At 33.4% G+C, this 72089-nt stretch overlaps 1 protein-coding gene and 1 non-coding gene across 2 annotated transcripts; one reads left to right on the plus strand and one right to left on the minus strand.

The window, feature by feature from the left end:
* The first annotated feature begins 38293 nt into the window (after nucleotides 1-38293).
* Nucleotides 38294-39976, plus strand: LOC110642639 (anthocyanidin 3-O-glucosyltransferase 6). The gene has a single exon (XM_021794749.2). The coding sequence runs from the start codon at nucleotides 38479-38481 to the stop codon at nucleotides 39880-39882; it is 1404 nt and encodes a 467-aa protein (XP_021650441.1). The 5' UTR covers nucleotides 38294-38478; the 3' UTR covers nucleotides 39883-39976.
* Nucleotides 39977-53825: 13849 nt separating this feature from the next.
* Nucleotides 53826-53932, minus strand: LOC131176637 (small nucleolar RNA R71). Its single transcript, XR_009146617.1, has one exon. It is a non-coding gene; the product is annotated as a small nucleolar RNA R71 (small nucleolar RNA).
* Nucleotides 53933-72089: the final 18157 nt, after the last annotated feature.

Here is a 72089-nt window from a genome sequence, read left to right on the forward strand (position 1 = left end):
TTATGAGCTGCCCATAGCATTGGATGAGTGCTTAAACATGATTGTGTAAGTGAAATGCAAGTATAGTGCATAAATGAACTTGAGAACTTAGACATTTGAATAACATTAGGGTTTGCTCATGTAATGGTATGTTAAACTTTTAATGGTCAATTAATAACCATTTGAATGTGTGTGAGAAGGAATTGAAGTGAGTAATGATGTTGGAGTGGAACTTAGGCATGCTGCCCTTGGTGACTTGCAGGACTGGGTGTGAGTCCAGCAGGTTTGGGCATCTATAAATGGAGTTGTAGAGGTTCAATTGGTGCAAGGCCAATTGAACATGAAACTAGACACATAATGGCACAACTTTGGTGAAGAAACCCTACCTAGAAAACCAAACCAAGTTAACCTAAAAATTGCCCTAATCCGAGTGACTTGCATTCTACCTGGGCAAAATGACTAAATGAACAGTATTTATTCATTTGGTCATAACTCAGTGTAGAAAGGTCCAATTGACTTGAAATTTTACCAGCAGCAATCTAAGACATATACCTACAACTTTCATGGGGAAACCAAACCCAAATTTTGATCATAACATGTTCAAAAACTGACCTGAAGTCAGTGTACAAAACCTGCAAAATTGGTTCTGCCCAGAAAATCTGGAAAATTTGCAATCCAGCCAGTTATGGTGTTTAGGCCATAACTTAAGCTAAAAAAACTCCAAATGGAATGATTCAAAAAAAGAAATGTAACTAGACATAATAAGGAATAACTTTCATGAAGACAACTTTGCTAAATTCTTACTATACAAATGACCAATGGAACAGTAAACATAATGCTTGAAAACTAAAATTGTGAATAACTAACATTAAGCTTAGAAATGGTATTGGCAACCAATACTAACAACTTTAGAATGCAAAATGTGGTATATTGACAGTATTAGAAACAATGTACCTATTGTCTATGCAAAAGTCAACATTTTAATTGACTAATGAAATGAATAGTAACACATAAACTTAAATTTTAAGAATTGTAAAAGTTAAAAGTGTAACATGCCCTAGTACACCTAGTAAGATTGGTTTGGATAGGTTGGCGTGCCAATAGGGTTCAGTTAGCAGTACTGCACATGGCATTATGTCATTCTATGATTTTATGGCTTTTAGCCATTCTGACATTGTGTTAATACTTGGCCTTGTGCCTAATGTTATTACAGCTTATTAGCTGTTCTGTTGCACACCGAGAGATACATATGTGACTGATGGTGTAATGGCCCGAGGTACTTGATACCCAGTGCCAGTTTACTCGTTTATCCAGTCCAGTCATCCAGTATAGGTTACTTGGACAACAAAAAATGAAAGTGGATAAATTTAATGAAATAATGAATATAACAAGTACAAAACAAATAAGACTACAAATAATTATTAAAAAATTGTCTGCCTAAGACATCAGAATATTCATTGCATATTTATTTTCTGTTATTTCTTTTTATTCTATTATTGGCACCACTAAGCATTATTGCTTAGAGCGTTGCTTTTGCCATGCGTAGGTTCTGGAGAGACCGACAGAGAGCCCAGTAGATCACAAACTGGGTGAGACCATCTGCAGCTCTGCATAGTATCCGTGTCACCTCATCAACTTTAGTGAATTGGTAGGACACTAGGTTTCAGTTTGGTATTTTGTAAATAACTTTTATTTTCTCATATGTAATTGAGACTTATGTAATGCATTTTAGTATTAATGTAAATAATGAAAATTGTGTTTATGAATGGAAAATTGAGTATTTATTTATGACTTGGATATGAATATCATGAGAAATGAATGAATGAGAAATGGAAATATTGTTGAAAAATATTGAGACTGTGTTGATGAAATGGAGTTTGGAAGTGATTGAAAATATATTGGAAGTGTTTTTCACAGGTTCCAAAGAACTGTTTTCTCCATTTTTAGCCAGTACTCTGCCGAATTTTTTATAAAATATGCGGAACTTCAAATAAATTGTTGTTTTCCATAAATGACTTAAATGAATTATATTTCACAAATTGTACTTCATAACTATAAAAAAATAAATTAGGAAGAATAAAAATGATTGAATTAAAATAGGGTGTTCCGATACACTGTGTGGCATATCTTGCTCGGCTACACTGTAGATGGGTAAAGGGTGTCACATTTAGTTGTATCAGAGTACGGTTTAGGCGTTTCTGGGCCTAGATCGAGTCAATACCATGCATTGCATTTGTAAAAATTGAGGTGATACTAATACAGATCTGTTTGTCTTTGTTATTCTGAATAGGATATGGACTCCATATCTCAGAGGGCAGTTGAGGAGGAAGTGGAGAGTCATGCTCCACCTGCAACAACTGAGACTGGGGGTAGGGAAGAACCTACTCCACCAGCTCCAATAGAGCCTGCTTAGCCTCCACAGGCCATGTTCCAGCAAATGGCTGAGTTTTTTAGATAAATGGCTGGGGTAATGCCACCACCACCACCTCCATAGCAGAAATCACATCTGGAAAGATTAAGAAAATTTGGAGCAGTGGATTTCTTTGGCAAGAGAGAAGATGATTCTGTTGCAGCCAAAAATTAGTTGAACAGAAAAGGAAGGGTTTTAAAACAACTCCACTGCACTCCAGAGCAAAACTTAGAAGCTGCTGTATCTCTGCTGCAAGATGATGCCTACCAATGGTGGGATACAGTGTCTAGTGAAGTGCAGCCAAAACTAATAACCTGGGACTTCTTCCTCTCAGAGTTCAAAAAGAAGTATGTGGGCAGTGTATACCTGGAAGAGAGAAGAAGAGAATTCATTAACCTGAGGTAGAGACAGCTGACAGTGGCAGAGTATGAAAAAGAATTTATCAGACTAAGTCGCTATGAAAGGGAGATAGTCCCTAATGAGGTCGAGAGGTGTAAAAGATTTGAAGAGAGATTAAATGACAACAGGAAGATTATGATTACTGCCTTGGGAATCACAGACTTCACTAAGTTAGTGGAAGCTGCATTAAAAGTTGAGAAAGTTAGAATAAGTGAGCAGACCAGAAGAGAGAGACAGCAGAAGAGGGGCCCGGGTCAGTCTAGCTCATCTCCTACACCAGGAAAGAAGTTCAAAGGTCCACCTGCATAAAGTTCAAGACAATCTCAAGGTCAAGGTCAGTCCCAGGGGACCAGGCCACAGTTCACCCTTAAGAGAGGTCAGTCCACACCATCAGTGGGCAGCTCTCTAGGGACGGGGTTCAGGGGACCAGCCTCAGCATCTTCTGCATGTCCGATTTGCCTGAAGTGGCATAAGGGGGAGTGTTGGAGAGTGATGGGTGCTTGCCTAAGGTGTGGGTCAACAGAGCATCAGTTAAGGAACTGTCCATGCAGAACTACTATAGCTGCTCCAACACAAGCAGATAGACCTGCTCCTACACCATAAAGGGGTAGGAAATCTGGCAAATCTGAGGCAGTGGGACCATCACAGGGACCTGCATCTAAACCAGCAAAGAGGCCAGAGGCTAGAGCACCTGCCAGAGCCTAAGCCATAAGAGCTCAGGAGGAGCAAGATGCCCCAGACATCATGAGGGGTACGTTCTCCCTCTACAATACATCTGTGCATGCATTGGTGGATCTAGGATCCAATCATTGATACATCTGCATCAACCTATCTGTAGAAAGGGGGATATTAGTAGGGGAGAGTGATCAAGACATTCTAGCCACTAATCCATTAGGCCACAGTGTAGTGGTGAACAAAGTGTACAAGGGTTGCTCGTTAAGGATTCAGGGGTATGAATTCTTGGCTATGAGTTTGACGTGATTTTGGGAATGGACTGGTTGTCATGTCATCAGGCAATGGTTGATTATAAACTGAAGAGGATTTCCTTAAAAACTCCTGAGGGTAATGAGATCACAGTTGTGGGGGAAAGGACAGATTTCTTGTCCAATGTCATCTCAGCCACAGTTGCAAGAAAATTGATGAGAAAAGGATGTGAAGCCTACCTAGCACATGTGGTGGATACTAGGCATGCTAAGCCAGATCTATGTGACATACCCACAGTAAGAGACTTCCCAAATGTGTTCCCTGAAGAATTGCCTGGCTTGCCACCAGAAAGGGAAGTTGAATTTGCTATTGAGATACTGCCGGGTATAGCACCAATCTCTATTGGTCCTTATAGGATGGCACCCACAGAATTGAAGAAACTGAAAATCCAGTTACAGGAGTTACTGGATAAGGGGTTCATATGCCCCAGTGTGTCACCATAGGGAGCTCCCGTGCTATTTGTGAAAAAGAAGGATGGGACTTTGAGGTTATGCATTGATTACCGGCAGTTGAATAAAGTGACAGTGAAGAACAACTATCTGTTGCCTAGAATTGACGATCTGTTTGATCAATTGAAGGGAGCAGGAGTATTTTCTAAAATTGATCTCAGATCAGGGTATCATCAATTGAGGGTGAAGGATGCAGATGTGCCAAAGACTCCATTGAGGACCTGGTATGGGCATTATGAGTTTCTCGTGATGCTATTTGGCCTAACAAATGCACCAGCAGCATTCATGGACCTTATGAACCGTATCTTCCATCCATACCTAGATTGGTTCATAGTGGTCTTCATTGATGATATTTTAGTGTATTCCAAGACCAGGGAAGAACATGATGAGCATTTGAGGATTGTTCTGCAAACCCTGAGAGAAAAGAAGCTATATGCTAAGTTGTCCAAGTGTGACTTCTAGTTGGATGAAATTGCATTCCTTGGACACATAGTGTCAGCTGATGGGATTAGAGTGGATCCCAAGAAAATAGAAGCAGTGATGGAATGGAAGCCTCCTAGAAATACAACTGAGGTCAGAAGTTTCTTGGGGCTAGCTGGGTATTATAGAAAATTTGTGAAGGGATTTTCTTTAATAGTTGCTCCAATGACCAAGTTGTTATACAAGAATGTCATATTTGACTGGAATGACAAGTGTCAGGCCATTTTTGAGAAATTGAAGGCTATGTTGACAGAGGCACCAGTGTAACACAGCTAGTGTCGGGAAAGGACTTTGTGGTCTTCAGTGATGCCTCTCATAATGGGTTAGGGTGTGTATTGATGTAAGAAGGGAAGGTGGTCACTTATGCTTCCAGGCAGTTAAGGCCACATGAACCGAACTACCCTACCCATGATATAGAACTTGCAGCAATTATCTTCGCACTGAAGATATGGAGGCACTACTTGTATGGTGAAAAGTGTTACATTTACACAGACCACAAATGTCTGAAATACATACCAACCTAGAAGGAGCTCAACCTTAGACAGAGGCGATGGTTCCTGAAGGACTATGATTGTGTAATTTACTACCATCCTGGGAAGGCAAATGTAGTTATTGATGCTTTGAGCAGAAAATCCATGATAGCTTTGAGATCATTAAATGCCCATCTATTCTTGGCTTGAGATGGAGCTATTTTGGCTGAGTTGCAAGTGAGGCTAAACCTGCTATCGTAGATTTTAGATGGGCAGAAGGCAGATGAGAAGCTAAAGGCTATTTTGAATAAAATCTCAGAAGGGAAGACAACTGACTATGAGGTGAAAGCAGATGAGTGTCTGTACTACAAAAGAAGAGTGTGTGTACCAGATAATGGAGAATTGAAAGCCAATATTCTGAAAGAGGCACATACCAGTGTTTATGCTATGTACCCAGGAAGTACAAAAATATATCATGATTTGAAGCTTCATTATTGGTGGCCTGGTATGAAGAAGGATATAGCTGATTATGTGACTAAATGCTTGACATGTTAGTAAGTCAAGGCAGAACATCAAGTTCCATCGGGTTTGCTACAGCCTATACGCATACCTGAATGGAAATGGGATTGAGTCACCATGGATTTTGTAAGTGATCTACCTTTCACCCAGAAGAAGCATAATGCAGTATGAGTGATAGTGGATAAATTGACGAAGTCAATGCACTTTCTGCCAGTTAGGACTGACTACTCACTGGAGAAGTTAGCAGAATTGTATATCAGTGAGATATTTAGATTGAAGGAGCAGAAGCATGGAAAACATAAGTTTATACCATTGAATTCAAAAATTTTCACCTAGGGTCACCTGCATCATGCAAAATTTATTTTTATGTATTTGATTTCAATGATAAACAATATATTAAAAATCTTTTAATATGTTTTTGGATTTGTATTTGCCATTTAAGATTTTAGAATTAATCAGATTAATTTTATAACCCTAGATTAAATCAAAAACAAATACACTAACCTCTTGATGCACTGCAGCATATTTGTACCTTTGGGATGCGTCTTTAGGACACCAGATGTTGTCTCTCTAGCTTTTCCACACCAAGTTCACTAATGGCAGCCCTTGAACAGCTTCTAAAGCTTTTTCTATGAATTAGAAAATCAAGTTTTGCCTTTTGAGAGATTAAAGATGTAAACAGAACACTAGAAACGATTTCTAGTATTTTTAATTCAAGAGATTGTTTGCTAATCTCTTGGAATAGATGAGAGATGAAGAAGAAGAGAAGGGAGAAGCCTTTCAAGGTGGCAGCACAAAAAAGAGGCAGCAGCTTGTCTCATTTGTTCTTTCATAACAACACTTATATAGTTAGGTCATCACTTAAAACCCTTGCCACATGTCACCTTCTGATTGGTTCTAGGTTTAATTGACCCAATCACATTGTGCCAAGTGTCAAACCTATATTTAATCTTAATTTTAATCATCTGACATGATTAAAAGACATTTGGCAAGCTTATGTGTAGTGCCATGTGTCACCATCTCATGGTGCCACATGTCACATGTCACCCTGTGAAATGACCAAAATGCCCCTGTGTCTTAATTTTGAGTTCTCAACCCAAAATAATTATTTCTCTTCTTCTTATCAATTTATATCAAATATAAATTAATTAATTAATCTCTATTAATTAATTTCTCATAATTAAATTCATATTTAAACACTTTAAATATAAATTTAACTTATATACATCCAATAACCTAGTTTTGATTTCAAGCCATGCTAGGGACTTTGCAATCTAATTGCAAACTAAACCTAATTAATCAATTAAACTCTTTAATTAATTAATTAAATCATATTTAACTTGGTGATTACTTGTGTATGTGTGTGACTTATTAGGCTCATCACTAATTGGCAATGAGACATGATATCAACTCTTAATATCATCAGAACTCTTTCTTACCATAAATGATTTCTCTAAACCATTTTATGCAACTCATAAACCATGGTTAACACCTAGCATAGCATGCCATGGCCACCCAATCAGTAATAAGGTTTACCTTAAATGAACCTATAATCATATGTTACCATGCACTAGAATCTCTCTGTTACAAAATCCCAACTCAAGCTGGAGTCATGGTTTATGTCAAACCCCATTTGCTATGAATATTATGTTCTCTTTTAATTACAGTTCTTGATTAAAAGATTTTCTCATCAGAAACTCTTTTTTTATTAAATCTATCTATCCTGGCCAGGAACTTGAAACATCAAGAACAATTAAATGAACATAGGATTTTATCCCTATTTACTTAAAGGAACAAATTCCATTTTGATCAACACCTACCTCCATATATAACTAGTAGGAGCCAACACATGCCTATATACCCATACACAGTACAAGTATGAAAGCAGTATCAAACTCAAACCACCTATATACAAGATAACTGTGCTATCTCATGTCTAAAGATTATATGCACTGATATGATTTATAATAATACATTGACAAGAGTAAACTCCATGTGCTTGTCATAAGTGTCACCGGTTCGGCCTACTTATCATGTATAAGTGCCTATCATGTTTGTTATATGGCATGAGACTCACCATTCCATCTTATTTATATCTCATATAAATAACTTGGGAACAAACATGAATACAATCTTTCTGGATAAGTCATGTCCTTATTATGAAGTATCCTCGATTGTGAACCTATTTATGATACTTTGTGCAGAGATACTGTCACTCATATTCTTAACAACTTAAGAATAGAATTTCTAACATAATATCAATGGACCTTTTCTATTACACGTAAATATATTATCTAAACGAAAAAGTGAAAATGTCTTTTTTTAATAAAAGATGTACAAGATACATACTAAGTGATATGCTCTAGGGCATACTACTAATAATCTGCCACTAGCATTAGAGCCATTCATTACAATATCTTAGACCCATGTTCTCAAAATGTCGATCTAGCTGAGTCTGTGACATGGGCTTAGTGAATGGATCAGTTGGATTTTCAGCTGATACTATTTTCTGCATGGCTATATCGCCTCGTCCAACTATTTCTCTGATAATGTGATAGTGCCTTTCTATGTGTTTGGATTTCTAGTGAGACCGGGGTTTCTTAGCCTGTATGACTGCTCCATTGTTGTCACAGTGAAGTGGAACTGCTGACTCAATGAAAGGAACTACTGCAAGTTCTGTCACGAACTTCTTTATCAAAATAGCTTCCTTTGCAGCATCTGATGCAGCAATATACTCAGCCTCGGTAGTGGAATTTGTAGTCGTACTCTATTTGGAACTCTTCCAACTGACTGCTCGTCCATTACAAATGAACACATATCCAGAGGTAGACTTTCTATCATCGATATCTGATTGGAAATCAGAATCAGTATAACCATCCAATTGCAAGTCACCACCTCCATAAATCAAGAATAAATCCTTAGTTTTTCTTAAGTACTTAAGGATATTCTTGACAGCTATCCAGTGTTCCAAACCTAGATTGGATTGATACCTGCTAGTCAAACTAATAGCATTTGGGATATCCGGCCTAGTACACAACATTACATATATTAAACTTCCAATAGCCGAAGCATTTGGAATCCTGGCTATTTTATCTCTTTCTTCAGGTGTCTTTGGAGACATCTCTTTAGAAAGGTGGATACCATGTCTCACTAGTAACAATCCTCTCTTGGAATCAAGCATGTTAAACCTCTTTAACACCTTTTCCAAGTATAGACTTTGGGATAAACCAATTATTCTTTTTGCTCTATCTCTATAGATGTGAATCCCAAGAATATAAGTTGCCTCCCCTAAGTCTTTCATAGAGAATGTATTTGACAACCATACCTTTACAGTTGTCAACATACCTGTGTCATTACCCATCAACAGTATGTCATCCACATATAAGACAAGGAAAATGATAGCACTGTCACTAACCTTCTTATATACACATGGCTCATCCTCATTTTTTATAAAACTAAATGATTTAATGGCTTCATCAAAACGGATGTTCCAACTCCTCGAAGCTTACTTCAACCCATAAATGGATCACTTTAGCTTGTATACCTTGGAACCATCTTGGGATTCAAAATCCCTAAGTTATTCCACGAAAATGTTTTCTTCAATGTATCCATTGAGAAAAGCTGTTTTGACATCCATCTGCCAAATCTCATAATCATAGTATGCAGCTATTGCTAATAGAATCCCAATTGATTAAAGCATGGCAACAGGCAAGAAAGTCTCCTTATAGTCATTCCTTGCCATTGGCAAAACCCTTTCGCTACTAGCCTTGCCTTATAGGTTTCTACCTTTCCATCAGAACCAATTTTCTTCTTGAAAAGCCATTTGTTCCCTATAGGTACAATACCTTCAAGTGGGTCAACAAGATCCCAAACTTGATTCTTATACATGGAATCAATCTCGGATTTCATAGCATCAATCCATTATAAATAGTCTATATCTGATATAGCTTCTTCATAGGTAAGTGGATCATCTCCATGGTCTACTTCTTCATGAGTAGACAACTCTTGCTCTTCTTCATGAAGGAAACCATATCTCACTGGTGGGTGAGTTATCATGGTTGTTCTACGAGAAACAACTGTAGATGTTTCATCAACGAGCGTAGGTTGACCAGATGGATCCATCTGATCTGGTGGTTGGTCAGAATTCTCCAATTCTAACTCTATTTGCCTTCCTTGGCCTCCTTCTTGAATAAACAGTTGTTCAAGAAATGTGGCATCTCTACTGACTACAAACTTTTATCAAGTAGGCAAATAAAAATAATATCCAAAACTATCTTTTGGATATCTAACAAATCAACCCTTTTTCTGATCTGGTTTTCAATTTATCAATGTTCAGCTTTTTGATATAAGCTGGACAACCCCAAATCTTAACATGCTTAAGACTTGGTTTTCTTCCATCCTATATCTCATAAGGTGTGGAAGAAACTGATTTTGATGGAATCCTATTCAGAATATACAAAGCTGATTCTAATGCAAATCCCTAAAAGGAGATTAGCATATCAGTATAGCTCATCATACTACGTACCATATCCAACAGGGTATGATTTCTCCTTTCAGATACACCATTCAGCTGTGGCGTTCTTGGAGGAGTCAGCTGGAAAACAATGCTGTGCACTCTTAAGTATTCATCAAATTCAGTACTCAAATATTCACCTCCACAATCTGATCGAAGAGCTTTAATACTCTTTCCTGTTTGATTTTCTACTTCAGATTTAAATTCTTTGAACTTTTCAAAGGATTCATACTTGTATTTCATCAAATACAAATACCCAAACCTTGATCTATCATCAGTAAAGGTAATAAAGTAATGAAAACCGCCTCTAGCCATTTCTTTAAATGGACCACATACATCACTATGTATTAGCTCTAAAATATTTTCAGCCCTTAGCCCTTGTCCAACAAAAGGTGATCAAGTTATTTTGCCCTGAAGGTAAGATTCACAAGTTGGAGTAGGCTCAATGCCCAATGAGGAAAGAATCTCCATTTTCTCCAGTTTTGCAATCCTAACTTCTACAACATGACATAACCTTAAGTGCCAAATATATTTTGAACTTGAGTTGGTTTTCACCATGGCATTGCATTCATTTAGATCACTTGTGTTCATTTTGTGTTTGTCATTATTATCCAAATAATAAAGACCATCATTCATATAACCCGAACCAACATATTTATTTCCAAAATAAATATTGCAAACATCATCTGTGAACTGAAATTCATAGCCATTTCTAGTCAAACTAGATATAGAAATGATGTTCTTAAAAGTATCAGGTACATATAAAATATTATCCAAACACAAAACATATCCAGACATGTAAAAAGATTTAGATCCTATGGCTAAAGCTTCAACAGTTGAGCCGTTGCCAATCCGGACTCTAACATCTCGAGAACGCAAGCTGTTACTATTTGCTAGTTCCTGCATATCATAAGAAATGTGAGAACTGGCACCAGTATCTACAACCCAAGCTGTAGATGAACTATGAGTATCATCAGAATCTAAATAACAAGATATAGATATACCTTCTGAAGGTGTATCCTTCTTGTCCTTCAGAGAATCAAGATAATCTGGGCAGTTCCTTTTCTAGTGCCCATCCTTCTAGCAGTGGAAACACTTTCCTTCGCCTCCATCAGCTTTAGTCTTCCCTTTCTTTTTAGCTAGTTTCTTGGAAGGACCAGGAATCTGAGGTCTCTTTTTCATATTGCCCTTCTTCTTGTTGGACTTTCCAGCAGAAGAAGATGCAATCAAAGCTACCTCTTTTCCTTTATTGCCCTGCATATTCTTCTGGGCAATAACTAGCATGTTGAGTAAACAAGCTAAGGTGCATTCTTGTTTAGTCATATGGAAATTTGTCACAAAATTCCCAAAAGACTCAGGAAGGGACTGAAGGATCAAATCCGTCTGCAGTTGGAAATCTATGTTAAAGTCAAGATGTTCCAGCTGCTCAATTAGCCAAATCATCTTGTGGACATGATCCCCAACATTCTGTCCCTCATACATCCTCATGCGGAATAGCTGCCTAGATATCTCATACCAAGCATTCCTGTTGTGCTCACCATACAACTCTTGTAGGTGAAGGAGGATCTCACTTGAACTCTGTATGTTTTCATACTACTTCTGTAACTCATTACTCATGGAAGCAAGCATGTAACACTTAGCTCTCATACCATGCTCCTTCCACTTATCCAAAGTTTCATGTTCCTCTTGGGTGGCCTCTGGAGATAAGGGACCAGGAACATTTGAGTCTAGAACATATCCTATATGTTCAAGGTTCAGGACAAGTTTTAAATTTCTTAGCCAATCAGACAGATTAGGTCCTGTCAACCTATTGCGATCAAGTATGCTTGTAAGAATATTGGATGGTGGTGGTTGTTCTGTGCTCATTATTATCAGAAAATTAACTGCAGAAAATAACCAGATTAATTAGTAAATGTATCATGTAATTAACCAAAATGATTATGGTCTTTTAATCAAATTGATCCTCCTACTAACTTAGTGAATCCTACACTTTCAAAGTAGAAAATAGAAATCCAAGTTGGATAGATTTCTAGTGGGTGATTGAATTCTTATAATTCTATTGATCATCCTCAGGTACATCAATTATTGGAATTACAATAAACTATAACTGAGCAACTCCTTGCCCATCACATCTCATGTGAGATTCAATCCTTTACCTAGCCCCTAATGCTCAAAATCTCGGGTACACCTATTATTGACTTATCTTGCATTAGTTAAATTGATCCCATTGAGTCAGTAATTATGCAAATAATTTTAATGTCCTCAGGTACATCCAATATTGGCCACCAAACCATTTACATATTTTCAACATCTCATGCTTAATAATTATTCTTAAGAAAATCTCTTAAATTAATTGCATCTTATGCAAGTATTTAAAATTTCTTAAAATAATTGCCTCAATGGAGGGCCCATGTTATAATTACTTTAATTATAGCATTTCCAACTTAATCATTTGTTTGGAAGATTTTATGGTCATCCTAATTACTATTAAGGTCTCACTTTGCATATTATCCATTTAGCATGCATATATCATATACTTGCATACATTCACATACATCTCATGCATTCATGGATAAACAGTAAATATGGTATGATCATGAACTTTCTAAGGGATTCAATTCTGAGCCACCAAGAATTGAATCAGGGCATTCCTAGGTGCATTCCATTCATTCATTTTACAAGAGTTACTGGAGGAGTACATAATCAACGCTTGATCTTGAATTCCTCCCACTGGTCCCACCAATGCTCTTGACCTCCTTGATCTTCTTGCAATCCAATATTACATAGTAATCCTTGGCATACCAAGGCAAATTTACAAGAACTAAATAAATGAAATTATAACCCAAAAAATTATTACAACCTTAATAATACATGCCCAAAATAAATTAAAATAAATTAATTAATTTACAATCCTAAAAAAATATAAAAGAAATAAATCCAATCACATTGGTCTTTTATAGTCCATAATCATCCATCATGCATATCACTATTTAACAAATAAATAAAACATACATACTTAAATTAAATTGAATATATCATATTCAACTTAAAAATCTATATTTGAATATGATTCAAACAAATTTAAAAATTCATATTTGAATCACATTCAAACAAATTTAAAAATTCAAATTTGAATCACATTCAAACAATTTTTAAAAATCAGATTTGAATCACATTCAAACAATTTTTAAAAATTTAGATTTGAATATCATTAAAACAACTTTAAAAATTCAGATTTGAATATGATTCAAACAACTTTAAAAATTCAGATTTGAATCACATTCAAACAACTTTTAAAATTCAGATTTGAATCACATTCAAACAATTTTTAAAATTCTGATTTGAATCAAAATTTAATTGTGTGATTAAAACTACTAATTAAACACTTTAATTAGTCATAGGATAGGCCTTAGATTATACAACAATTGCATAATTTAAAACCAAACCTTGCGCCACCCATGAAGACCAAAGATGGCGCACCAATAATGGTGTTCTACACCCAAGCCGCCACCTTTCTTGCAACCAGCAATGGATCTATCATCTTATGATTATTCCACACAATTAAATCATATAATCAACAATCTAAATGGCAAATATAGTGGCTCTGATACCAATTGAAGGAGCGGAAGCATGAAAAACACAAGTTTATACCATTGAATTCAAAATTTTTCACCTAGGGTCACATGCATCATGCAAGATTTATTTTTATCTATTTGATTTTAATGATAAACAATATATTAAAACTCTTTTAATATGTTTTTGGATCTATATTTGCCATTTAAGATTGTAGAATTAATCAGATTAATTTTAGAACCCTACATTAAATTAAGAACAAATACACTAACCTCTTGATGCACTGCAGCATATTTGTACCTTTGGGATGTGTCTTTAGGACACTAGATGTTGTCTCTCTAGCTTGTCCACACCAAGTTCACCTATGGCAGCCCTTGAACAGCTTCTAAAGCTTTTTCTATGAATTATAAAAATCAAGTTTTGCCTTTTGAGAGATTAAAGATGTAAACAGAATACTAGAAACGATTTCTAGTATTTTTAATTCAAGAGATTGTTTGCTAATCTCTTGGAATATATGAGAGATGAAGAAGAAGAGAAGGGAGAAGCCTTTCAAGGTAGCGGCACAAAGAAGAGGCAGCAGCTTGTCTCATTTATTCTTTCATAACAACACTTATATTATTAGGTCATCATGTAAAATCCTTGCCATATGTCACCTTCTGATTGGTTCTAGGTTTAATTGACCCAATCACATTGTGCCAAGTGTCAAACCTATATGTAATCCTAATTTTAATCATCTTACATGATTAAAAGACATTTGGCAAGCTTATGTGTAGTGCTATGTGTCACCATTTCATGGTGCCACATGTCACCCTGTGAAATGACCAAAATGCGCCTATGTCTTAATTTTGAGTTCTCAACCCAAAATAATTATTTCTCTTCTTCTAATCAATTTATATCAAATATAAATTAATTAATTAATCTCTATTAATTAATTTCTCATAATTAAATTCATATTTAAACACTTTAAATATAAATTTAACTTATATTATGCATCCAATAACCTAGATTTGGTTTCAAGCCATGCTAGGGACTTTGCAATCTAATTGCAAACCAAACCTATTTAATTAATCAATTAAACTCTTCAATTAATTAATTAAATCATATTTAATTTGGTGATTACTTATGTATGTATGTGACTTACTAGGCTCATCACTAATTGGCAATGAGACATGATATCAACTCTTAATATCATCATAACCCTTTCTTACCATAAATGATTTCTCTAAACCATTTTATGCACCTCATAAACCATGGTTAACACCTAGCATAGAATGCCATGGCCACCCAATCAGTAATAAAGTTTATCTTAAATGAACCTATAATCATATGTTACCATGCACTAGAATCTCTCTGTTATAAAATCCCAACTCAAGCTGGAGTCATGGTTTATGTCAAACCCCATTTGCTATGAATATTATGTTCTCTTTTAATTCCAGTTCTTGATTAAAAGATTTTCTCATCAGAAACTCTTTTCTGATTAAATCTATCTATCCTGGCCAGGAACTTGAAACATCAAGAACAATTAAATGAACATAGGATTTTATCCCTATTTACTTAGAGGAACAAATTCCATCTTGATCAACACCTACCTCCATATATAACTAGTAGGAGCCAACACATGCCCATATACCCATACACAGTACAAGTATGAAAGCAGTATCAAACTCAAACCACCTATATACAAGATAACTGTGCTATCTCAGGTCTAAAGATTATATGCACTAATATGATTTATGATAATACATTGACAATAGTAAACTCCATGTACTTGTCATAAGTGTCACTGGTTCGGCCTACTTATCATGTATAAGTGCCTATCATGTTTGTTATATGGCATGAGACTCACCATTCCATCTTATTTATATCTCATATAAATAACTTGGAAACAAACATGAATACAATCTTTCTGGATAAATCATGTCCTTAGTATAAAGTATCCTCATTGTGAACCTATTTATGATACTTTGTGCTAGAGATACTGTCACTCATATTCTTAACAACTTAAGAATAGAATTTCTAACAAAATATCAATGGACCTTTTCTATTACACATAAATATATTATATAAACGGAAAAGTGAAAATGTCTTTTATTAATAAAAGATGTACAAGATACGTACTAAATGATATGCTCTAGGGCATATTACTAATAGTTAGACTACATGGAATTCCACTTTCCATCATATCTGATAGAGACCCAAGGTTTACATTGAGATTTTGGAAGAAGTTGCATGAATCCTTAGGTGCACAACTACCCTTCAGCACAGCTTTCCATCCACAGACGGATGAGCAATCAGAAAGAGTAATCCAGGTAAATAATTGAAACCAATTGAATTAATACAAATATTGAACTGAAATGATAATAATGAGATGAAATATATGTCAGGTCCTTGAGGATATGATGAGGAGTTATGTCATTGAATTTGAGGGAAGTTGGGATAGATACCTCCCACTGGTAGAATTTGCATACAACAATAGCTATCAAGCTAGCATTCAAATGGCCCCGTATGAAGCACTGTATGAGAGGAAATGTAGAACTCCAGTGTGCTGGACTGAATTGGGCGAAGACAAACTAGTAGGGCCAGACCTGGTGAAACAGACTGAAGAGAAGGTAAAACTAGTCAAAGCTAATCTGAAGGTTGCCTCAGACAGACAAAAATCCTATGCCAACCTGAAGAGAAAAGAAATAGAATATGCAGTTGGTGACAAGGTGTTCCTCAAGGTGTCACCATGAAAGAAGGTACTGAGGTTTGGAAGGAAAGGAGTTAAGCCCTAGGTTCATTGGCCCATATGAAGTCATTGAACGTGTGGGTCCAGTAGCCTACAGGCTAGCTTTACCACCCGAGCTGAACAAGATCCAAAATGTGTTCCACGTATCTATGCTAAGAAGATACCGCTCAGATCCTTAACATGTCATCTCCATGGAAGAAATTGAAGTACAATTGGATTTGACATGTGAAGAAGAACCCATACGGATCCTCGCTCGGGAAGTGAAAGAGTTGAGGAATAAGCAGATTCTACTGGTGAAAGTGCTTTGAAGGCACCACAACACCGAAGAGGCAACTTGGGAAAGTGAAGAGACGATGAGGCAATAGTTCCCTCAACTATTTGCATCAGGTAAATTTCGGCGATAAAATTTAAATTAGAGGGGAAGAGTTGTAACACCCTCACTGTAGCAACTCCGTACATTCTACTGTTCTGGTAATCGGTGTCGGTCTGGACAGCTAGAACATCTAGAAATATATTTAAACTAAAGTGAGGAATCATAATTAACTCAAATGTTAATAAGAAAAATTTAGAAAATATTTTAGAAATAAAATACAACCAAGTTAAATGAGCCGGTGCCCTAACGATGGGTAACCCAGTGGGAAGTTGCAGTACCCGCAACTAAGAGCCCTAGATCAGGGGAAAAATTCATAAAATAATTTTTAGGACTCCAGAGAAGAGTTATTAAGAGTTATATGGCATTAGAATGCCAAGAAAAGACTTAGAAAAATGTTTCAATCGGTACAGACAATTTTGGTCTGTTAAGCCAAACAGAGGGCATTTTGGTCATTTTGTCTTCAGAGATGATTTTTGGCCGACTTGTCTAGTTAAATAAATAATTTTTATGACATAAAATTTGAATAAATATTGCTAAAAATTAAATTAAAAATGAGTAGGGAAGAAAAGAAAAGAAAATGAGAAAAATGTCAATTATGACATCACCATGAGGTCATTAAAAGTGCTCCCACCAATCACATTTGAACAAGCTATTAAAAACCAATTAAAAAGAGATAAAATGAGGAAAAAATTAACAAAACGCAATCTACTCTTCCTCACCCCAAACTAGACGTTTCCCTTTTCCAAACCCATTCCTCCATGGAAGCTTAATGAAAGCTTCAAACCTCACCTCATCTCACCTTGAAACCACTATCTTGCTTCACAAAAAAGTAATCTTGCATCTTGAACAACTTCTAGCCAGAAAAAAGAAGAAGAAACAAGGAAGTTTTGGAGACTTGGAGGAGTAAGCAAAAGAGGTTAGTGTCCAATCTCTTAGCACTGTTACTTGATTCATGCTTAATGCCATGAGATAAGTAGAAAATGTAAGAAAAACAAAATAAAAATTAATTGTATCCATCCCTATAAATTTCAGAAACCTAGGGGTGGTTAGGGTTTGATGAATTTACTTGAAGTAAAGTGTTTATGAGCTACCCATAGCATGAGATGAGTGCTTGAACATGATTATGTAAGTGAAATACAAGTATAGTGCATGAATGAACTTGAGAACTTGGACATTTGAATAACATTAGGGTTTGCTCATATAATGGTATGTTAACCTTGTAATGGTCAATTAGTGATCATTTGAATGCGTGTGAGGAGGAATTGAAGTGAGTAATGATGTTGGAGTGGAACTTAGGCATGCTGCCCTTGGTGACCTGTAGGACTGGGTGTGAGTCCAGCAGGTTTGGGTAGCTATAAATGGAGTTGTAGAGATTCAATTGGTGCAAGGATAATTGGACATGAAACTAGACACATAATGGCACAACTTTGGTGAAGAAACCCTGCCCAGAAAACCAAACCAAGTTGACCTAAAAATCGCCCTAATCTGGGTGACTTGCATTCTGCCTGGGCAAAATGACCAAAAAAATAGTGTTTATTCATTTAGTCATAACTCAGTGTAGAAAGGTCCAATTGACCTGAAATTTTATCAGCAGAAATCTAAGACATAGACCTATAACTTTTATGAAGAAATCAAACCCAAATTTTGATCATAACATATTCAAAAACTGACCTGAAGTCAGTGTACAAAACTTACAGAATTGGTTCTGCCCAGAAAATCTGGAAAATTTGCAATCCAGCCAGTTATGGTGTTTAGGCCATAACTTAAGCTAAAAAACTCCAAATGGAATGATTCAAAAAAAGAAATGTAACTAGACATAATAAGGAATAACTTTCATGAAGACAACTTTGCTAAATTCTTACTATACAAATGACCAATGGAACAGTAAACATAATGTTTGAAATCTAAAAATTGTGAATAACTAACACTAAGCTTAGAAACAGTATTGGCAACCAATACCAACAATTTTAGAATGCAAAATGTGGTATGTTGGGAGTATTAGAACTAATGTACCTATTGTCTATGTAAAAGTCAACATTTTAGTTGACTAATGAAATGAATAGTAACACCTAAACTTAAATTTCAAGAATTGTAAAAGTTAAAAGTGTAACATGCCCTAGTACACCTAGCAAGATTGGTTTGGATAGGTTGGTATGCCAATAGGGTTCAGTTAGTAGTACTGCACATGGCATTATGCCATTATGTGATTTTATGGCTTTTAGCCATTCTGACATTGTGTTGATACTTGGCCTTGTGCCTAATGTTATTACAGCTTATTAGTTGTTCTGTTGCACACCGGGAGATACATATGTGACTAATGGTGTGACGGCCCGAGGTACTTGATACCCAGTGCCAGTTTACCCATTTATCTAGTCCAGTCATCCAGTATAGGTTACTTGGGCAACCAAAAATAAAAGTGGATAAATTTAATGAAATAATGAATATAACAAGTACAAAACAAATAAGACTACAAATAATTATCGAAAAATTGTTTGCCTAAGACATCAGAACATTCACTGTATATTTATTTTCTGTTATTTCTTTTTATTCTATTATTGGCACCACTAAGCATTATTGCTTAGCGCGTTGCTTTTGCCACGCGTAGGTTCTGGAGAGACCGATAGAGAGCCCAGTAGACCACAAACTGTGTGAGACCATCTACAGCTCTGTATAGTGTCCGTGTCACCTCATCGACTTCAGTGCATTGGTAGGACACTAGGTTTCATTTTGGTATTTTGTAATTAACTTTTATTTTCTCATATGTAATTAAGACTTATGTAATGCATTTTGGTATTAATGTAAATAATGGAAATTGTGTTTATGAATAGAAAATTGAGTATTTATTTATGACTTGGATATGAATATCATGAGAAATGAATGAATGATAAATGGAAATATTGTTGAAAAATATTAAGACTATGTTGATGAAATAGAGTTTGGAAATTATTGAAAATATATTGGAAGTGTTTTTCACAGGTTCCGAAGAATTGTTTTCTCCATTTTTAACCGGTACTCTGCCAGATTTTCTATAAAATATGCGGAACCTCAAATAAATTGATGTTTTCCATAAATGACTTAAATGAATTATATTTCACAAATTGTACTTCATAACTATAAAAAAAATAAATTAGGAAGAATAAAAATGATTGAATTAAAATAGAGTATTCCGGTACACTGTGTGGCATATCTTGCTCAGCTACACTGTTGACGGGTAAGGGGTGTCACAAATTGAATTAATTTTGTCAGTAAATACAACTACTCAAATATTTGATACACATAGTACATTTGCATCATAAATATGAACTAATGGAGAGAAATCTCCTTGTGTTGGTTGTACAGGAAATAGAAAATCCAGTGAAAAGATATGGAAGAGAAGAATGAGACAATAGAACAGTCTGTGACGGTGAAAGTACAAGGTGAGGCCCTAGCCCCTCAGAGAGTCGGAAGCTCGACTTTACCAGCCCCACCTGTGCAAATTACTGCACAAATGGCCTAGCAAATGGCCACTTTCTTTCAACAAATGGCTGATAATTTGTCAGCATAAGCCCAAGTACCAACCCAACCCCCACAAGGGCAGCATGAAATAGAGAAGAGGGAGAGACTTATGAGTCAGAGCTCAAATAGTAAATTGTGAAAAAGGAAGAACACTGGAGAGCCTAGTGGTTTTGGATCTGATAGAGGTGGATCTTTAGGGCAGAGGCCACCAAGGTCCAGTCGTCGAACAACTAGAAGTTCATATCCTCCTCGCATCTGCAACTCTTGTGGCAAACTACATGGGGGTATTTGTCATAAAGCCACTGGAGCCTGCTACAATTGTGGTGAACATGGACATTTCGCTAGAGATTGTACTAGAGCACCTCGATCTACTCTCCGAAGTTCACAGACAGTCAGTCAGAGTCGAGATAGAAATAGAACTGGTACTCCTCACAACCATAACATAGTGAATCAACTCGAATATAGTAGCGCACTAGTCAGAGCATCCACTATGCACCAAGGAGAAAAAGCAAAAGCTTCGGACGTAGTTGCAGGTAAGTTCTTAATTTTTGAAAAAAAAAAAAACAATTAGTTATTATTTGATCCCAGCACTACTTAGTTATATGTTAATGTTAGAACTATATGTTCTGTTGCTATTCCTTTACATGGGAATAAATTTTGATGTATTAGTGACTAGTCCTTTAGGATAAAAACTACAATAACAAGTATGATTGAGATTAATTTTGGAAGAGTTTGTCAGCGAAAATATTTGCTAGCATACAATAAATTGTGAAGCTAATTGGTGAGCCTATTTAATGTAAGGCAAGAGGACCTAAAAGTAAGTTACAGTAATGGAATTACTCTAGATGAGGGCAAAGATGTTACAGTTAGTAATTGTCAATGGATATTATAATCAGAATAAGTTTCGAATATTAGTGAATTAGAAAAGGATAAAATATAGGAAAGTTTAATCTATTAGAATGTATCATAGTAACTATGCAATGTACTATAAGCTGCAGATTACAGTATTGACTTGAGATTATTGTGTAGAGCTACGTACTACTCAATAGTACACCGAGATGAGAATAGTTGCCAATGGCATCTGTTTGGGTATAGTTATGCCAGGACAGAATTTATTGCTAGAAATGAGTTTAGAATTTAAAACTCAAAAGTTAGAATATCGAAAGGTTATAGTTTAGCACAAAAGGAAGTAAGTTATAGAATATAGATAGATAAAAGAGTTGTGGAAGTGAAAATTTGAATAGCTAGTTCAAATGTAACAAAGAAATGTTACAAATATTAGTAAAAGGGTTGACTAGAATGGTTAGAGGACCAAATCAGAGTAATACCGAAGTATAGTGGATTTCTTAAGGGTCATAAGCGGTGCTAAATTTTAACTCGACAGTCCAGTCAAGGAATTGAGTCAAGGAGGAAGATAAGACTGAGGAATGAAATAATTAAAATTAAGTTGTGGAATGGAAAGAGAAGTAAATAGGAAAGTAAGTATGAGAATTAGTCAGAACAAAACCTAGAGGGTGTTGTGTCTCTACTCCAAGATGATGTGTATCAATGGTGGGACACAGTATCCAATGAGGTGCAGTCAGAGCAGCGACGATTAAGATTTCACAGAAGGCTATTTCTGAGATGGTTGAAAGGCCCAAAGTCAGGGTGACACCACAGGTGTATGCCATGAAGGCTAGCGAGTAGTCGAACCTAGATATTGATGAAACAACACAAAGAAATGGAGAAGCAAGGAAGTAAAAGATACATCAGGTAAATTCGAGGACGAAATTTTTATTTAGAGGGAAAGAATTGTAACGCCCTCACTTTACATAGTCCGTACATTCGACTAATCCGATGGCCTAATGTCAGTCCAGACAAATCAAGATATCTGGAACTACACTTCACTGATAATAAATAGGCATAAAATGATGAAATAAATAATAAAAAAACAAGAAAAATTAAAGAAAAATAAAAGAGAAAAAGTGAAACTAAGTTAAATGAGCCGACACCGAAGCGATGGGTGACCGCACCAAGAAGTTACAATACAGAAATAGTGACTTTGCATGAAGACCCTCGGAATTAAGTTTTGAGACATAATTAAAGACTTATTGAAGTATAATTGACATTAGAAATGTCAAAGAAAATTAAAGAATTAGTACAAAGAAAAACGAAAAATTCAAGAAACTAAAAAAAATCGGTGTTATTGAAAAATTGGAAATACAACCCGAAGTAGGACATTTTGGTCATTTGACACCTAGAGTTGACTTTTGACCTCAATGTCCATTAATAAAAAGTGGTATTACATTTTAAAAATGCCATGAAAATAAGAAATTGGGTATATAATATAAATAGTGAAAGATTAGTGGCAAAATTGCAATTTAAGGGAGTTGGATTAATTTTATCATTTAATTATCAATTAGTGCTCCACTAACCATGAATTATGGGATCTATATAAAGTAAAGTGGACAGAATTTCAATCCATCTTCAACCTCCCACACCCCTAGCTGAATACATCCACCATTAAACCCCCATGGCCGAAGCTTGATCAAACTTCATGCACTCCATTTCTAGCCACCTTTCATACTAATTTCCTTCATTAATCTTTGCCTACTCAACTTGGGAAGCTATTGGGAGCAAGAAAGGAGAGTTTTGGTGAAGATTTAGGGAAGCCCAAAAGAGGTAAGTGTCCATTTCTTCTTCTATTCTTTAGTAAACTTGATTATTAGGTTGAGGTGAGTTAAATGGTGAAGATAATTGAAGGATTTGTTGAGTTATTGAATTATTCAATTTTGGCAGCCATGAGAGTCAAAGATGTTGAGTTTTTCTTATATTTATTTGATGGGAATTGTTATTGATGTTGATTGAAGTAAATAAAAGTTCTAGTAGGTTAATTATTGGTGTATGTTGAAGTTGAGTTCTTGAATTGGAAATTGATTTCGAGTTTGAAATTTTCTGTGTAATTGCTTAAATGGACAGCCATGGAATTGTATATTAAATGAACTATTCTTACATGTATTGTGGAGAATTAATGTTGATTAATGTGATTTAAGGTGTTAGTAAGTTAACTTTATGTATATGTGATGATTGACCAAGTGAAAATTAGAGCTTGAAAGCAATTATGGGAGGCTTTACAATTCGGCAGCTTGTTAACTTCTTAAAGAATGCTGGAATTCATGAAGTTGTTTGATGAATTATGGTCTTAAAGATTGCTAAATGTGTATGTAAATTAGTAGTAAAGTTATATGTTATGGTAGTGGTGAAGTTATATGTTATGGTTAGGAGTGATTATATGTATATATTGTTAGAATTGGAATTGTAATTGGTGTATTGTCAATTGGTTATATACTGCCCAAAATAACTATAATGTGAAGTGAGGAATGGATTTGGTACCATACCAAATCAGAATTGGTATGAGATTTAGCAAGTAAAAAATGCATGCGGTTGGTGTTGAGGGAAGTATACAAGGGCAGTAGCTAAATTGAGCTATAAGTGTAAAATTGTGACCCCAATTAGTATGAGACTAATTGGAGGCAAAACTTGACATAAAATAAGCCAACTTTCATGTAAAAGTGTTGCCCAAATTATGCCTAGAAGTGACCTAAAAGATTGCCTAAATCCAGAATTGCATGACATGAAAACTCAGAATTTTGACCATATAAACAGTAGTCAGTTTTTTTGCCATAACTCACTCAAAACTGGTCCAAATGATCTAAAATTTATACCGTTGGAAAGCTTAGACATAGGGCTACAACTTTGGTGGAGACCACCAAGCCCAAAAATGCCAATTACCAAGTCAAAATGATCACTAAAATTGGGTTATAAAAACTAGCCGAATTGACTTTGACCTAAAAATGACCTAAACTTTGCAATATAAGTGCAACTTGACCAGCAATAGTAAAATGACCATAACTTGGTCCATAGAACTCCAAATGACATGAAATCAGTCCCGAAATTTCAATAAGATATAGATCTATAATATTGGTAATTTGACCAAAACCCAAAAATCAAGGAAACTAGGTCAATTAACTTGATTAATTTGGCACACTAAATGTGGAATTGGTGCAATTGACCATTAAGTCCAAAAAAAGTCCAAAAAATTCAAATAGGCATATCTCCCACAAGAAATCTCCCATTATAATGAGCCATACCAGTTTGGAAAGCTAAGAAAGAGACCTAAAACTTTGTTTTAGACAACTTCCTCAAATTATAAATGTATAAGGTCAGAATTTAAGGTCAAAGCCATTGACCTAATTAAGGACCATGCCAATATAAGACCTTTGAGTCCAAGTTAACAATTTGGCTATAAATAATTCTATAAGACTTGACAAATTACAAGTAAAATTTCTGATTGACCCTAATACATAGGGCAACAATACTTGTGAAGAATGCTAGACCTCAATGTGATTACAAACAATCCAAATAAATTAGTAAATTCAAAACCGAAAATGCCTAATAAGGAAGTCAAAATTTAACTTTGACCTAGTTATGTTTAAATGACCATAACTTAAGTTATACAACTCCAAATGGAGTAATTCAAAAAGAAAATTAAAGAAGACACAATGAGAAACAATTTAATGAAGAGAAATCTGTTAAATCTACACTGTAGCTTGGTCCAATAGACAGTAAACATTGGCCATGAAATCTGAATAATTGCAATAAAATGCAATAAGCTTTGAAATGAAATTGGCAACATATATCAACATGTGAGGAATGAAAAATGGAATATATTAATGACATTAAAACTAATTCACCTAGTGTGCATTAAAGGTCAACATTATGGTTGACTAATGAAACGAATAGTATTAATAAAATTTAATTATTGAACCTTATTATTAGAAATAATTTAAATGAGTACTGAAACACTTTAAATTGTTTGTTTTAATTAGAAAAGACACTGGGAAAGGAAAAGACCTACTGAGTCAAGGCCAAGAGATGACTCATCAGAGGTTTGTGCACAACTAGTTTTTAATTGATTTTATTCTAAATATTACATATGACTAAATGACATATTTTCCTTATGTATTATGTTTATCAAGTATTGGATTTAATTCAATTATTATTGAAATTGTTATAGTATGTATGAATTTAGCTTTGTAAAATAGTATTTGAACAAGTATTAAGTATTGTTGTGGATTGAATAAATTATGTTTTGGAAAATTTTGATAGAATATATTTTGAATTGTGATGGACAAATTGCATGAAAAAATACAAATTTATGTTTTGAATTGTGATAAGCATAAAAATTATTGGATATTGAAATTGACTTTGAATCGAATTGTGTTGTGATTTATACTCACAAAAAGGGCAAAGAGATTTATGATATTGTTTTATATCTCACTATAGATGCTTGACTAGGTTATTACCCGTCTCTCTCATTTGTTGAGGAGACAATGGAGTTAGTTTTGTTTTGATTACCATGGTACGTGCACAGGCTTAAATTCTCCTCTTATTAGAGGTTAGATCTAAGTTTTTTTTTTTTTTTTTGTTATGGTCCTTTCGGAAGTTTCATTATTGTGATGTGTACTGTGCACGATGATTCGACCTCCCGACCATAGGGAGTTAGAATCCGATTCGACCTCCCCGACCATAGGGAGTTAGAATCACCTTGGAGATGGCCCTTGCGGATTAGCCTTGCATAGTTAGTGAGGTAAAAAATGGTTTTGAAAGATAAAGAATGGTTTTTGAATAGTAAAGAAATTCGATTTCAAATGGAAGTTATGCATAATTGATTTTATTGGAATTAATCTTTATTTCCATAAATTGCTGGAATTACTTTAATTGTTCAGTTGTGATTTGACAAATTGAAATTTTTTATCAAGGTTATTTTAACAAATGATTATATTATTGGCAACGATTATTTTGACCTTTAGAATTTTTATGAAGTATAAGATTTCCAAATTATTTGTTATAATTTTGTCAACATATATATGGTATTATATTTTAAATTATAGTTGTGCACCACTGAGTTCACCACTCAACGATAGCTTTGCATGTTGTCGCAGGTGAAAAGAGCATAGAGCAGTTGAGTAAGCTTCCTTAAAGACACATTCAGATCAGCTCTAGGTATATCATAGGTATACCTATGTACATAGGATTTGATGTATGCATGTAAATATATATATGTAAATTATTTGAGCAGTTGTATAAAAACTCTTGTAAAATATTTTGGTATGTAATTAAATGCAAATTATTGTAATGTAAATTTGAGATTTCATTTACCTGTATAGTTTTATAATATTAATTTTTGAGTCTTGTAATCAAAGAAATGTTTCTTTTATGATGAGGTTGGCTTGAAAATGAAATGATTTGATTATTGAGATTGAATTGTGAGATGAAATGAAGTTTATTGGAGTTGTATTTGAGAAAACATATTGGGAGTGTTTTCCTTTTCAGGTTTGAAGAACTGTTTTCTCAAAATACAACCGGCAAACTGTTGAAATTTTGAAAAATTTTTATAACACCAGATTTTAATCGATGATTTAAATTTTACGAAAATTGATTTAAAATCCCTTGTAGTATATTTATTGGGTTACCGGTAGGCGAAGTACGATAATTCATTAGGTGTACTACGGGATCATGTTACATCTTAAGGAGGAGTAGGGTGTGACACACCTGATGTAAATTATGAATTTATGCAATTAGTTTGCAAATTATGTAAACTAATGAAATTGAGAATTTTGATATATGTAATAAGCATGAATGAATTTGTACAAATGAGTATGGATTTGAATTACATAATGATTTTTGAAATGATGATATGAGTATGGATGAATTATTGTATGGAAAATATTGTTGAGATTTTTAAATAGGTGAATAGTGAAATACGCCAAATAGTAATAGAAACATGGAAAACTCCGCTGGGTTCTCCTTAGAAAAATAATTGATATTAAAATATAACGAGAACAAATTATTAAAAGAATAAAGTAAGATAAGATAGGGTGCTCCAATACCGAATGTGAAATGTCTTGCTCGGCTACACTATAGACAGGTAAGAGGTGTTACTTTTATTAGTATCAGAGCACGATTTAGGTGTTCTTAGGCATAGATAGATAGAATACGATTGTGTGTATAACATGCATTGCATTCATATGAGCCGAGGTGACACTAATGTAGATCTGTTTTCTCTGGTAAGGTGAAGAAATAAGGTAGCAGCTCCTCGACTATTTACACCGGGTAAATTTCGAGGATGAAATTTTTGTTAGAGGGGAAGAATTGTAACACCCTCACTTTAGCTAGTCCGTGCATTCGACTATTCCGGTGACCAATGTCTATCCAGACAGCTAGAATAACTGGAACTATATTTAGACCAGAGTGAGGAGTCATCAATAAACTAAATAATGGTAAGGAAAAATTTAAAAAAATTTTAGAAATGAAATACAATAAAGTTAAATGAGCCAGTGCCCCGGTGATGGGTAACCCTAACGGAAAGTTATTGTAAAAACAGCTAGTAGCCCAAAACCCGAGGGAAATTCCATGAAATAATTTTTAGGACTCTAGAAAAGAGTCATTGAGGTTTCGATGGCATTAAAATGTCAAGAAAATGCTTAGAAAAATTTTTAGATCGGTACAGACAATTTTAGTCTGTTAAGCAAAACGAATGGCATTTTGGTCATTTCGCCTTTAGAGACGATTTTTGACCGACTTGTTCATTTAAGTGGGTGAATTATATGACATAAAATATGAATTAATATTGGTGAGAAAATAATTAAAACAGAGTAGAGAAGAAAAGAAAAGAAAATGAGATAAAATGCAAATTATGATCTCATTATGATGTCATTAAAAAGCTCCCACCAATCACATTTAAGCAAGCCCTCCTAAAACAAGTAAAAAGAGATAATTGAGACAAAAATAAAAAGAATTGCAGCTTCATCTTCTTAACCAGCCTGCACACCTTTCTCTCAACCTCCATGAGTGTTGTTTCATCTCTCTCTTCCATTCCCATTAATTCTCACCACTAAACCCTACACTCCCTTCATTAAAACTTGTTTACACGTCTTGGGGAAGTGTTTGGCTGCCAAGAATTGAAGAGAAAGTGAAGTTTAAGCTTGGGAAAATTCTGCTCAAAAAGGTTAGTGCTACTACTCTTTAATTTCTCTTTAGATTTCATGTTGGAAGCACGAATTGACTTAGAATTTGAAAGAATTGAAAGAAAATATCCATGTATGAGCCACTTCCATTTTCGGTAGCCATGAATTAGGAAAGTGTTTGATGACTTTTGATGCAATTAAAGATGTTTATGGGTGGCTTTGATGGTGATTATCAGACTTTGAACATAAATCGATGTGTGTGAAGTAGGATTTGAATATTTGAGAATTAGGGTTTGAGGCATGAAGTTAGGGTTTTGCTCATGTTTTGGTGAATGGAAGTCCTAGTGGTCAATTAGTGACCATTTGGCTATGTTTGATGAGGAATTGAAGTGAATTATGGCTTTGGATTTGAGGTTGGGTATGCTGCCTCATAGGACATGCAGGGCTGGATATGAGTCCAGCAAGTTTGGGCAGCCGTAACTTGAGTGGTGTAGGTTCAATTGGTGCAAGGTTAATTGGACATGAAACTAGACACATAATGGCACAACTTTGATGAAGAAACCTTGCCCATAAAACAAACTTAAAATACCCTAAAAATTGACCAAATCTGGGTAACCAATTCTGGACCTGGTAAAAGTGACTAAATGAACAGTGTTTATTCATTTGACCTTAACTCAGTGTAGAAATGTCCAATTGTCCTGAATTTTATATCAATAGAAAGCTTAGACAATTTAGGATAACTTTTATGAGGAACACAACTCCAAATTTTGACTAGAACTTAATGAAATTGTCCATCAAAATCAGGACACCAAAACTGCCAGATTTGGTTTCTGCTCAGAAATTCTGGGTAGATAGTAATCCGGCCAGCCTTATTGAAATTTGTATAACTTGAGCTAGAAAACTCCAAATGGAGTGATTCAAAAAGGGAATTAAATAAGACATATAAAGAAACAAATTTGATGAAGAAAAGTTTGCCAAATTCTCACTGTATAATTGCCTAATGGAACAGTAAACTCTAGCACCCAAAACTGAAATTTTTTATTTATTTCATATTGGTTTGAAGTACTGATTGGCAACCAATGCCAATACTTTTGTGAACCAAAATATGGTAATTTCATGTGGTTAGAACCCATGTAACTATTATGAATTAAAAAGTCAACCTTTGAAGGGAAATGGTCAAGTGAATAGTAGCCTCAATAATTAATGCAAAGGACTAAAACTTAAATTGCAAATGATAAGTTATATAAATAGTGTAATGAATAAATGGATCATGTTAATGTATGAATGAGACATTAGTTCTCATTATTGTAGAAAGGAAAAGTACTTTGAGTACAATGGTATAGAAGGATAATTGATGTGAATTGTGATCATATAAATGATCAAATGAATATATAAATTACAATGAATGCATAAATTATGTAGAATTGTATTTTAGAAATTTATACTTCTGCTAGGAATAGAATTGAAATATTATAAATTATTGTTGGAGCTTATAATGAAATAATAAAATAATAAAACATAATAACACTTAATGGTATCTATATGGCCATGTATTGCCTAGACACGTGTGTCAGATTAGATAGATTGGCATGCCAATAAAGTATTATTTTAGCAATACTACGCAAGATTTTATGCCTATATTCATGCTTTATGTCCGCACTCATGGCTTTTATGTCCGATTATATGTTATCATAGCGTTTAGCCACACTGATATGTTATCATGGCTTTTTAGCCATTTTGACTACATACATGGTTGACGTTCCGCATTTCACGTCCCATGGTATAACGGCCTGAGGCATCGCGGTGTCCAATGCTAACGACCCATTATCCAGTTTAGTCAGCCTATCATATGTTACTTGGGTAGTGAAATTTATTAAACTGAGTTGAGAATAATAGTAACTGAAAATATTAGCAATTAAATAAAAGAGTAAGAATATTTAAAATAAATTAGATTACTTATTTAGTAGAAAGAATTAAAATAAATTGGAATGATATTAAAATTTAATTGTTATGAAATAATCTGCAATAACCTAAAAAGTAATGAATGAAATGATAAAAAGATTTGCAAAAGAGATATAAGTATATTACTACTGTGAATTTAGGAATAAAATGCTTCTTAAGATGAATAAATTAGAACGAAAGATAGTTGATACTAGAAGTATTATATTAAATTAGATTAAATTTCAGAGTATCCAAAGTATAATCCATTTCTTTCTTTATTTGTATATTATTTTCTTGTTATATTATTGCACCACTAAGCAGCAATGCTTAGCGCGATGGATTGTTTCCTTCGTACAGGTACTGAAGTTAAAATTTGGTGGGCAATTGACTGGGATTTTTGGAGTCCAGATCTGCGGAAGTGTCTGAAGTATTCAAGGTTGTCACCTTCTCAGCAATGCATGTAGATAGGGCTCACATAAGTCATATTATGTAATTTGTGCATTATAATTATTTACTATGTTGTAATGAAAATTAGAAAATTGTATGTAATATGCACCTGATGTAAATTATGAATTTATGCAGTTAGTTTACAAATTATGTAAATTAATGAAATTGAGAATTTTGATATATGTAATAAGCATGAATGGATTAGTACAAATGAGTATGGATTTGAATTACATAATGATTTTTGAAATAATGATATGAGTATGGATGAATTATTGTATGGAAAATATTATTGAGATTTTTAAACAGGTGAATAGTAAAATACGCCAAATAGTAATAGAAACAGGGGAAACTCTGCTGGGTTCTCCTTAGAAAAATAATTGATATTAAAATATAATGAGAACAAATTATTAAAAGAATAAAGTAAGATAAGATAGGGTGCTCCGGCACTAAGTGTGACATGTCTTACTCGGTTACACTGTAGATGGGTAAGGAGTGTTACATTTATTGGTATCAGAGCACGGTTTAGGCGTTCTTAGGCATCGATAGATAGAATATGATTGTGTGCATAACATGCATTGCATTCATATGAGTCGAGGTGACACTAATGCCGATCTGTTTTCTCTAGTAAGGTGAAGAAATAAGGAGGTAACAGCTCCTCGACTATTTACACCAGGTAAATTTCGAGGACGAAATTTTTTTTAGATGGGAAGAATTATAACACTCTCACTTTAGCTAGTCCATGCATTTGACTGTTCCGGTGATTAATGTCTATCCGAACAATTAGAATGACTGGAACTATATTTAGACCAGAGTGAGTGTAACACCCTCACTGTAGCAATTCCGCACAGTCTACTGTTCCGGTGACCAGTGTCGGTCCGGACAGCTAGAACACCAGAAAAATATTTAAACTAAGGTAAAAAACCATAATTAACTCAAATATTAATAAGAAAAATTTAGGAAAAATTTTAGAAATAAAATACAACCAAGTCGAATGAGCCGGTGCCCAAGCGATGGGTAACCAGAGGGAAGTTGCGGTTCTCGCAACGAGGTGCCCTAGTCCCAGGGGAAAAATTATAAAATAATTTTTGGGACTCCAGAGAAGGGTTATTGAGGTTCCTATGGCATTAGAATGCCAAGAAAATACCTAGAAAAATTTTTCAATCGGTACAGACAATTTTGACCCGTTAAGCCAAACGGAGGGCATTTTGGTCATTTCGCCTTCAAAGGTGATTTTTGGCCGACTTGTCCAGTTGAGTAAATAATTAATATGACATAAAATATGAAGAAACATTACTAGAAATTAAATTGAAATTGAGTAGTGAAGAAAAGAAAAGAAAAATCAAAGAAAAGCTCATTTATGACATCTTGATGATGTCATTTATAAATTATGACCAATCACAATTAAGCCATCATTTGACTAACTAATAAAGAGACTAAATGAAGACCAAATAACCAAAAATTACAGCAGCCATTCTTCTTCTTCTTCACCAAAACGTGACTTCTCCCCATCTCCCTCCATTGATGCACTCACCCAAGCTCCAAAACCTAGCCAATTACACCATAAAACCCCTATATGCCTTCATAAAACTTGGTCCTCACACCTAGAGCAAGCTTTGGACAGAAAAAAGAAAGGAAGAAAGTGAAGTTTTGAAGTCTTAGAAGTGGCTCCATTCAAGGTTAGTGCACATATGTATTTAAAACACATTAATTCCATGTTAGAGATGTGTAATAGGTAAGAAATTGTGGAATAAATGAACCAAACCCATGTGTATGAATGCCATGAATTTCGGCAGCCATATTGAAGGAATAGAAATGAGGGTTTTGTTGGACTTAGAGTGGATTAGAAATGATGTTTAAGATACATATACACAAGGATAATAAATTGGTATGCTAACTAAGGCATCTTGTAGAAAACATAAGGTGAAGCTAGGGTTTTGGGGGAGTGAAAATTGATTTGGCTTATGAAATTGTTAGAGCACATTTTAATGGTCAATTAGTGACCATTTTAGGTAAGTTGACCATATTATGGACTGAAAAATAGGATTGTAAAGTGAAGTTGTAGGCTGCCCTAGGACAGCAGCAGAGGGACTGAAAATTCAGTCCACTTGCACTACCATAACTTGGGATGTGTTGGTCCAATTTGTGTTTGGCCAATTGGACATGAAACTAGGCTTATAATGGCACATTTTTTCTGAAGAAACCATACCCAAAAGACCAAAGCAAGAGGATCAAAACTTGGCCCCAATCCGGACACCCTGCAACTGATTCTGCAGAATTGACCAAATGAACAGTAACTGTTCATTTGGCCATAACTCACTGTAGATATGGTCAATTGACCTGAAATTTTTACAGCAACAAGTTAAGACCTAGACAAACAACTTTCATGAAGAAACCTACCCCAAATTATGACCAGAACCTAACCCAAATGGCAGTCACAGTCACTGTTCAAACCTGCAACTTTGCAGATTTTGATTTGAGCAGTAATGTTTGGATGGCTATAACTCTCTCTAGAAAACTCGGATTTAGGCGATTCTTAAACCGATGGAAACCTAAGGCACAGTAGAACATTTCATATGAAGAAAGTTAGACCAAATTATGAACTTAACTTGGTCAAATTACTGACCAAAGTTGGACCAAAATCTGCCAAAACCCAAAAGTGCAGCATGAGCGATTGCGTGAACAAGAAACTTATTTTGGCCATAACTTGAGCTACAAAACTCCAAATGGAGTGATTCAAAAAAAGAAATTCAACTAGAAAAAATAAGGAACATATTCTATGAAGGAAGTTTTATCAAATTCCAACAGTAGATCGACCGATAGAACAGTGCAACTTCGGAGCACCAAAACCGAAAATTGGCAATTTTGCCAAAATGACCTAAGCTTTGAGAAAGTGACCAAAACCAACAAGTTTTAAACGCAAAATGTGGTACATTGGGAGTGTTAAAACCAATGCACCTATGATCTATGCAAAAGTCAACTTTTTGTTGACTATTGAAGTGAATAGTGACATAAAAACTTGAAATTCAAAAATTGAAGAATTCAAAAGTATCAAATGCCCTAGTAGGCCTAATGTGATTAGTTTGGATAGGTTGGCATGCCAATAGGGTTACGATAGCGATGCTGCGCGTATGATGTATGGCTTCATTGCCATTTTGTGATGTGATAGCCTATGGCTATACTGATTATGATGTTTTACTTGGCTTTATGCCTTATTGCTTATATGGCTTATTAGCCATTCTGTTTGCACACCGGGAGACACATTGTGACCGATGGTGTGACGGCCCGAGGTATCTGGTACCCAGTGCTAGTTTACCCGTTTATCCAGTCCGGTCAATTTGTATAGGTTACTTGGGCATGGAAAAGTATAACTGTAATTGAACTGATTGTTAAAGAAAATACGAAAATTAAATATAATAAATGATTACGATAGAATACAAAGAAACTCAAGATCATGAAGAAAATAAATAAACAAAATGCATGAAGAAGTTAATATCATAAAACGTAATTAGCCCTCGACTAAATATTAAGTTGGTAATTATTCAATTCTTATGAACACAATGGCTAAGAAATTATGATTTTTATTTGCATATTATTTCTTTCTATTTTATTATTTGCACCACTAAGCTTTATGCTTAGCGCGTCGCTTTGCAACGCGTGAGGTACCAAGATCTTGATCGAGAGCCGAGACCACAGTTGGGTAAGTCCATCCCGCAGTGCATAGTGTCCGTGTCACCTCACAGGCTACAGTGCATTGGTAGGACACTAGGTGTCATTTTGGTATTTTGTAATTGATCTTATTTTCTCATGTGTAAATGAACTTATGAAATGTAATTTGATGCTCATGTAAATAATGAGAATTGTGTTTGTAAATGAAAAAGTGAATGTTTATCTATGATATATATATGATTATCACATGAAATGAATGATTGAGAAATGAATGTGAACTGAAAAATATTGAGATTTTGATAAATGGAGTTGAGATGAATGAATAAGAATATAGGAAGTGTTTTTCACAGGTTCCGAAGAACGGTTTTCTCCATTTTTAGCCGGTACTCTGCCGGATTTTCTTTAAAATTTTCGGAACCTCAAATAAATTACAATTTCAATAAATGAATTATATTTCACAAATTATTTTCAAAACTATGATAAAAATGAATTAAGATAAAATAGAGTGCTCCGGCACACTGAGTGGCATAACTTGCTCGGCTACACTGTAGTCGGGTAAGGGGTGTCACAGTGAGGAGTCATCAATAGACTAAATAATGGTAAGGAAAAATTTAGAAAAATTTTAGAAATGAAATACAATAAAGTTAAATGAGCCGGGGCCCCGGTGATGGGTGACCCTAATGAAAAGTTGCTCTAAAAACAGCTAGTAGCCCTAAACCGGAGGAAAATTCCATGAAATAATTTTTGAAACTCTAGAAAAGAGTCATTGAGGTTTCGATGGCATTAGAATGCCAAGAAAATGCTTAGAAAAATTTTTAGATCAGTACAGACAATTTTACTCTGTTAAGCAAAATGAATGGCATTTTGGTCATTTCGCCTTAAAGACGATTTTTGACCGACTTGTTCATTTAAGTGGGTGAATTATATGACATAAAATATGAATTAATATTGTTGAGAAAATAATTAAAAATGAGTAGAGAAGAAAAGAAAAGAAAATGAGATAAAATGCAAATTAGGAAATTGTATGTAATATGCACCTGATGTAAATTATGAATTTATACAATTAGTTTGCAAATTATGTAAACTAATGAAATTGAGAATTTTGATATACGTAATAAGCATGAATAAATTTATACAAATGAGTATGGATTTGAATTACATAATGATTTTTGAAATGATGATATGAGTATGGATGAATTATTGTATGGAAAATATTGTTAAGATTTTTAAATAGGTGAATAGTAAAATACACTAAATGATAATAGAAACAGGGGAAACTTCTCTGGGTTCTCCTTAGAAAAATAATTGATATTAAAATATAACGAAAATAAATTATTAAAAGAATAAAGTAAGATAAGATAGATGCTCTGGCACCGAGTGGGACATGTCTCGCTCGACTACACTATAGACGGGTAAGGGGTGTTACAGAGAACTTCCCAGGAGGTCTCCTATCCTAGGATTTCTCTCAAGCGAGCATGCTTAACCCTTGAGTTCTTCCAACTCTCCAAACCATTCCACCAAAAGGTGCCTCTAGTGATTAGTTTCCCCCATTTAATGTATGATTCGATTTAATTCATGTGCCTCGCATTCCACTACCCTAGGTAGCCTCGCCATCCTAGAAGCCTGTCGGGAGTTTACTCTCTAAAGCTACTCCCCGCCCTCATCGAACCACTTCCTGAGTCGGGTCGTCACAGTTATTTTATTTTTAGTTTGATTGTTAAACTCACAATGAGTGAGTAGTTTTCTTAATTCTTGAATTAGGGATGTAGCATTCTTAGTTCTGTTATGGATTTACATTGATTTTATTTAATAAACTTAGAGTTTTATTCTTTAATTCAATTTCTTGCAATCTTAATGTATGCTTTGTGTAGAGCTTCACTTAGTTATGATTCTAAATATTAATTGAACGATTGAAAGATGAAGATTAATATTAGAGAATCAATATATCTAACTTAGGATTTTTGACCTAGAGATAGGCTGAGATCTTATGTGGAGTTCATAATTAATCAAAGAGTTTTAGGGTTTCAATTAAGATTGATCGCCATGAAAGTAATGTTCAGATTAATTATGATACACCTTAAGTACCTTAAGAAATTACTTAAGATAACATAAGATTAATTTCCAAAAGTAATAACTTTTCAATTTATTGAATAAATGAGATTAGATCTGTAATAGGCTAAAGTGTGAGCCCCTTAATTCTAAAATTGTTTTCATTAATTGATTACCTTAGTTAAATTGTTTAGCTTTCCTTTACTTCATTAGTTCTAGTTAGTTTAGCTTTCCTTTACTTCATTGGTTCTAGTTAGTTTAGCTTAAATTCTCATCATCACAATTGGTAGTCTAGATAGTTATAATTATTGTTTAGTTTAGTACTCACCAAGTTGCTCGTGGAAACGATACTCTGCTCACTACTGTATTGCTTATTAACGATTCGCGCACTTGCAAAATTTTACACAATAGCAGTTACTTTAGCACTCAAGTTAAGGAAGGTAATTTAGAGAAATGGTAATGAACAGTCCCTTTTAGAATGTGTAAAAGTGTACTTGAGTAGGTGTTGAAGGCCTATTTATATGGTGACATGAGAGAAACAACGCTAATCTCAGAAACCGTTAACCAATCTTGAGCCCTTCGCTTGTTGCATGCCATGGAATCGTTCAACATGATTCTCGATGAGAATTACTTCAATCATACTCATCGGCATGTCGTATACACGTCATTACAATGTGGGTTGTAGAGCGTAGATCTCTTGTCTCATGGGTTTAATAACATCCGATCTGTATGTTGTGAAACGATCTCCTGATCTCGCAGAGATAGGAGATGGCTCTAACTTGACTTGAGCTATACTTGAGGTGGCCTGTGGCTACAACTGATCCAAATGAGACTAGACTTAGAGTTGGTAAATCCATCCTAGTTAAGATCGGATTTTGAGATAAACTATATCAACATATATAATTTTTGTTTTTATACTTTTCAGATTATTAATATAATTTTTAAATTAAAATATTATTGAATAAAGATAATATTTGAATATATTGTTTTTTAATATATTAAGAGATAAATTTTTTTTGATATTTTAATTAAAGTATAACGATTATATGATTTAATTAAACTTAATTTATTTCATATCTTTAATCAATATTTTTAATATGTTGTTATATTTTTTTAATTATTTTTATTATGAAATATTCATTAAAATTTTTGAGAGATACAATAAATTTAATCGACATAAAAAATAACAAAAATATTATATGAAGTAATCAACAATAAATTTAAAATATTATTTTATTTTCATATGTTAAAATTGAAAATTTGTAAATTAAAATTATTTATATATTAAAATTATTATTAACCAAAAGTACCAACAATTCCTTAATTATGAATAAAAATAAACCAAGCTAATCCTAACAAAAAAAATTAAATTAAAATAAATGTTGATTTCATTAATATTTTACATAAGGTATAATAATTTTCCATAAAAATGTAATAAATAATAAATTAAAATGATAAAAAGAGGAAACGAAGACGTGATTTATCTAGGCCACGACCCAGGATGGAATATGAAAACCAGATGGGACCCTGCCCAGTGCCCATCACTGTTTCTCTGAAGCAATGGTTACCTGTTAGCGCTGTCCTAAGCCACATACATAGGGAAGGATAAAAGAGCGAGAACCTGCTCCAGAAAATTAATATATTCAATTTTAAATTTAATTATTATTATTATTATTATTATTTAAATTAATTTAAAACTCAATTAAAATATTTAAAATTAATTATTATTACTTCAATAAAATACAAACTCAAATGATTTTATATATTTTAATTAATAATTTATATAAAATATAAAAATATCATCCATTATTATTCTAGCCACACAATACGTACAAAACTGAAGTTTGTTTTCAAATTTGATTCTTAAAAATTAAATGATAAAAAATTTGATATCGATTTCAGATAAAATCCTATTAAAACCGAACCAAACATCCCCCACTTATTACATGGCACGCACTTGTTCCATTAGCTAAAAAATTTCTAGCCTACAAATAATGAAGAAAGCAGAGCTTGTGTTCGTCCCGACGCCAGGCATGGGCCACCTTGCATCCACGTTGGAGGCAGCAAAGCTTCTCCTTGACCGTCATCATCGACTCTCCATCACTGTCCTCATCATTAAGCGTTCTTCAGACACTCTCGTCAGCTCCTTCGTTAATTCCATAGCTAAATCAGATCGTATCCAGTTCATCGAACTACCTAATGTTGATGAAGGCTCCTTGGGTTTCGGTTTTATTGATAAACAGATTCCCCATGTCAAAGAAGCCGTCTTCAAGCTCACTGCTCGCCCTGATTTGTCGCTCGCCGGATTTGTACTGGATATGTTCTGTACATCGATTATGGATGTGGCTAAAGAATTTGGTGTTCCATCTTATATTTTCTTTACTTCAGGTGCATCTTTTTTCGGTTTTATGCTTTATATGCAACTTATTCACGATGAGCAGGAGGTGGATCCTACTCAGTTCAAGGATTCTGACGGTGAGTTGCCGGTGCCAAGTTTGGCTAACCCACTTCCTCCTAGAGTTCTGCCTTCTGTGGTGCTTGTAAAGGAGTGGCTTTTTTTTTTCCTCCACTACGCTAGACGATATAGAGAGGCTAAGGGTATAATGGTAAATACATTCATGGAGCTGGAATCCTATGCACTAAACTCTCTTGGAGATGCTAACAGTAATATTCCTCCAATTTATCCTGTGGGACCCATATTGAGTCTAGAGGGTGACAGCCATAGCCATAATGTGGGGCCAGATGGGAGTAAAATCATGGAGTGGCTTGATGATCAACCTCCATCATCAGTAGTGTTTCTCTGCTTTGGAAGCATGGGAGGTTTTGAAATGAATCAAGCCAAAGAAATTGCGTGTGCGTTAGAGCAAAGTGGACACCGATTCTTGTGGTCTCTACGGCGGCCCCCACCAAAGGGTAAAATAGAATTATCAGCTGATTATCAGAATTTCCAAGAAATATTACCAGAAGGATTCTTGGATCGTACGGCTGGGATAGGAAAGGTAATCGGGTGGGCTCCACAAGTAGCCATATTGGCCCACGCAGCAATTGGAGGTTTTGTTTCGCATTGTGGATGGAATTCTATACTAGAAAGCATATGGTTTGGTGTTCCAATCGCCACGTGGCCGATGTATGCAGAGCAACAATTTAATGCCTTTTTAATGGTGACTGAGTTGGGATTGGGTGTGGAAATTAAAATGGATTACAGGAGAGAGAGCGAAATAATAGTAAGCGCGCAGGATATAGAGAGAGGAATACGGTGTGTGATGGAACATGATAGTGAAATAAGGAAGAGGGTCAAAGAGATGAGTGAAAATAGTAAGAAGGCCTTGAAGGATGATGGATCTTCATACTTTTGTGTAAACCGTCTGATTGAAGATGTGATGGATAATTTGCCATGAAACACCTGCCTATTTGCGCTGTTGAGATCTGAACTATTTTGTGATAATTATATATTATATAAATTAAATGTAATATTAATATTTTTAATACTAATTTCTGAAGTTAAAAAATGTTGAAATTAGCCAAAATATCATTACAAAATCTAAATTAATATCCAATAATAGCCTTATGAGTCATTATAAAATTATGCTTCCAGTTTCTATTTGATAGTGTATTTTTTTTTTTTGTAAATAATATAAATTAAACATGGGTTATAAGATTAAATTAGTTGTTAATTAATTGAATCCAAATATAAAAAGTACTTGTTAAATACTTGTTCAATGACAAGAAAAATACACTTATAACTAATAGAAGGAACTTTACTCTTGCTAATATTCTTTTCAAGCTTGTTTGCAAATTAGATTTTTATAAGAATTTAATTTAATTATATTTTAATTATCATATTTGAAAATTTAATAATTAAAAGAATTTAATTTTTTAATTAAAAAAATTATTTTAAAAGAAATAAAAATTATATTAGAATTCATTTAATTTCTTTTCTTTTAAATGACTTTTTCAAAAGAAGCCTTATAGTTGTTAGTTTGAATTCCATTATCATCCTGAGTAATTTTATTTTAATTTGTATTACCACGAAGTACTTAAAAATCAATTAAAATGTATAATAAGGAATTTTCCAAGTTAATTCATAATTAAAATTTAATTAATTTATAATGGGGAATTACAAAAAAATCTAAAATTTTAAAAAAATTTTAATTTCACTGCGAACTAAAAAAATTGCCAATTAGGCTATGCACCATTGAGGATTGCATATTTATACCTTATAATTAGGTTGCCTTATTTCATATAACAGAATCGCCATGTCAGCCGTTATTCTAGAGTTTAATTGACAATTTTTTTTTTTTTAGTTCACGGAGGAATTGCTTTTTTTTTTTGTATTTGAAATTCAAGCTTTTTTTTTTCATTTCCCCTAAAAATTATGAGATCTTTGTATTCATAAGAGAATATATATATATATATATATATATATATATATATATATATATATATATATATATATATATTAAAAAAATGATGAAAATAGTTATACAACGTCGAGACTCAGTTAAAATTCCATTATTTATAATATTAAAAATTTAATTATATGTCAATATTATATACTTTTTTATTTTTAAGTTGACTAATTCAAGAATAGAATGAAAATATATTTTGTGAATTAAAAAATCTCATAAATTCTGGGGGAAATGCCAAAATGAAAGAAAACTTAAACTTTCAAAATATTTGCAATTTCATCCTAAACTAAAAAAAATTGCCAATTAGATTCCAGGCTAATGCCTTGTATGGCAGTTAAGAAAGGATGATGTGGAAGTTTTATTATCTCAATAACAGGACAACTTAACAATTGCCATATTCGTCCCTAATTTATAGAGACAGATGTGACTTGAAAAACTGATAAAGTTTCTCTTATGTTATTACTAATAAAATAAAGACTTACTGAAAAAATGAAACAAGAATATAGGCATCTATCTATTTGACATTCATTTCAAAATCAAGTGAAAGTGGCACAAAGACAACAAAGAACATCCAAAAGTATATTTACAGATTTTCCTCTCTGTGAGGATTAAGGAATATAAATACAGATTTCTAGCTATCATTAACTACAAAGTTTATTGCCTCAATTTTACTTATAAGGTATATGTAAATTTTGTGGAACTCTTTTTGGTGGCATGTAAAATTTGTTAATGATTCGTTGCACTTGCTGTTACAGATTTTGAGATATTAAATAAAGTATTTTCATGATTTATAGTATTTATGATGTTTTATAACTTGCATGGGACTTGTGAAAGTTTAAGAAAGTGTGTTTAGGCTTGTTAGGGTCTCAATAGCCTTATACTTGCTCGTTTCATAGTGTCGATAACAATTTCTGATTTGAGTCGTTACAAAGTTGATATCATAGCTGTAACAACCCAAATTCGGGACTGTTATCGACGCTAGAACACTAAGAGACATAAGGTCACTAGGACCTATAACAAGCCTAAACCTTTGCCTTTTCCCTTTACTCTTACTTTATCTTTATATTCATACAAGATAAGTCATTGTCATATTTTTGCTTATAGGTATATGTACAATTTGTTGGAGCTCCTTTTGTAATGACATGTAAATTTTGCTATTTTGCCATTATACTTTGACACTAATATTTTGTGATATAAAAGAATTATAACTACAAATTTGTGTTTAATAAAATATTTATATAAATAATATGAGCTTTTAAATGAGATTTTAATGCAAGTTAGGCTTTTATGGACATAGAGGCTTTATGCTAAACTGAATCCTAATGCTGGTAACGCTCGGAAATTGGGTAGTTACATAATAATTTTATAAAATGTTCAAATTATATTTATTTAAAATATAATATATACAAATTTATAAATATCATTAAAACTATATATTTATAATTAATTATTTATATTAACGGGTGTAGGTAACAAGTACTCAATATATAAAATTTGAACTCGACTTAGGTATTATTTTCCAAACTTAAACTGATTACAAACCTGATTATATATTAATTGAACACTACAGGAACAAGGCTTTAAGGGAAATCTCATAACTAAAAGATAACTTCTCATCACAAAAACAAAATTACAACCAAATATATCCCATTGCATACTATTGCAACAAGCTTCGCCACTAACAAATTTACGGGACAGGAAACAATAACCGGTCGCAATTGAGTTTTAGGAAAAGTATGTAATGTTAGCCACTAAAACTTAAATTGTGGCGATATCTTAAAGGTAATTGTGATCGTAATACCTTTGCAATTGAAAATCATAAATTTATATTCTTGTGAAATTATGACGGTTTCTTTAAGGTAATTGTAACAGTATTACCTTCGCAATTGGAAATCACAACTTTATATTCCTATGCAATTACGACCAAAAAATATGGTCACCATAAGCTATTATCCCACACTTTTGCAGTCATTTTTTTTTTATGAAAAACATGTTCAATATTAAATTTGCTTGAACCTAATTATTTATAGAATTCAAAATATTTCACACATTATTTTTATATTTTATTGTTGCATATAATGTAAAGGATAAACAAGAAATTATTGAACATAATAAAACTATTTTCATATATAACATTTAAAAAATAGTTGCTATACAATGTTTGACCTAAAAACATTGTATTGTTCAATCAATGTAAATTTGAGACAACTTGATTTTTTAAAATAAAATATTTAAAATCTTCACTACAAGAAATTAGATATTTTGTGATGAATTGCCTTATGATGATCTAAATTTCTTCATTGAAAAGTTAAATATTACAACGAAAATGTTAAATTATCATGATAAAAAAAAATTTAATGACAACATGTAATTGTGTCATCATAATGTAGTTAGTTCGTTACCATTATGTATATTTAATGACATTTTACAAATTTCGTCATGAAACAAATTTAAAATTAGATTTCCCACTAAAATTTTGACACCAAATTTTTTTATGATAAAATAATTTATTTTATTGTGAAATAAATTGTAATAAAATAAAAGCTTATTATGAAAAATGTCATATTGTCGCCGATATATTTTTTTATAATGAGTTATAATAATCGCCATGAAATCTTATGGGGGCAAAATTTTCCTCCAATTTTCATGTGTAGATTTTTTTTTCAATGACAAAATATGTTTATTTTGTGACAATACTTATTGTAGTTAAATTAAAACTATTCGTGACAAAATCTGAATTTCGTCATTAAATATTATCTTTTATGATGAATTACACACATCACAATGTATTTTGGATAAAAGAGTTTTATCATTTTGTTATTAAATTAATCATAATAAAGCAGATTTTTTTTTTGTGTGATGAATCCGTGTTTGATCATTACAAATTGATTGAATGACAAACATAAAAAATTCATCATATAATTCTATGAGAAAAATCTTTTAATTTTTTAGGATAAAAGGAATAGTCATGAATTAATACCTTATCATGAACAACACTTTTATGTCACTGAAACATTACATTTGGTGAGAATTATAATAATTGTCACTAAATATTTTCTAATGATCAAAAGTTTATATGACAAGAGTAATCGTGACAAAATAAATTTTTTCATGATAATGTAAGATTGTGTTAGTAAAAATAAATAATGACAAATTATATACGTCATTACATATTAATTTTTATGACGATTTATAAATTGTCACAATATATTTAAAATGAAAGATTTTATCAATGAAATAATTCGTAATAAAATGAATTTTTTGGTGACGAATTCGTATGTCGTTATTATAAAGACCAATTTGACGAAAAATATTAAAATTTTTTATGGAATTTTATGAGAAAAAAAATTTTCACTTGTTTGTGACAAAGGCAATCATTGTTAAATAATAACTTACCATGAAAAATAATATTACTAAAACTTTATATTTGATGAGTCATTACTAAATATTTTCTAATGGAAGTGTTATAAAAAAGTAATATGTTAAAAATATCCGTGGTAAATAAAATTTATCATGACAATCTAATATTCTTTTACTAAAAATAAATGATGATGAATTATATACATCATTAAATATTATAGTTATGATAAACTATAAATGTAACACCCTCACTTTAGGTAGTTCGTATAGTTTACTGTTCCAATGACTAACGTCTGTTCGGACAGTCAGAATGTTTGGAACTACACTCAAACTAGAGTGAGGAGCCATAAATTGACTGAATAAAGACTAAGAAAAATTAAGAAAAAGTAAAAGAAATGAAATATAATGAAGTTAAATGAGCTGGTGCCCTACCAATGGGTGACCTAACGGGAAGTAGCGGTGAAGACAGCTAGTAGCCCTAAACTCGAGGGGAATCCTGTGAAATAATTTCTGAGATACCAGAGAAGAGTTACGGTTCCCTAGGTAGCATTAGAATTTCAAGAAAAGGTTAGGAGAATTTTTAAGATCGGTACAGACAGTTTTGGCTCCTTAAGCCAACGGGGGCCATTTTGATCATTTTGTCTTCAGAGATGATTTTTGACCAACTTATCCAATTAAGTAAATAAATTATATGACATAAAATATGAATAAATATTGCTAAAAAGTTTAATTAAAAATGAATAGAAAAGAAAGAAAAAGAAAATGACTTAAATCCCTAATTATGACATCACTATGATGTCATTTAAATGCCCTTCACCAATCACCCTACAACAACACAATTAAAATTCTTTAAAAAGGGAAAAATGAGTCAAATTAAGAAACCAATTTTTGGTTTCTTCTTCTTCATCCAGCCGTGACCCTCTCTTCTCTCTCCCTCCATAAAAATTTTCTTTTATCTCTTCCATTTTCCATAAATTCTCACTACTAAACCCTAGACATCTTTCATTAAAACTTGTCTATACCTCTTGGAAAAGTGTTTGGCAGCCTAGAAAAAGAAAGAAAGTGAAGTGTAAGCTTTGAAAAATTCGGCTCAAAAAGGTTAGTGCTGTAACACCCTCACAGTAGCCATTCTGTACATTCTACTGTTCTGGTGACTGATGTCGGTCCGGACAGCTAGAATATCTGAAAAAATATTTAGACTATAGTGAGGAGTCATAAATAACTCAAATAATAATAATAAAAATTTAGGAAAAATTTTAGAAATAAAATACAACCAAGTTAAATGAGTCGGTGCCCTAACGATGGGTAACCTAGTGAGAAGTTGCAGTCTTCACAGCTAGGAGCCCTAAACCCAGGAGAAAATTCATAAAATAATTTTTAGGACTCCAAAGAAGAGTCATTGAGGTTTCTATGGCATTAGAATGCCAAGAAAAGACTTAGAAAAATTTTTCGATCACTATAGACGATTTTGGCTCAATAAGCCAAACGAAGGGCATTTTGGTCATTTCATCTTTAGAGATGATTTTTGACCGACTTGTCCAGTTAAGTAAATAATTATTATGACATAAAATATGAATAAATATTGCTACAAATTAAATTGAAATTGAGTAGAAAAAAAAAGAAAAGAAAATAAATTAAAATTGTAATTTTGACCTCATGCTTTTGTCACTAAAGCACTCCCACCCAATCACCTTGCAACACATACTTTAAAACTCAATTAAAAGAAGATAAATGAGTTAAAATGAAAAACAAATTCTAGTTTCTTCTTCTTCTCCGGCCGAGACCCATTTCTCTACCAACTTCCATTGTTGTTTCAATCTTCTCACTAGAAAATTGCTTGAAAAATCACCATAAATCCCTAACTTGACTTCATTAAATTTGATCCTCACACCTTAGAACACCTCTAGGCAGCAAAAATAAGAGAAGAAAAGGAAGATTTGAAAACTTGGAAGAGTAATCAATTGAGGTTAGTGCCAATTCTTTCTAGAAATTTTATGTATACCTTATATGGAGTAGGAACTGAATGAGAAAATTAAGTGGAATTAAATAAAATTTGCATGATGAATTTTTATTATTTCTGGCAGCCATGGACTTGTTATGATTTTGATGATTTCTTTGGATTAAATGAGTGAATAGGCTGCCCTTGATATGATTGTATCACTTAAAACATTAATTTATGAGTTTAGTGCAAGAATTTGAAACTTTGGAATTTTAGGGCTAGGGTTTGAAACTCAAATATGAGGGTAGATGCAACTAAACACAAAATGATGTTGTAATGGTCATTTAGTGACCATTTGGTGTAGTTTGAATTGAAAATGGAGTGATTGGTGACATTAACTAATGTAAAGAATTAGACTGCCTTAAGTGTGCATTCTGGACCCTTTGAGTCTAGTGTGCTCTTGGGGTTATAACTCAAGCTAGGTAACTCCAATTGGTGCAAGGCCAATTGGAGGTTAAACTAGACACAAAATGTAACAACTTTGATGAAGGAGCCTGTCCCAGAAAACCAAACTATGTGGCCCTGAAAATTAACCTAATCCAGGTGACTAATATGCTGTCCCTGGAAAATGACTAAATGAATAGTATTCATTCATTTGGTCATAACTCATTTTAAAAAGGTCCAATTGACCTGAATTTTATACCGAAAGAAAGCTGAGACATAGCCCTACAACTTTCATGAAGAAAACAAACCCAAATTTTGACCATAAGTTGTCTAAAAACTCACCTGTAATCAGTGTACAAAAACTACCAATATCCAACAATTGCCCAGAAATTCTGGGTAAAGGCAATCCGACCAGTTATGGTGCAATAGCCATAACTTGAGCTAGAAAACTCCAAATGGGGTGATTCAAAAAGTGAAATATAACTAGACACAATAAAGAACAACTTTGATTAAGAACACTTGGCCAAATTCTTACTGCAGAATGGCCTAATGGAATAGTGAACTCTAGCACCCCAAAACTGAAATTTTGATTTATTCTCCATTGATTAGAAGCAATGATTGGCAACTAATGCCAACACTTTTGAAAACCAAAATGTGGTAAATCTATGTGATTAAAACTCATGTAACTATTATTTATGAGAAAGTCAATATTTTGACTCAAATGACTAAATGAATAGTAACCTTACATGTTAAGTATAAATATTCAAGAAATAACTTTGTAATATGCCCTAGTAGGCCTAATGTGATTGGTTTGGATAGGTTGGCATGCCAATAGGATTCTGATAGTAGTACTGTGTATGACTTCATGCCATTCTGTGATATGATAGCCTATGGCTATACTGATTATGATGTTATACTTGGCTTTATGTCTTATTGCTTTTATGGCTTATTAGCCATTCTGTCTGCACACCGGGAGACACATTATGACCAATGGTGTGATGGCCTGAGGTACCTGGTACCCAAAGCTAGTTTACCCATTTATCCAGTCCGGTCAATTTGTGTAGGTTACTTGGGCATAGAAAGTATAAATGTAATTGAATTGATTATTAAAGAAAGGAAGGAAATTAAATATCAAGATAAAGAACAAGAATAATTACAATAAAAAGAAGCTCAAAATCATCAAGAAAACGATTAAGAAAATGCTAGAAAGAGTTAATATCATAAGATATAATTAGCCTTCGACTAAACAATAAGTTAGTAATTATTTATTTCTTATAAGCACAATAACTTGGAAATTTTTATTTTTATTTGCATATTATATTTTCTTGTATTATTGGCACCACTAAGCTTTATGCTTAGCGCGTCGCTTTTGCAACGTGTAGGTGATACACTTGAATTGTATAGATATTTTTTAAGCACATTTGCATTCCATTTTATAGCATTTAGGCAAGTATTTTTATGCAATTTTATAGATATTTTTTAAGCACATTTGCATTCCATAATAGTTGATTTCATTAGTTTTTGTAATTTCTATTGTAAAGCCCTTAATTCCATGTTTTCTGCATCATTTCAGGTGTTTGGGTGAAGCCCCAGAAGTATAAAAGTACAAAGGAAAGCTTTGAGGAGTCAAGAGACAGAGAATTGCTGCTGATACAAAGTACACAGGTCGTGTAAACCAAGCCTAAGACCCGTGTAACTCTCTGCCAGAAGAAAGCTAAGAGAATCGATGAGAAACACAAGTACACGAGTCATATAAGTAGGCCCGTGTAATCTGCAAGGACCCATGTAAGTCTCTGCCGGGCGCAAGCTTGAAGAACCTTATGGGAACAACAGTACACGGCTCGTATAACTAGGCCCGTGTAATATGTGCAGACCCGTATAACTTTCTGTGCCAGAACAAGATTTCACAATTCTCCTCTAACAAGTTACACGACCCTACATTACAGAACCCGTGTAGTGACACACGGGCCATGTACTATGCTGCAGCCAATTTTATAACTCGAATTCCCCTCCTATTTTTGGATAAAAATGAGACTCCTAAGGCCCTTTGGACTCAAAGTGACCTAACCCTAGAGTAACCAATATAAATAGAAAAGAAAACATCAGAAGAGAGGACGATCGCAGGGAGTACTGCTGAAGGCCGCTGTTATCGGGCTCCACATCAGTACCAAAAGAAGTTTTCCAGCTGAAGCTCCACAAGATCAAAGCTGCAAACTATCTTCGGTTCCTTCGTTTCATCTCCCTAGACAGATTTCTATTGCTTTATTTCTTTTACATGATCTTTTTTTTACTATTTTTACCTTTTATCATGATGTTTATTGAACTCACCATGAGTGAGTAGTCTCCTTATTCTGGATTTGGGAGAGTAATGCTTATAATTATTATTATGGATGAACCATAAGTTTTATTCACTGGATTTGAGATTCGTTTCTTGATTTAATTTCTTGTGATCCTAATGCATGCTATGTAATGGTACCCACTTAGACATGATTGTCGATGTTGATTGAAGGACTGAAAAGTGAAGATTAACATTAGAAAATCAAGATCTTGAACTTAAGAAATCTGACATAGACATAGGTTGATACCTTTGTGAAACCTAAAAATTAGTCAAAGGTCTTAAAGGATTTTAATTAATTTGATCACTACGAAAGTAGGGTTTGAGTTAATTAAGATACACCCTAGATGCCTTAAGAGAGGATTTAGGATAACTTAGGGCTAATTTCTATCAAGAAAAATGATCCTCAACTCAGTAAATAAACGAGATAACGTCTCTAATAAGATTTAAGTGTGAAATCTTAACTCCAGAATTGTTCCAAAAATATATTACTTCATTTTAAGTTTACTATTCTAGTGTTTAAAGTTAACAAACTTCACTCCCTAAATATTCGATAGCCTAGATAGTCAAAATTACCGTGTAGATTGGTACTTGCTAAACAAGGGTCCTCGTGGGAATGATACTCTACTTATCACTTTATTACTTTTTAGCGATCTGTGCACTTGTGGGGTTGTAAAACCAGGCAAACAAGTTTTTAGCACCGTTGCCGGGGATCCTTTGGCTATAGTGATATCAAGCGATAGGCAATTTAGCTGATTTAGGCAATTATATTTATTATATAATTTTATTTTACTGGTTATATTTTTCTTCTTTTCTCTCAGGTGCTCAACTTGGTATATGACTAGAATAAAGCCAGAAGAAGAAATATTGGACTGTGATCCGGAGATAGACAGAACTGTGAAAGCCATCAGGAGGGAAAGGAAACATCAAGAGCACGGTCAAGGAGATCCTGAAATTCCAACCATAGGTGATAATAATGACAGACCAAGACTCTTGAGAGATTACGGAGCTCCATATATCCAAGGATTTCAGCCCAGTGTCACTAGACCCACAGTGGAAGCCAACAATGTAACACCCTCATTTTTGTAGTCTGTACGTCCTATTGTTCCGACGGCTAATGTCTGCCCCGAAAAGTCAGAATGTCTGGAACTACACTCCAATGATAGTAAACAAGCATAAAATAATGAAATATGTGATGAGAAAAATTAAGGAAAAATAAAAGAGATAAAATGTGACTAAGTTAAACGAGCCAAACCCGTAGCGATGGGTGACCGCACCGAGAAGTTACAGCAAGGACCGTTGACTAGCCCTGGACCGCGTGGGACCTCGGAAAATATTTTCGGGAAATAAGTAAAGGTTTATTGAAACATAATTGACACTAAAAATATCAAAGGAAAATTAATAAATTAGTACAAAGAAAAATAAAAAATCGAGAAACAGACAAAAATCAGTGTTATCGAAAAATCGGGAATATAACCCGAAGTGGGGCATTTTGGTCATTGACACCTAGAATGGACTTTTGTCCTAAATGTCCATTAGAAATAAGTGGTATTAAATTTTTAGAACTCCATGAAAAATGAAATTAAAAATGAAATGCAATTAAAAGAGAAATGGAGGATTAGTTTGCAAATATTAAAACCTTGGATTAAACTAATGTCTAATTATTATTAGTGGACAATTATTGGACCTTAGTGGGGGCATAAATACCCATAAGTGGATAGTAATGACCACTTCAACATTCATTTTCTTCATTTTGCACAACTATGGCCGAAACATATTCTTTCAAAATCTCCATGGAAGGTTTCAATCAAAGCTCTCAATCCTCACCATTTTTCCACATAAAACCATAAGGTGCCTTCACAAGAACTTGTCCTTACCTCATGGGCAGCATGTAGGAAGTAAAAAGAAGAAGTTTTGGTGAGGTTTAGCAAGCTCCAAATAAAGGTTAGTGCTTAATCTTTCCATTTTCCTTCACTAATCCTTGTTTTGAGCTTTGGGTAAGTTGAATTGCTAAGAAAAATTGAGGAAATGATTGAGTATTGGTGAACCTTAGTTTTGGTAGCCATGAAAATGCATGGTTAGTGACTTATTCTTATATTTAATGGATGGGAATTAAGGTTGATTAACTCAAATGGAAGTTGTAGTAAGTTAATATCCAAGTATGTGTATGTTAGTGCTTGAATTAAGGGTTTAATAGTGGGACTTTGATGCTTTAGTAAACTACCATGTTGGGCAACCTTAAATATCATGAATTTGTGTGTGAGTTTATGAAATTTATCAATGAAATATGATGGTGTTGAATGGTGGGCAGTTTTTGTAATTGCCATGGAAGTGTATGTGTAGGATTAATATTGAGGTATGTTGAATTTTGGTGGAAGTAAATGTTGAACTTGAATGGTGTATTGTGTGCATTGAATACTTGAGTGTTCTATTCAAAATACCTTGTTGGAATTGTGTACAATATATATAGAAGTGCCATGATTAAATGTTAAAGTATTGGGAGGAGGAGGATTATTAAAATTGGAAGTGTGATGTTCAAATGCAGGTTGTGTATGTTGGCAGCACCTGAATTAGGTCATAAGTACAAAAATGTGAACCCAATTGGTATGAGGCCAATGGGGGGTGAAACTAGACACCAAATAGGCCAACTTTTATGTAGAAATGTTGCCAAAATTCTATCTAGAAACTGATATTAAAAATGACCAAATCCGGAATGGCAACCTTGCAAACCCAGATTTTTGACCATATGAACAATAGTCATTAGGATGACCATAACTTACTCAAAAGAGGTCCAATTGACCTGAAATTTTTTCCATGGATAGCTTAGACATAGAGCTACAATTCTTATGGAGACATAAAAGCCCAGAAATGGCCAGAACCAAGTCAAATAGCTTACACAAATTCGGGTACCAAAACTGCCAGAACTAAATGCTACCTAAAATTGACCAAATTTTGCACTAAAGGTGCAATCTGTCCAGCTTTAGTAAATTGACCATATCATGGTCTATACAACTCAGAATGACCTGAAATTTTGCCCCGAGTGCAATAAGACATAGAGCTACAATTTTTTTTCTTTGACCAGGAGCTAAAGACGAAGAGAAATAGGACTTTAAGCTAGATAAATCTAGCACACAAAAATTGAGAACTTGACATTTACATACAATGAGGCTTGAAATAATTTGGCAATGAATGCCAACTTATAAAAATGGTAAATTGTACTATATTGGTAGCATATTGAAATGCAAAATGTGACATATTGATAACATTAAAATTTATTCACTTAGAGTGCATCAAAGGTCAAGGCCTAGAGGCGACTCAAACCAGGTCTGTGCACAATACTTTTTATATTCACTGCTTTTACCAGAAAATTTATTTGGGGAAATGAGTTATGAATAATTTTTTTTATTGTTTTGACTTTGGGAATTTTATTTGGAAATTATTGTGTTGCCTACTTTGTAAATGGAAGTTTTGAGATAAAATATGATTTGTGGTTTGTATAAAATATTTAAATATGGTGATTTGGAATAGTTTTGATTCACACTTGGCATAACAATATTACTATGTTCCTCCTCCATTTATGGGGTGAGTATGACTATATTCCTTTCTCTTTAACTTGCCAGTCTGAGGTGAGTATGGATGAGTTCTCATTAGCTAGCTAGCCACCTCCCTCATTGATTTCAATTAGTAGGGTGAGTATGCCTTGTCGTGGTGTACAACACAGCATGTTCGGAAAAGTTTGTGTCATGACTTAAGTTGTGTTATTGATTGTCAACACTGTGTTATTCAATTGTTTGATCAAATTTGTATTATGTGAGCTTTGAAAAATTGTGAATTGTTTGGATTGTAAATTGTCAATAAAAGTTTTATATATCGCATTTTAAATTGTTATTGTGCACCACTGAGTAAATTTTACTCAGCGATAGCTTTTTCATTATCACACAGGTATTGCAGATAAAAAGTGAGTAAATTTGTGCTATGCTTTTGGGATTTTGTTGGGTATATTGAGTATACCACTTCCTTGTAAATATTATTGTAATGCATGTGCACTGTATGTATATATTGTATTTGGTCTTGAGCAGTTGTAAACTAAAGTTATAAATCATTTTGGCCTGTAAAAATATTGTACTATAATTTTCTTATCTCAGCTTTGAAATACTTAGTCATTTTGCATTCTATTTTTGAAACTACTAAAAGTGATGTTGAATTGAGTTTGACTTATGTTTGAGGAAATTGATTTGTGTTGAGCCATATTGGAGTTTGGGACTGAAACAAATATATTGGAAGTGTTTTCTACAGGTTTTTGAAGAACTGTTTTGCTCTAAATACAGATGGCACTCTGCCAAAATTTTTATAAAAGTTGTGGCTATTTCAGACCTAATATGTGATTTAACTTTGATTAAAAAAATTTTAACACCTGTCAAAAGTGCTCACCACTGTAAAAAGAAAAAAGAAAAGGTTTAAAATCTCTTGTAGTGTATTTAATGGGTTATCAGTAGACGAAGTTTGGTAATTCATTAGGTATACTACGGGATCGTGTTACATCTTACAGAGGCATAGGGTGTGACAAACAACTTTGAATTAAAACCAGCATGGCTCCAAATGATTCAACAAACCCAGTTTGCAGGTTCGCCTACAGAAGACCAACACTATTACCTCCAATGCTTTCTTGCCCTATGTGATACATTCAAGATGATTGGAGTGTCTGATCAAGCCATAAGACTCAGAGCATTCCCAGTCTCCCTTCGGGACAAAGCAAAGAAGTGGTTACTTTCTCAACCAGCTGGAACGTTCACTACTTAGAAGAATCTCTCTCAATCTTTTTTAGCAAGATATTTTCCACCTGTAAAGACTGCAAAACTAAGGCTTGAGCTCAACACCTTCAGACAAAAGGAAGGAGATTCACTCTACGATGCATGGGAAAGATACAAAGACCTGCAGAGGGAATGTCCACACCATGGTATAGAAGATTGGCTATTAGTGCTAAATTTCTATAATGGATTACTACCCTTTATAAGGATCACAGTTTATTCAGCTGCAGAAGGTGATCTAATGGAGAAAACAGTGCCACAAGCACTTAAACTTCTAGAAAGGGTTGCATACCATAACTATGAGTGGTCAAATGAAAGAGAAAATGCAAGGAAAACTGCAGGGGTACTAGAAGTAGACGCCCTAAGCATGATAAATGCTTAATTTGATCAGCTCACAAGGAAACTCGAAAAGATGCAAGCCAATGCAGTAGGTACAAATAGTCAACCTGAAGACAGCTATGGAGTAGGATACATGAGTTCAGAATACAGCAATTTCAATGAACCCTCCCAGAATACATAAACTATGTGAATAATGGAGTAAACTTCAACCAGAGGCAGCCCAATAATCCATATTCAAATACTTACAACCCTGGATGGAGGAATCACCCAAATTTCTCATGGTCCAATCAGCAGAACCAGCCAATAAACAAGTAATAAGGGTACAAACTACCAGCACCCCCTGGATTTTAGAACAGAGGATAAAACTTTGCACAGTCATCACTACCTCTCCAACCTCAATAACCTGAACCGAAAATGACTATGGAAACCATGATGGAAGGGTTCCTAGCAGCTCAACAGCAACAAACTGAATTGATTAAACAGCTGACTTCCAGAGTGGACCAACTTGCCACTTACAACAAGATGCTAGAGAATCAGATCGCTCAGCAAGCAAGCTCTTCAAGTAAGGCTGCTGGCAAACTACCTAGCCAACCAGAAATGAACACAAGGAAGCATTGTAAGGTAGTTACACTGAGAAGTGGGAGAACTCTAGTACAACCAGAGGTGGAACTAACAGAGAAAACCATAGAAAAATCTAAAGACCAAGCAGAGAAAAAGGAGAAAGAAGCTGAGAAATATCAGGAAGAGTAAGCAAGGAAGACAAAGAAATTACCAGAACCATACCAGCCTCCCCTACCTTTTCCTCAGAGATTTTAGAAAGCCAAATTGGATAAGCAATTTGGGAAGTTTTGGAAGTTTTACAAAAGCTTTACATTAACATCCCCTTCATTGAAGCACTTTCTCAGATGCCATCCTATGCCAAATTTCTTAAGGAAATTCTTTTAAAGAAGAGAAAGCTAGAAGACTGTGGAACAATAGCTCTAACAGAGGAATGCAGTGCCATACTATAAAACAAACTGCCTCCAAAGTTGAAAGATCCAGGAAGCTTCTCCATACCTTGCCTCATTGGTAACAAGAAAATAGATAAGGCCCTCTGCAATCTTGGAGCAAGCGTCAGTCTAATGCCTCTATCAATATGCAAAAAGCTGGAGATCGGGGAACTGAAACCAATAACAATCTCATTGCAATTGGCTGATCAATCTGTTAAATATCTTGTAGGAATACTGGAGAACATTCCGATCAAAGTGGACAAATTCTTCATTCCAGTGGACTTTGTTGTCCTTGAGATGGAAGAAGATGTTAAAATTCCTATCATCTTAGGAAGACCATTCTTGGCAACCGCCGGAGCTATCATAGATGTCAAAAATGGGCGACTAACTCTCAAAGTAGGAGAAGAAGAAGTGGAGTTCAACTTGTTCGACACGATGAAGCACAAATTTGAACCTAATGAATGCTTCAAAGTTGACACAATTGACGAACATGTTGAAAAGGAATTTCATGAGACACATCCTAAAGATCCTCTTGAAGCATGTATTTTGTACAACCACACAGTGGATGATGAAAATACAGAAATAGCAGCCTGTGCACAACAGTTAGCAGCTCATCCACCCCTACCATTAGCTAAAGCTTCCGAGATGGAGGAGTTGAGGAGGAATAAACAGAAGGTAAGCTCTAAGAAAATGCCAAACAGGTGGAGCTTAAACCTCTCCCCTCCTCGCTAAGGTATGCATTTCTGGACTTAAATTCTAAATATCTTGTTATAATCAATGCTAGCCTGTCTAAATTAGAAGAGAAAAAATTGCTAAGAGAACTTAGGATCCATAGCAAAGCCATAGGGTATAAGATATAAGACCTGAAGGGAATCAACCCTTCGATTTGCATGCATAGGATACCCATGGAAGAAAACAGTAAACCCACAATCGAACACCAAAGAAGACTTAACCCAAACATGAAAGAAGTAGTCAAGAAAGAAATTTTAAAACTATTATATGCAGGTATCATATATCCAATCTCTGATAGTAAATGGGTTAGTCCAGTACATGTAGTTCCTATGAAAGGTGGGACAACTGTTATCCAAAATGCAAGCAATGAACTAATCCCTACTAGAGTAGTCACTGGTTGGCGAATGTGCATAGACTATAGGAAATTAAACGGTGCTACCAGAAAAGACCATTTCCCTCTCCCCTTCATTGAAAAGGGGTGTCACAAGTGCTATGTAATTCTTTCTTTCTTCTTAAACTATGTTAAGCATGCATAAGGAAGTAAAACTTGAAAGAAATTAAAAAGGATTGTTGAGAAATTTTGAGTTAGGGTTTGAATTAATTTTGGTACCTTAGTGTTATGGCTTGAGATTGATCTTGTTGACACTATTTGTTGATCATTTGAAGTGTTATGAATGATAAATTTTAGTTGGGAGTAAGGAGGATGGAATATTGGGAGTGCTTCTCTTATGCAGGAAATTCGGACCTATGAGTCCAGTGTCTTGTTTGAGTTATAACTGAAGTTGTGTGACTCCAATTGGTGTGAGGCCAATTGAAGGTGAAACTAGACTCAAAATACTTCATTTTTCATGAAGAAACCCTGCCTAAATTCTGTCAAAATCTTGGTCAATTTACTGTCCCAATCCAGGTATTCAAACACTAAACTCAGAAAAATAACCAAATCAATTGGCCATAACTCTTTCTTGAAAGGTCCAAATGACCTGAATTTTATACCATTGGAAAGATTAGAGATAGGACTACAAATTTTATTGAGAACACCAAGCCCATAAATGCTTCTAACCAAATGAAATTATTGTCTCAATTTAGGATACCAAACTGACCTGCACCATTCTGCCTAGAATTTCCTGGACTAAAGCTCACCTGACCAGTTTTGGCAAGATGGCCATAACTTGGTCTACAAAAACCCAAACTCAATGAAACCAGTGCAAAAATTTCTATAAGACATAGATTTACAAAATTGGTCTTTTAACAAAAATCAAGATACTAAGGGAACTAAGCCAATTTATTAGGTTAAATTAGTATATGAATTCTGGAAATTTCCTAAGTGATCATTTAACCCAGAACACTCATTTAGCCACATCTCCCACTAGGAAGCTCTAATTAGGATAAGCCATACCAATCTAGAACCCTAAGAAACAGGGCTCCAACTTTGTTTTAGACTTGGTCCTCAAATTATGAACATAAAAATCCTAAAATGGGAGTCAAAGATTCTGACCTAAACATGAATCCTGGTAGAACAGGGTACATGAGTCTAGGCCAGTGATTTGGCCATAATTAATTCTACAAAACTTGAAAAATTGTAATAAAAATTTTTGAGTGACTATAAGACATTGGGTAACAACTTTTATGAATAATCTTGGGCCTGAAAATGACTATAACATGATCAATTAATTAGACAAAGACAGACTCTAGAAACTGCCAAATTCTGGACCTTGAGAAAGGTTCATAAAATAACTTAGCATATGATATGAAATAAAATAGAATTCTTTATTAAGGATAAAAATGACATGAATTAATGAAACTATAGGTATGAAATAACATTATTTTGCCCAAAGTACACCTAGACTCATTTATATAGCTTGGATCGATTGGTATACCAATTAGGGACTATATATTGCAGTACTGCCCACAGGGATAATCATTGATAGACAACATATGTCTAAGATGATTATTCTACTGGTTTATGCCTGTCGGATGGCCATAGTGCCAATTTTCATTATTACTAGCTTATGCCTGCCCTCTGGCCTTGTGCCTAATATGACCATTGTATAATGGGTAGACATACAGATGTCTAACTAGTATACTCTTGTGTATCTAGTCTTTATAGTCTGTCATAGGTTACTTGGGCACAGATAAAAGCAATAAGCCATAAATATAAATAAGTACATGAGAAAATCATTAATATGAATTTTATAAGACTGAATATAAGGTATATGCACAAAAAAGATCCTTATTAGTTTATTTACTTCCAAAGTTCTAGAAAACATGTAAAAGATTTTAAATACATGAAAATTGGTATTTATTTCTAAGGTTATACGTGAAATAATTATTTTAAATTGTTTAGTTATTTTTTTTCCTTATTTATGCACCACTAAGCAATATGCTTAGCATGTTGGTTCTTATCACGCGTAGGTACTAGAGAGCAGCAGTAGCAGTAGAGCCTAGACCGGACTTGGACCAGATCTGCTATAGTGTGGGTTGTCAGCTCATCAGATATTTTTGGTAGGGCTCATGTACATATTAAATTTTGCATTTTGGTATTGTATGTAATTAAAGGATGTAGATAATTTTGGATTGTATATAAATTGTAAATTATTGTATGTGTAAACTTTATATGAATGAAATGTAATTTATTTTCTTGAAATTGATATGAGCATGGCAAATGATATGATGAATGAATAGATGAAATGGATAAGAATTGTTTTAACAGGTAACATGAAACCCACCATGGAATAATAGAACAGAGGGGACTCTGTCTGGGTCTCCATAAGAATGAAATGAACATTAAATTAATATTGTAAATGATAAGATAGGATAAGGTACTCCAGCACTGAATGTAGCACGCCTTACTCGGCTACACTGTAGACGGGTGAGGGGTGTTACAATAAACAGTCATTATATGTTTTAGATGAGAAATTTTTATCATGTTATGATGAAATTAATCATAATAAAATATATAGTAATTTATTGAATGAATATTTATCTTTTAGCATAGTTGTTTAAACTTGACTGACTTGGTTGGTTGTACCAGTTTAACTGGAAACTAAACAAGTGATCGGTCCAATTTATGTTTAAAAACCGATTTATAAAGAATTAGATTTGACCCTCTTAAACTTACTGATTAATTAATAACTCGACCAACTCAGTCCAATTTGAAAAAGGATAAACTAGATCTCACCTTCATTAAAAATACTGAAATGCAAGCTAGCATTTACAAAGTTTGAACATTGCACCAAGGACATATGCACACAACTCATTACCAGCTAAGCTACCAAGGTTAGCTTATTTTCTTTTGTTTCAAAATATATATAAAGCACATGGTAATTATTTTATTAGATAATTTCTTTTAAAATATTGTACGTAAATTGAATTATTATATATAAAATAAATTTACTTTTATTGTTTTTATGATGAATAAAATTAATTCACTTTTTTTTACAAAAACATTAATAGTCTTAATTTTAATAAAATGTTTAAATAATTTATGAAAAATTATTTATTTTAATTTATTATTTTTATTAATATTATTGTTGTTTGGAATTTAAGTTATTATTTTCAATTTATTTTATAAATATTTTGGAGAATTAAAAGTGATATTTTTTTCAAATTCTTGAAAGTTGTCAAAATTTAAAGTTTTAATGATTTATGAGAATACTTTATATATGTATCATTTTAACATCATTATATATATACCTATTTTTGGTACCGTGTAAGACCTACATATTTGAGGCTGTGAGAAGTCTGATGATGAAAGTTTTGAAAGGCTTAAAGGACTCTGAAGGTACTAAATAAAGGAATGAGATCTTCTATATAAAAATAAAATAAAAAATAGAAAATTATTAAAAGATAAAAATAATTTAAGGAGTGTAGGAGGCCTTTAAGTAAGGCATGATCCTTTTTTACTTCAGTTGGTCCCAACCCAAAGCATCATTGGACTGAGATGGACCAGAGGGAGGTTTAGGGAAAAGCCAACCAAATAAGGCTTATTAGGACCTTACTTAAGGCCTAATTCAGCCAAAAGAGGTAGCTCAGCGGTGCACCTAGACTTAATCTTTCACTTCGAGAGAAAATAAACCTAAATAGAAAGTAAATAAAAGAAAATAAATAAAAATAATAATGGAAAAATAAAAATAGGGCAACAAATCCCTCATTGCAGAAATTGGGGTTGGGTTGGGGGGGGTGGGAAAAGAGAGAGAGAGAGAGAGAGAGAGAGAGAGAATCTCTTAGTTTAGGAAGCCAAATCCCCTAAATAGGAAGCTTGGTCAAAAAGTCTAACATCTACCTAATTAGGCTAAGATTTGGCCTTCCTAATTAGCAAAACCACTATAAATACCACCTAAAACACTAAGAAGGCATTCATTGACTCTTAAATATACTCTCAAACCTAGCCTCCCACATGTCGCATTCTAACCATAGCTCTCTTTTACATTCCAGTTCTTCTTTCTTGTCTCTTCTTCTACCTTTCTTCCTCTTTTTTAGTTTACAAAGGTAAGGTCATGCAAAAAACATGAAATAATCATGTAAAACATCTCATTCACAACTTTTTTTTTTTATCTACTTTTAAGTTTCTTTGAGTCATAGTTCACTTTTGGTTTGAACATAATTTAAGAGCAAGCTCGAAAACTCTATGCTAGGTTTTGGGATGAATAGCAATTTCCTAGCTTAAAGGTTATAGTCAGGCAAGTTTTCTTGTCTCAAAACTGATTTTCCTAGATTCAACACAAAAAATCATGGAACTTTCATGTTTGGCTCATCTTGGTCTGATTTATGGTTTGTAAGTTATGATTTTTTAAAATTTTAGGTCTGATTGTATATGATTCTGTGTCTATCCAAACTTTGCAGGGACATAACTCGATGAAATATTCATCTTTTTACATGATTCTTATATCTAAAATTGAGTTCAAGATGTCCTTTAGCTTTTTTATGTTTTGCACTTTTCCTAATAATATATGGTTTTGTATGCAAACGTTTTACAAAATAAGAGAATAGAATTTGGGAACATTTGACAAGCAGTGACTTTAAATTTCAATTTTTTTTCAATTGCTCTTTTTGGTTGATCTTTTTTCTATGGTTTTATATAATGTCTTAGGAATGCTCTCATAAAATTTCATTAATTATTATTCATGTTTACCATTTTTAATAATTTTCTTCATTCTTACCTCTGTACAGAAAAAAGTAAAACTTGATTGATTCAATTTGCTTATTTAACTTTTCACCTTATTTTATCAAATACCAACCTTTTCAATTGTTTTGCTATGTTTATGGGACATAATTAACTTGGCTTAGTTGAAGAAGAATGTTGGCTAGGGTTGAGCACTAATCCTAGCCAAATGGGAGATCTAGACCTAGGACCTTTCCTTTTTTTTTTTTTTTTCTCTCTCTCTTTCCATGTTTGTTGTTATTTCCTTAATCATGCTAATGTTTATGGCAAAACATAAATATGCAAGTAAATTTATTTCTTTCCTTAATTAAATTTGGCAAGTAATTCTATCTTTATCTGAATATGGTAAGTACATAAATATGGTAGGTGTGACCCCCTCCAAATAAAGCAAGTGAGCACCAAGAAGGTAAGTGGATCTCAAACCTATAAGGCAAACCTAGAAGCACCAAAGTGGGCTAAAGCATGAAAAAGACTCCAGGGCGTCTTACACGAGGTTTTTAGGCTATAAGCCTTGTAATAGAACTTAGTTATTTTATTTTTTTAAAGAAGCATTTCTATTATTTTTTCCTATTTATAATAATGTCTCCAAAACAAGACAATAGTTTCATATTTATATCATGAATATTTGGTAAGCATAGAAGATCATAATTTGTTAGACAATAACCCTTGATTCCTATTAAATACACGTCATATAAGTTGATTAATTTTATCTACATTTACACCTCACGCATATACATGTCTCCTTAATTTTTAATTAAGTTTAAGGCAATATAGAACACAGATAAGCCACATGGCATACCATTTGGTTGTGCTGTTAACATAGATAAATTACCTCTTTTAATTTGCTATTTTCAGAAGCAAACTCTATGTTCATTTAATATTTTGAACTTTAAGCACAGAGGTTTTTAAGTTTGGCATTCATCAATTCTCCATTTTGCAAAATATAAACTCAACACATATTGTTGTAAAAATTCATGGTTTCTGGGAGCTCATATTTCCACTTATCTTATGTTTAACTTACAATGTTATTTATTGCTCAACACATATATTTGTCTCCTAGCCTAGTGCAAGCAAGATTCACCAATCAACATTAGCATGCACATTTCCACATCCATAATAGCATTATTAGAATTCACCCCAAAGTTCAAATCCTCAATATTTTCATAGTACATAACTTACAACATCTTTCAAGGTAACAAATATGCATAGCATACAAAAGGGGACAACCCTTAGAAGCTCATTAATTTCCTTAAATTCAATAAGGATTAGAACTCATGTGCTTACTATTTCACATAACAAGTAGATATCATGATTCTCTTATTAACCAAACAATTGTTTTATGCACATCCTAAAAGTAACATTTTGCACTAAAACATATATGTCAACAATATGTATAGCGCCTTTAAGAAAAATTATTTAATGAAGATAAAGAGACTTATAAACTCACTTCAAAGCTTTGGTTTCAAAGCTAACACACAAGCAAGCAAGGATCACTTCTTCCTCATTCATAACTATAGGACTCTTGATAATAAATCTAGGGGCTTTTATATAAAAATTTTCACTATAAATTTCTAAGTGCTCCAATTGACTTCAAATTAAATTAACAAGCGTGCTAACACATCAAATATCTTGTGAAGAAAATTTTAGACCAAAGAAACACTTCTAGATACCTTAAACATTTTTTTTTTTGTGGTAGAGCAAACATCCCTACACAAGTTTTCAACCTGGCAGCAAATATATTCAAAGTAATATCTAAAGTTTCAAACATTTGATCTTTCCCAAATTTAAACCAACTATTCTAGACATCCAGATATAGGTTTAAGTTTAGTAAAAATTTGAAAACCAAAATATCCCTACATCATGAGATATCAAGAGATCTTTCGAACCATTCAGAGTTTTGGACTTTCCAAAACTCATTCTTACTAAGGTAGCAAATGCAAAATAAATTATATGTCACTAACTACAAAACCAAATGTTACCAAATTTTACCACAAAACTCCCAACATCCTAAAGATTATCTCCACCAAAAATCATGCAATTCTGGGTACTCTAGCTATGCATTTCACTTAAAACATAGTAGCCTAAGATGTAGAAATTCTAATTCAAAGAATATTTATTCAAAAATTCATTGCTCTTAATTTGAATGTTAAAAATTCCCAAAATTTAATCACAATTTCTAGATTCACAGATGTTGATTATATCCAAAAATCAATGGTGAAAACATCAGACACTCTCCTGGTTGGCTGAAACATTTGTTGCTCCCTGCATAGCTTCCTCTTTTTTTCTTCCTTCTCATTAGCTTTCCTTCCATAGTTAAAAACCTAACCCTATCAAACCTTTATCTTTCTTCTATTCATAAATCCAACCCAAGGTTCTTCCCTGCTCTTTAACCCAAAATCAACACCTAATTTAACTAAATGTAGACACCTATTTTTTGACCACTGGAATGCATGCTTTGTAGAGATAGTGAGGAGCCATATGATGAAAATACAACTGGATAATGAGAAATCCTAAAGTACTTAGGAGACTATGGAATGGCAGCAATATTAATAAAATAAAATGATTTTCCATTTTAGAAAGTTAATTATTTATTTTTATGGAAATTAAAAAGTTTTGTGCTTAAGAAAGGGCCTAAAAGCCTAGATCATTTAATTAAATTTAATTTAATATTTTTAAGGCTTCAAGTGGGTCTAGAAAAGAATTTAATAAGTTGAATTAAATAACTAAGCCCATTAAACTTTAATTTTCAGCCAAATTAAAAAAAATGGGCTTAGGTAGACTTTTGGGCTTAATTAAATTTTTAAGGCTTTTTAATAATAAAAAATAACAAAATAAAAATAAAAATAAAAATAGAAAAGATAATCAAGGGATAATCCCAAATTTTTTTTTAATTAATTTTTAAAATTTTAGATGTGATAAAATTAAAAAAAGAGATTTTTAACTAAAATAAAAAATAAAAAAATAAATCCCTTGGTGGATGTCCACCAAGGGATAAATTTTCTTTTTTCCTTTTTTAAATTATCTTTTTAATTAGAATTTTAGTTAAATAAGATTAGGTTTAGGTTATTTTTTTTCCTATAAATACATCTTCAAGTCAAGGGTTTTGTGAGGGGGAAAGATAGGAAGGTAGCTAAAAATTAATTAACCTACGGCATTTCTACTATATTTTGGGGTGGAGGTAGCTACTTCATAGTGGTTTTCTTTTCATTCCAATTGATTTTGATCAATTCTCCTACAATTGCACACACATAACACCATTAGATTCACCTTGTTTTAGGCTTATTAATTAAACAATCACCAAAGTTATTTTCTTTTATTATGTTTCTACCATTTTAAAGTCTTCTAAGGTACCAAGCATGTCTCACAATTTCAAGAAAATCAGCTAAACAAAGGTATGTTCTGATTAGGCACTTATATAATTCTCTTAGTGAATTCTTATCACTTTTCTTAATTTTATGTTTCCATCAAGTAATTGTTAGATTTAGGAATTGAAAATAATTTTAGTAGATTCATTGGGTTATTTCCACATGGAATAGACTTTTGAATAACTAAAAAAGTTGTTCTGGAGGTTCAGATATCAATTTTTGAAGTTATGATCCAATTATGGATATTTTTATGATACCTGATTTTGTAAAATTTGTTCAGAGTTCAAATATTGTTTTTTTAGTCATTCTTTTGTTTTTTACGCTCATTTAAAATGTCTAATTTATTCTCATATTTTTATATTTGCAAAATCCTTGGTAGATTGGTGTGAGTAAGTTTTGCAGAATTATTGTTCAGTACTGTCTAGGTTTTTGTTTTGGTCAATTCACTTAATTTTTCTTATTTGATCTTAGATACATTAATTATTTTATTTTTAAATGTCTTGGTTTGATATGTTATTTAACTTCTAGTAAATTTTTATGATTTTTCATGATGTTTTAGTTTTTTTCTTTGATTTTACAAAGTTGTTGATTAGTTTTAGGATTTCTACATGTAGATTAGTTTTGGTCAATTTTGCATTCTTCTTTGGTATCATATTTGAGTGTTTTTGTTTTTCGACATTAAAGTTTGGTATGTTTAGGACTTCAAATGATTTTTCTATATTTGTTCTGATAAGTTTTGTATTTTTTATGGATTTTGCAAAATATTTTTACAAATCTAGAATTTTCTAGATCTAAGTTATTTTAGTTACAATTAAACTTCTTTTTTTTTCTTCTTATTTTTAAATTAATTTCCTCTTTTTTATTAATTAATTACTGATAATTATGCATATTAGATCTGCTGGAATTAGGATTAAATGATTGACTTAGGTTAGGAGACTTTAATTGTTTAATATTAATTCTAATCCTACTTTGGTTTAGTTTAGTTAATTAGGTAAATCTTATCTTTGATTTTCTTTATTTATTTTTTGTTTATTTAATTTAATTAATTTTTTATTTTTTTCATTTTAACTTAAAAACTTTTTTTTTTTATACTTTTGAGTTATTTTTACATGTAAATTAATTAAATGAGCCCAAGCCCACTAAAGAAACCCAAAACCAAAATTGCAAAGGAGGAAGGTGCGCAAATGGATTTTTGGTGGACTAAATTGATGATTTGGAATTCAGGCCTTTTGCATGAGGTTAATAGGCTTAAGGCCTTGTAATAGTTGTTAGTTAATTTATTTAGTTTTTATTTTGATCTCTATTCTCCTCCCACTTTCTTTAGTTTAGGACTTTAATTTTATTTTAATTATTTTGAATGATTTCAAATGGACTTTTGGCATGTAATTGGACTTGATAAAGATTCATATAGGGGAACATGGTAATTAATAGGCTTAAATACATAACCTAGAAACATTGGCCCTCCTTTCCTCTTATGCATGTACTTTAGATTGAAACGATTTTGATTATTTCTTTTGTATGCTATATACGACATGTAAAATGACTTGGCATGTAATTAATCTAGTTAAATATACATGTAGGGTAAAATGGTAAATAAGTTAATTCTTTTAACTTAGAAACATCACATGATAGGACTTTCTATGTGCATATACCTACTTATTTATTTTGAATGGTTGAACTTAAGTGGGTGTATAACCTTAGCTTGCATAAATGTATGTTAGGGAAATTAATAAGAAATAATAAGACATACTTTAGGAATCATTAGTAGAGGCTAGCTCTTGTTTTAAGGTAAGTCTAGGTAGAGAGGGTGAGTAACAGCTTCCCTCTCTTACACCCATTATCCTGAACCTAGGTCATTAGGCTTATGGTAAAAGAAGAATAGTGAACCTTTGCAAGGGGTAAGTTACCACCCACGTCCCTTCTATGATTTTTATCCCAATTATTACTTAGGTAACAAATCCTTTCCTTAGCTTTAGTGGAATTAATATCCAAGCATCGTGGTAGTGTTATGGGAAGATAATGCTAAACCAAGTTCAAGTGTCCCACAGCTTAGCGACTCCTCTAGGGATTTAGTATAGTTACTCCAACTTGATTTTTTTAGTCTATTATTATTATTATTATTATTATTATTATTATTATTATTATTATTATTATTATTATTATTATTATTATTAAATTCCTTTGCGTTGCATGCCACTTGCACACACGAATAAAGCATAATCAACCATAATGTGATGTAACTTTGTGGGGATAAGATGAAGAGGTCTTTTCTCCATTTGAGCTTATTTAAGTCAACTTATCTCTATAACCTATGACACGTACCTTAGGGTACAAAAAAGAATGAAATCGTTTGCACCCTTAACTTTCTTATGGTTAATGGGAGACATAATGGTTAAGCTCTTGCTTTTGGAGAACCTTTTTGACCTGAGAAGAAGGTATAAGGATCGATTCAATCATGCTAGCCTTAGAAAACATGTGGCCCTAAGACCCTTGTTGCATGTGATGTGTTTGGTTTGTAAATCCATGCATTAGATATGTAAGTTTAAAGGAAGATAGGATTGATTTGGGCTAAAATTTGAGTGCCTTTATTGCTTTTTGAAAAATTCAAGCCCAAATCCATTTTATCTTCCTAGAGGGCGAGTGGAAGCCCACTTACATGTTGGAAGTTTATGGACCTTTTGTTTATGAGGAAACGTTCAGCTTTAGGCTAATCCCCTGTTGATTGGGCCTAATGTAAAATACATAAGAACATATTTATGGACTTGACCATTTATTTTATTGAGAGAGTTTAATGGTATAAGGGGGGCAAATCTACATAAGTTTATTTTATTTTATTTAGTTTTTTTATTTTTCATGGTTTAAAATCATTATAGTTTAGGATTTTATTTTTTCTTTTTGTTTTTTTTTTATATTTTTTAGGAGCTTTTTAGTTTTTTAATTCAAATTCATGGGTCCAAAATTTAAAAATATAGGCATCATGCATACTCATACATCATAACATTGACTTTTAACTTAATTTTTGCATAACATGCACATAAGCATAGCATGCTAACCCCATATGTTGTACAACCATTCCTCTAAGCATCTGATCCACTAATTCCAAAGGAGAAAAGGAAGTCTAGTACATATCAGCTCAAATGGAGGCCACTAGTTCAACTTCATCAATGACAAGTAAGGAATAGGTCGAGACTATGCTCAAGGAATTTTAAGGTGAGATCCTGGATGAAAAGATAGAAAAGATGAAGGAAGAATTACTCAAAACACTTAGGGGGTAATTGTTGGAAGGAGAGGAGAGAGCCAAGAGACATTTAGAAGTGGGAGATGAGTTTGATGCATGTGATCCAAGGCAAAGGGAATTGAAACAGAAAGTTGAAATTGGTGGAAGGAGCAAAGCCACCCATTAGAAAAGGAAACTGCCAGCTAGGAATGAATGATGGGAAAAGTGAGGGGATTACCAGAGTCCAACCTGTAGGCAATGATAAAAGAGCTTTCTCCCACATTGATAAGCCTTTATCCAAGATTTTCAACCTCTCAAAGCTCATAACTTACTTCAGCCCTTAGCCCCCTAAACTATCTCCAAACTCACACCCACCAAATTATAATGTCAACCAGTATTATCATTTCCATCAAACCCCTAGCCATGACACTGATAACTGTTATTGATTAAGGCATGAAATTCAATACCTTATCAATAATAAGAAAATAACCGAACCCACAAAAACTAAGAAAAGCCCAGAGTACCATGAATTAGAAAAATACTTCAAGTTTAATGGTTGAAAGAGGTGACATCAAGGTGATACTCAAGGAGATGTTGAATGAGACCTTAGATGGCAAAATGGAAAAAGAGATGGCTAAGCTTCTTAATTCTTTGAATAAGTAGCCAATAAGACAAAGGAGTAGAATTGAGGAGTTCATGTAACACCCCTAAGTTCAGTAGTGCGTTCTACTGTTCCGGTGACCAGTGTTGTCCGGACAGCTAGAATGCCTAGAACTACACTTCGTTATAAGTGATGAGACATTAAATAATGAAATACAAGAAAAGAAAATACAAGAAAAATAAAGAAAAAATAATAGTAAAGAAATGCAAATAAGTTAAGCGAGCCGAGAACCCTAGCGATGGGTGACCGCACCGGGAAGTCACGGCGTGGACTGTTGACTAGCCCTGGACCGTGGGGAACCCTGAAAAATATTTTTAGGAGTTAAAGAGACATCAATTGAAGTAGAAATATCATTAGAAATATCAAAGAAAAATTAAATAATTAGTACAAAGAAAAGCGATAAATCGAAAAACGGACAAAACCCGGTGTTACCGAAAAATCGGGAATGTAACCCGAACAGGGGCATTATGGTCATTTGACACCCCGAGTTGTCTTTTGACCTAAATTTCCATTAAAAATAAATAATATTACACTTGGAAAATATAATGAAAAATTAATTTAGGGGTACCTAATATAAATAGCAAAAATGGGGTTCAATTTAGGTAATTAACACATTTTAAACATAAAATAAGATTGATTTTATGTGAGTGGACCACTAAGGAATTTAAAATGTATTAAGTGGGCAGATTGCTCCACTAAAATATCATCTTCAACTTTAGAAATCTCCATTGCCGTAGATGAAGAGCTCCCAAAACCTCCATTGCCATCCATGTGTGGAGCTTCATCCACTCAAGATCAAGCCACAATTTCTTCAAGTCTCCTTCATTAAAGTTTGAGTACACAGCTTGGGCATTATTTTGGGAGCAAAAAGGGAGAGATTTGAAGAGGTTTGACAAGCTTCACTTGAGGTATATGTCCATTTCCTTCATCCTTGCTTTGTTAAAGTTTGTAAGGATGTTATGGGTGTTTGATTTATGAAGAAATTTTTGAGGTTTGATGTTGAATGTGAATGTGTACTTTTGGCAGCCATGGAAACACCTTGAAGGCAGTTTATTTGTGCTTGTAAATGGTGAATTAAATGATTGATTAAATGTATATTGTGTAGGAAATTATTTGGGTAATGTATACTTAGTATATGTAAATGTAAAATGAGATTTAAAGCTTGGAAAGTAATGGAATGTAAGTGTACCATTGTGGAAGTTTGTTAACTCTTGAAGAATGCTGGAATTCATGCTTGGTTTATGGAATAATGATGTTAAAATGTGTTGGTTGTTATGGCAGTTTGAATGTATGTATAGTGGTGTGAAGGTTGGACATGTGAATGAGCTTGGTTATGGAGTTAAATTATTGTGAATTGAGTTGGGCAAATTCTGCACTTGTTGGTGCACATTGAATGTAATTGTAAGCTTCCAAAATGACCTATAATGTGTTGTGAATTATGTTTAGGTCATGGTACAACGAGAATTAGTTTGAATGTTAAGTTTGGTGATTGTTAAAAGTGATGTTTGATATGTATGCAAGAATTACAATAAGGCAGTTTGTATTTTAGGCCTATAACTTTAAGTGTATGGCTCCAATTGGTATGAGACCAATTGGAGGTGAAACTAGGCACAAAATGTGCCAACTTTCATGAAGGAAGCTTGCCAAAATTCTGCTTGCAAGGTAGCTTGAAAAATGACCAAATCCGGATTAAGTGCAAGTAAGGCCTGAAAAGTGACCATTTGGGCAGCAGTTAGTGTTTAGGCTATAACTCACTCAAAACAGGTCCAATTGACCTGAAATTTTAACCATGAATAGTTAAGACCCATATCTACAAGTCTTATGAAGACACAAAAGCCCAAAAATGACCATAAGTAAGTCAAACAGCTTGCACAAGTTCGGGTCCAAAAACTGGCCGAACCTAAAATGACCTAAAGTGACCTAAAATGACCAATTTTGGTGCAATTTGACCAGCAATAGTAAAATGACCATAACTTGGCCTACATAACTCAGAATGACCTGAAATTTTGCCCCGCGTTCCATAAGACATAGATCTACAAGTTTATAGTTTTGACAAAAACCCAAAAACTGAGGGAACTAGGTCGTCCGGCTAGGTCAAACTAGTATCCCAGAATCCAACAAATCGCAAGAAAATGCAGTATACACAGAAATGAATTTTGGAACTTATTGTGTTGCCAACTTTGCAAATGGAAACTTTGAGATAAAATATGATTTATGGTTTGTATGAAATATTGTGATTTGAAATTGTTTTGATTCACATTTGGCATGACACTGTTACTATGTTCCTCCTCCATTTATGGGGTGAGTGTGATATATTCCTCCCTCTTTGACCTATCAGTCTGGGGTGAGTGTGATTATGTTCCTCCCTCTTTGACTTGCCAGTCTGAGGTGAGTGTGGATGAGTACTCATTATTCAGCTAGCTTCCTCCCTCATTGATTTCGATTATTGGGGTGAGTGTGTCTTGTCGTGGTGTACAACACGGCATGTGTGGAAAAATTGTGTCATGGCCTAAATTATGTTATCGATTGGCAACATTGTATTATTCAGTTATTTGATCGAATTGTGTTATTGATTTGCAAAACGGTATTATTCAGTTATTTGATCGAATTGTGTTATTGATTTGCAAAACGGTATTATTCAGTTATTTGATCGAATTGTGTTATTGATTTGCAAAATGGTATTATTCAATTACTTGATCAAATTTGTGTTATGTGAATTTTGTAAATTGTGAAATGGAATTGTGAATCATTTGATTTGTGAACTGTCAATAAAAGATTTATATCTCGCATTTCAAATTGTTATTGTGCACCACTGAGTAAATTTTACTCAGCGATAGCTTTTCATTGCTGTCGCAGGTAGACAGACTGACAGGGCAGCAAACAAACTAGGCTAGTACATTCAGCGAGAAATCATCGGGTATATTGAGTATACCATATTCTGCATTTTATATTGTAATGTATGTTCACTGTATGTATATAGTGTTCTTGGTTTTGAGCAGTTGTAAATTAAAATTGTACATTAAAGTTGCAAAATAAATTATGAGTTATTTGGACTTGTAAAAATTGTATTATATTTCTTGTATCTCAGTCTTTGAAAAATTATTGTGGATTTGTGTTGAATTATGCTAGAGTTTGAGATTGAGAAAAATATTGAAGTGCTTTTTACAGGTTTTGAAGAACTGCTTTATCCAAATTACGGAGGGCACTCGCCAAAATTTTTTACAGAAATTACTAATAGTCTAAATGTGTTAGTTAATTCACCTCGTTCAAAAAGGTTTTTAACACTGTAAATAGTGCTCACCACGTAAAAGAAGTAAGAAAAGTTTTGAAAATCCCTTGTAGTGTATTTAATGGGTTATCGTGAGTGGCGAAGTTGGTAATTCATTAGGTATACTACGGGATCAGGTTATGCCTTACAGAGGGGTAGGGTGTGACATGTTTTAGTGGTATCAGAGCTAGTTTTTTAAATTCTGTTTTCACATGTTACTTGAATATTCTTTCTTTATAGTACAACTGCTCAATATCATTGTCTGATACATACAGTATATTACATTATAAATATGCACTAACGGGAGAAAATCTCCTTGTTTTTTTTGTTTAGGAGGTCTAAGATCCTCGCATTGACTATGGAAGAGGGTGATCGTTCAATGATCAATCTATAGAGGCCGAGGTGCAAGGGGATGCCCCACCCTACATAATATCGATGGTTCAGCAAAGACCACTTCGCAGCATCGCAGATTCCTCGCTTCGCTCAGATGGCTGCAATGTTCCAACAAATGGCTTGTAATGTGCCTACTCAAGCCCCAATACAGACACGATGGTACAACCACGCCTTACGCTAGACAA

The sequence above is a fragment of the Hevea brasiliensis genome, unplaced genomic scaffold, assembly GCF_030052815.1.
Source record: "Hevea brasiliensis isolate MT/VB/25A 57/8 unplaced genomic scaffold, ASM3005281v1 Scaf2, whole genome shotgun sequence".
In the NCBI taxonomy this organism is placed as follows: Eukaryota; Viridiplantae; Streptophyta; class Magnoliopsida; order Malpighiales; family Euphorbiaceae; genus Hevea; species Hevea brasiliensis.

Bases quoted from the DNA above. Each gene is read 5' to 3' on its own strand.
- LOC110642639 (XM_021794749.2), top strand. From the start codon at position 38,479: ATGAAGAAAGCAGAGCTTGTGTTCGTCCCGACGCCAGGCATGGGCCAC.